The sequence below is a fragment of the Aquarana catesbeiana genome, linkage group LG06 (assembly GCF_042186555.1).
Source record: "Aquarana catesbeiana isolate 2022-GZ linkage group LG06, ASM4218655v1, whole genome shotgun sequence".
Lineage (NCBI taxonomy): Eukaryota > Metazoa > Chordata > Amphibia > Anura > Ranidae > Aquarana > Aquarana catesbeiana.
Window position 1 is genome coordinate 38440423 of NC_133329.1, and position 72089 is coordinate 38512511.

Sequence of the window (72089 nt, forward strand, 5' to 3'; positions counted from 1 at the left end):
CGACGCTTGCGTTCGCCTTAGCGCGAGAGCAGGGGGGGACAGGGGTGCTTTTTTTTTTCCTTTATTATTTTTTTGCTTTTTTATCTTATTTTTAAACTGTTCCTTTCATTTTTTTTAATCATTTTTATTGTTATCTCAGGGAATGTAAATATCCCCTATGATAGCAATAGGTAGTGACAGGTACTCTTTTTTGAAAAAATTGGGGTCTATTAGACCCTAGATTTCTCCTCTGCCCTCAAAGCATCTGACCACACCAAGATCAGTGTGATAAAATGCTTTCCCAATTGCCCAATGGCGCTGTTTACATCCGGCGAAATCTAAGTCATGAAATGCTTGTAGCTTACAGTTTCTTAGGCCATAGAGATGTTTGGAGCCACTCTGGTCTCTGATCAGCTCTATGGTCAGCTGGCTGAATCACCGGCTGCATTCTCAGGTTCCCTGTTGAGACAGGAGAGTCAGAGAAAAACACGGAAGACGGTGGGGGGGGGGGCATTCTCTCCCACTGCTTGTAAAAGCAGTCTAGAGGCTAATTAGCTGCTAGGATTGCTTTTACATGAAAGCTGACCGCTGGCTGAAAAGAATGATACCAAGATGATACCTAAACCTGCAGGCATCATTCTGGTATAACCACTCAAAGTTGTGAATTGTGTACCTGAAGACAAAAAAATGGTTAACAATAAAACACAGTAAACGGTAAGGTATAAAAAATTGCATACCTGAAAAGTAAACATGTTAAAACATAATAACAATAAAGCATTGCAGAATAGAATACAGTAAAAAAGAGCAAAACAATAGAGAGAGAATAGAGAGAGAGAGAGAACAATAAAACGACAACTATTTTTTTTTATTTTATGTATTTTTTAGTGTTTTTTTATTTTTCTTGTAACTGTAACTTTTATAACTGTAACCGGTTCCAGGTTCGGGTCTCTCAAAATGCGACAGCATCTTGGGAGACCCTGTGAAAGTGCGCCTAGTCTGTGCAATGCTGTACCCTACGCTAATACTCAACTAGTGCATGGTAGCGTTCAAAACATTCACCAATGCAAAGACCAGGATTGTCAGGACAGGAGGGACAATAATAGCGGGTGTCACGCCTATATCCGTGCTTGCTGCAGACACGACATCTTTTTTGGGGGGGGTTCGTTGGGTAGGGGTACTCGGGAGGACATAAAGAAAATGCCTCTCATGCAGCCGACTGCATTTGGTTGCGGATGTGAATGGGGGAAGTACGGGCGCTGCAGAAGCGGTGGGTTCCCAATTAGGATTGGCGAATGCAGCAGGAAGGGCATTATGGGCACGACGGGCCTGTGTTTGTCTTCTTGGTGGCAGCGGGACACTACTTGTGCTTGCCACCTCACCAGCTTGAACTGCACTTATGGGACTCGCCACGTCACCAAGTGTTACTGCAGTGCTGGTATGACCACGACCGGGGTGTACTAGGCCGCTGGTGCTTGCCAGTTCACCAAAACGCTACCAAAAAAACTGTTAGCGATCACAGGGATCAGGCCTGACTCTGCGAACGCTGCAGTTATGTGTTTAGTGTTTTGTATGTGTCAGTGATCGATCGATACTGCACTTGGATGGGCTGGGATGGGCCGGGCGGAGGGGCAAAACGCAGGTGCTAGCAGGTATCTCGGCTGATCCCACTAACACTGCGTTTTTGGGAACCCTAAACTGCTGGGGACGCTAGTATAGATCTGATCAGATATTGATCCGATCAGATACTATACCACTAAGGGAGGTGTACGGTGCGTGCGGGGGTGTTAGCGGTACTGGTGCTAACCTGCCGCTGCCTGGGGCTGGTGCTTGCCAGTTCACCAAAATGCTACCAAAAAAACTGTTAGCGATCGCAGGGATCAGGCCTGACTCTGCGAACACTGCAGTTATGTGTTTAGTGTTTTGTAAGTGACAATGATCGATCGATACTGCACTTGGGTGGGCTGGGCTGGTTCGGGCAGAGGGGCAAAACGCAGGTGCTAGCAGGTATCTGGGCTGATTCCACTAACACTGCATTTTAGGCAACCCTAAACTGCTGGGGACGCTAGTATAGATCTGATCGGATCAGATATTGATCCGTACAGATACTATACCACTAAGGGAGGCGTACGGTGCGTGCGTGGGTGTTAGCGGTACTGGCGCTAATCTGACGCTGCCTGGGGCGACGCATATCACCGCCGGGCGATCAGGGGGCTAAAACTTTATTTGGTAATAAACGGCGGGTGCCCTGACACTATAAAGAATAAACAAACTAACCAGCGTCAGCCGTAACACTTATACGGTGATCAGTGGTGAAAGGGTTAACTAGGGGCAATTAAGGGGTTAAAACATTTACTAGGTAGTATATGGGGGTCCCTGACGCTATAAAACGCTGACGGCGAACCTAAATATTTACCTCCCTAACTAGCATCACCAGTGACACTAATACATTGATCAGAAAAATGATCGCTTAGTGACACTGGTGACGGGGGGTGATCAAGGGGTTAAAACTTTATTAGGGGGGGTTAGGGGGGTACCCTAGACCTACAGGGGGCTAACACTAACTGCCTCATCACACTGTCACAAACTGACACCATGCAGTAATCAGAAAAAAAAAACTCCAATCGGACCCCCGCCCGCGGGAAGGTAATCACGTACCAGGTACGTGATTTTGCCTGCCCGTGCCATTCTGCTAACGTATATCAGCGTGAGGCGGTCGTCAAGTGCTTAAATTTCATGTGCGTGTAAAGGCAGGCGTCCCAATACTTTTGGTAATATAGTGTGGTGTGCATATATATATATACCCTCTTTTCAGTGTGAACAGTGTACATTAGTTACCCTTTGTTGGGGCACACGTCAGCCTGTAGATTAGAAGTTAAAATTATAAACAAAAGACACAACATAAATTATAAGATTTCAAATCAGTTTATTGTGAACACATTGCATGATTATTTGCTATGTGTAACAAGTATTAAGAATTGGAAACAACATTATTATGGGTTATAAAATATATAAGAAAAGATAACAATGCAAAAAATATTCACTTCTAAATAAACATTTTCATTGTTCCACAGATACATAGGTTAGAAAAAAAATTGCATAGAAAAACAAGCTGGCAAAACTTTAGCATGGAAAGCACATTGCTAAAAATAGTAATAAAAATTTTATAAAAAATAATAAAATAAAAATAGAAAAATTACAGTTCTGAGCTGTCCAGAGATGAAAGAGATCACGGTAAATAAATGTCTCAGTAAATACAAGGAAAATGGTGATATTGATATAAAGTATGATGATCTCATTGATACAATGGCAATTGCTCGCCTAACAGTGATATAGTTCAGAAACAAACTCCACTAAAAAAAAATTCTGACCAGGACCAGATTGCTACTTTCAATAAAAATTACTATATTTTCACCTCCATTTTGCTTCTTATTGAATACTGGGCACTCCATTTATCTACCCTTTTATAATTCATGTACAGTAGATAATAAAATAAGAAACACTTTGGAATGGCTGTTACGATAGATAAAACAACTAGAATGACTTCTTAGGTCCCAATGCTCTCTTTCACATTGTCTCTGTTGTCAGGATTCTTAGAACTCAGGTCCCATTCACATCGTTGTGCTGCAGTAAAATGACTAGACATGTGCAGTGCCAGAAAATTTGTTCGTTTTCGTTTTAATTACATTTTGTTTGTTTTTTTTTTCGTTTTTTGGGTCATTCATTTAAAATAATCGCAATTACTAAATTCGAAAATCCGTAACTAATACAAATTTATCCGAAGTTACAAATTACCCGAAAAAACAAATGCCACATCTAAACAAATAAAACAGAACTAATTAATAATAATAATAATAATAATAATAATAATAATAATACAAGTTATTATTATTATTATTATTGTTATTTATTATTATTAATTTGTTATGTTCCATTTGCTTAAATACGGCATTCATTATTTTGCATAATTCATAACTTCAGATAAATTTGCATGCGTTACGTTCACTAGCAGCCAAATTTGAAAGGGAATCCCAATACCTATAATTTAATAGTTATGCTGTGTACACACGGTCGGACTTTTCAGCTACAAAAGTCTGACAGCCTGTCCGACAGACTTTCGTCTGACTTTTGGCGGACTTTCTAACGACCGGACTTGCCTACACACGATCACACCAAAGTCCGACGAATTTGTACGTGATGACGTACACCGGACTAAAATAAGGAAGTTGATAGCCAGTAGCCAATAGCTGCCCTAGCGTCGGTTTTTGTCCGGACTAGCATACAGACGAGCGGATTTCTGGGTCCGGCGGAGTTACGACGTAAAGATTTGAAGCATGTTCCAAATCTAAAGTCCGTCAGATTTGTGACTGGAAAAGTCCGGTGAAGCCCACACACGATCGGATTGTGGATTTGGTCCGTCGGCGTCCGTCACACGAGTCCAGTCGAAAAGTCCGACCGTGTGTACGCCCCATTAGTAATAGTTACGTTATTATTAGTTAGTTATTATTTCAAATTTTTTAATTTTTGGGTTTTCGAATTTCTGCATTGTCGAATTTCCGAATATTCTAATTTTACGAATATTTGGAAAAATGTGGTAAACGGGTTTTTGTTAATTTGGATACTTCCGAATATAATGAATTTGTCGAAATTCTTTAAAAAACTAATTCGGAACTAAAGGAATTGCACATGTCTAAAAATTTCCTTTACCACATGCATTATCACAATGTACAGTAATGGATGATAGCCATGTTGTTGCAATGTGGTGCTATCCATTCAGAATGGCTCCCTAACACACCTTGCCAATTTTTATGAATTGCACTGCACAACAGTACATAGTGATGTACTACTATGTGTTGTGTTACATTAAAGAGAAAAAAAAAGTAAATACACATTTTTGGTGCATTAGGCAGCTCATTCAAATGAATGGACTGTCTTAACACAACGCACGTTAACTTGTGGCATAAGGGGCATCAACACATGTGCATTAATGCATTGCGATCCCAGCCCAAATGCACACTTTAGGACAAATTTTAAAACAAGCTTTGAATCCAGCCATGTTCCCTTGTCTGATTTTGAATTTGCGCACTGGCATCAACCCTGTCATGCACTTGTATGCAAAGCCTGAGATGATGAAGGTGGCCTCTTGCACAGTTCCCATCTAAGCACTCCTGAAAGTTGAGACAGTGTCTGCAGGGGTGAAGGAAAGGTACAAGTCCCAAGGTGGTGAAACTGGTGGCTGGAACTTGAGAGCGCTGGTATTAGGTGAGCAGGAGTACAGCTGGCAGTGCACGGTGGATGTGCCAGGGTCACTTAAAGGCGGAGGAAGGTTCCAAGCCAGGTCTAGCCACAGCTGAGCTGTAAGACGCCAAGTCATAGGCAGGATCAGAGTCAGGGACAGGAAGAGGCTGGCAGTGAGGCACAAATTTACTGGGCAGAAGTGTAGTCAATAGTTCAGGCCAAAGTCGGTTATTGTTTATGTAGTCTGACATTGTGCATATTTATGTGACAATACATTAGCTTGACAGCTGGCATTATGTTCCTCACAAACCCTTTCTAATTGCAGGAGACCTTTGGTGCAGGGAGACACATGTCAGCATGAGCAAATGAGGGTTTTAGACTAATATGAATAATTAGACTGAAAACTAAATATAGAAAAATATATCTGTAACGTTCAGAACCAATATACTGAATATACTGCATATTGGGTGATGACACAAATACAGCCATGTGATTTTTATTTGATTTTAAAAGATTCCTGTAAACTGGCATGAGCTTGTTCTTCTGTGATTTTCTCCCAGTCTTTTGGAAGTTCAGCTGGCTTTGCAGAATATCGGCCTGCAAACCTATCATTAAAGAGTACAAAAATGTATTTCCAATAATCAGAGGATTTGAGGTTGGCATCAGGCTGAATTGCCCAATCTGGATAGTATTTACGATAGTCTTTGTATGGGTAAAATTTTCCTTCTGTATCAGAATTTCTAAATCTAGCTTTTGATACCACAGAAGTGGAACAGATGTCAGTGACTAAAGTCTCATCTTTTTTCCACCTGTATCTTCCCAGTCCCTTAGGTCTATGAAGAGATGCAGAGTGCTCCTGGTGATCACCACCGGTATTTTCACAGGGGACTTTACAGAAAGGACACTGCTTACCACAGCCAATCACTTTATTCAACAATTCCTCCTGAGGATTCAGTGTGACTCTGGAGAGAAGGTGTTCAATGTCCAACAATTCTGTGTCTGATAAAATGTGCTGCTTTATAATTGGAAGATAGTAAAGGATGTCATCAGAGAACTGGATGACATCTGCTGTATTGTGGAAAGTGATCACTGTCATTTCATTCTGTGAAATCACTATTTCTTTGTCCAGTAACTTGCAGAAACTTTCCAGAAATGTTACAATGGTTTCTGTTTTCACACATTCCTCACTCTTCAGGACTTCTTTCATTTTTTCAATGATGGGAGATAAAAGTTTTTCTTCTAAGACATTTAGTGTCGCTGGACTCCGGAATTTCGCAGTAATGTACTGAGAGATCCAGTCTTTTAAAAAGGTCTTATAATGATTAATGTAAGACTTATATTGTTTAAATTCTTTTTTCTTCAGCAAGTCTTCCAGCACAGTTAACTGAAAAGCACTTCTGCTACTAAATATGTGGCTGTCAGAACTTTGCAGAATGACATCAATGATTTCCTTGCCGAGATGTCGCAGAATGTAATCAGTTAGCGCTGGCTTGAGGCAGAGCTCACAGAATTTTTTGGCCCTGCTCTGACACTCATCTTTCTCATGGAATATGCTCTTAAATGTGGCCAGATATTGAGGTTTTAATTTTTCAAGGCAAATTTTGGGGTCATTTTCTTGAATGAACCTGTCATGTATGCCCTGAAATGCTCTAGATGCTTTTCCAAAGATGAAAAGTTTTATATCTAGCTCAAACTTGGAGGAAAAATGAAGTTTTATACTAGTTTTGTCTTTGAGTTTATCATTGATCTTGTGTAGCAACTCCTGATAGTAAGTTTCATCATAATCCCCTGTGTTGCCTGCCCTTTCTTTGATGTATGTGTCACACATATCTATCAAAGTCACTGCAAGACCTTCTATTTTGTCCAAGTGTGCCTGACTTATATAGATTGCATTGCGATCTCTGGAAAAAATTGTCCATTCAACATGGCTTTTGTCAGTAACAAATGGATTGATCCCATAGTCATCCAAACTCATCACATTGTATAGATATTCATTAACACCGCCTCCCTTTACACTCATTTCATTCCTAAGCTGCTGAAGAATCATTTGTCCAATGGTACGTCTTGTCAGTTCCTCTATTTGTATATCAGAGAGTGTTTTCTTCCACATCTCTTCAAATTCATGCTTTGCCTCTATGTCACCAAGTTCACAATTTCTTTCTCTGCAGCTTTTTAGGAGATTTGTTATTTCTTTCTCGATCAGTTTCTGAGATGTCTTCTGAATGTCCAGAATCTTGAATTTACCTTTCTGGATTGAAACGGCCTCGTTGAGTTTATATTGAGCATTCCTTTCAAGTTCTTTCTTCAGGAACCTCACACTCATAAAGAAATCTTCCTTGTATCGCTCAATGAGATGAACATTCTCACATTTGTTTTCAAAATATTTTTCTAGTAGCTTTAGCATTGCATTTTCTTCTTCTAACAGTAAACTCTGAAGATCAACTTTAAACTGCGTGTACATCTCAGCATTGAGACTACCTGCAGATTGATTTCTGATGTAAGTTTCTTTGGTGATCATCCAGCTATGGACCTTTTTGGTGAATTCCCAATCCCACTGGGAGTATTGCATAGACAGTCTGGTATAAGCTTCAGCCACCAGACTGTTTCTAAAACTAAAGATGAACTTCTCATGTTTTACTGCTCTCCACAAACTTTCTACCCATGTGATGAAGTCAGGGATTTTGCACCGAGTGCTGTTAGAGTTTTGTGATTTTAAAAATCCCAGCAAATACTTCTTTAATTCATAAACATTTTCACTATAGCCAAAGTTTACCGGAGCCATTGGTGGAACCCCTTGCCACAATCCAGGAATATACCAGTTGTGCTTCTCAGGATCATAATCCATCACATCTCTGAAACAGGTGATTCCACCTTTCTTTTCCATATTTGCAGCTACTCTTGTCATTTCATCAAGTTGTTCCAGAAATTTCTTCCTGTCTCTCATGTTCTTATCATGAGCAGATACATCACTGACATTCTGATGTACAAACTGACAGCTGGGTTTCTTCCCGATTTCTTTCATCCGAAGAAAAGCATGGACCACAATCTGTAAAATATCCTTCATTTCTGATGTGTTCTCCATGGCCATATTAATGATGGTGATATCACTCAACCCAACCACTAGTGTGGCCAGTTCATTGTCATGTTCATAGCTGTCTTCCAAGGAGGCCAACTCTGGAGCTTTCAGCCCCTCAGTGTCAATCACCAGGATGAAGTGACAGCCCAGCTCCTTATGGAAGTTCTTTTTCACTTTTAGAAGAGTCATGAAGGCTCCTCTTGTGCATCTTCCACTGGCCACTGGGAACTGGAGACCAAACATGGTGTTCAGAAGGGTGGACTTCCCTGTACTCTGCACTCCCAGCACCGTTATTACTCTCATTTTGCATTGTCCTCCTGTTTTATTGTCTAGCTTAGTCAAAACATCAGTTATCCACTGTAAAGGAATATTAGAGGCATCACCATCAATCAACTCCAATGGGAACCCATCTAGTAGAAAATCTGCAGCAATACCTGGGAGTTTAGTGAATTGTCTTGTGGTTGTGTTATTCTGTTTGTTAACAAATGTAGAATACTCAGCCTCATAAAACTGTCCCAGCTCACGTAGGAAATGTTCTATTCCTAAAGAACTGTCTGAGATCTTCTTATCCAGCTGCTTAAGTTCTGAGGTATCTGATTTACTGTTACATTTTTCCTTGTATTCAGACTGCAACAAGGAAATGTTATTTCTTGCAATTGAATCCAGTTCAAATTTCATCCATTTCAAGAAATAATGTTTTTCAGCCTTGGAAAGGTTAGTAATTGCTTCAGTAAAATTAAATATGCCTACAGGAATATGATGCTGGTATTGTTTTTCATGGAGTGAATTGAGCTTTTGTTTGAGCTCGGATTGATAGTCTTGTGCATCTTTTTCCCCTTGTTTCGTCATTCTACACAGTTCTTTTTCTACTTTTGACAATTCTTTCCACAGATCTCCCTGTAATTTCAGTGTTTCCTTTTTATACCCTTCCACATCTTTTATTACAGAAGTAATTTGGCTTGCACTTCCTTTTGCTTTCCGACATTCAACTGAATTCTCGTCAACAGAGATATGAAGGCCTTCAATTTTATTTTGAGTATTAAACAGGTTTTGCCTTTCTTTCTGACAGTCCTTTAAAACATTCTCAATTCCATTTTGAATTTTTTTCACCAATGCTGCATCATTTTCTGTGCTGGTTTTGGGAATAATATTGGTTGCACTCATCTTTAAAATTGTCATTAGATTTCTGATGTGCTTTGTGGTCTCTAAGTTTATTTTTTTACCCTTTTCTGGAGTAAAAATAAGATAAAACTGGGTTTCAATGTTATTGAAGGTTGATAACAGTTTGAATTGTTTCTCAGAAATACTTTCAATGAATATAAATACAGCTGAGGAGACTCGAGTCAGAAGCATGAACTGGTCCCAGTTGGTCTCCAGGTCTCCTCGTAGGTTGGTCACTGCGATGGGTTCTGGGAAAACATCAGACTTACCACAGGGAAAATACCAGGACATTTCCACCAGTCCATCAGATATTTTCCTCTCAATGTTTCCGCCCTCCATATCATTGTGTATGAAGAAGTTTTGGTGTTGTTGGGCTGAATTAAGAACTTGATTTAAGATTTTAGACTTGGATAGCTTGGTGTTACCCAATCTGATGAAGGAAAAAATTGGCATAGAAATATTCACCACATTGTCCTCACTGAACCCTTTTCTGTCAGATAATGACTGAGGTCTCCACTTCTTAACAATGTCTCTCAATGCCCAAAGCATGAGGGTGCAGTGTGACCCGTCACCAGCAGGGAGAAGCAGAGGGACAGCAAACTGACACATGGACAATTTGGATACAATCTCTTGTTGTAGAAAACTGTCTGAACAATGGAGGAGAACACAGAGGACATCCAGGGGGTGAATAGATTCATTTGGACTTTTTTCCTCTTCAGTCAATGACTCAAACATGTTTTCAATTGAATTGATTTTTTGTGCATCTTTTCCATACTGAGTATTAAGTGCAGCTCTGTTCAATGCCATCAGCTTTCTCAGAAAATGCCATGGTACGTCTTGAATAGTCTGGGGATGGACATCGCTCAGAATCTCTGCTCCAATTTCTAGGATGCGGCTCAATGTCAGTTTGGATTCAGTTAAATGCTCCATATTTAAATTGACAAGAAGTTCATGGAAAATTTTCAATTTATCTGTAAAAGAACACAATGTTTTTTTCTGTTCAATGTTTTTATTGAGGTTTTCAAAAGAAAGACAGAAAGGTATATAAATATTCAAATGGGATACATTAAATGCGTATACAAGTATAGGTAAGATCATTTGCAGGGGGATGAATATAAATAGTACAATCAATATAGAACCAATACAACTGAATTTCAAAAAGGGACTGGAACAGAGGCGCTCTATTGACCTGTGAGCGATGTGGAATATGCCTCCCGTCCACCCGAACACCCCTAATGGGACCAAGCTGTGAACGGGTGGGGGAACATCTGTCAATTTTCACTATGGAATATAAGGAGAAAAAACTGGGCTTAGAAAGGAAAAAAGAAAGGAAAGAAAAAACAAGCTGCGGTTATAAGTGTAGCCCACCAAATAAATATAAAAGGGGAAAAAAACGCGCTATAAGTGATATAAGAGTCCAAATATGAAGTCCCATATAGCATAAATTGAATAGTCCCAATGATAGTCCAAACAGGAAGGATTTTGTCATATTCTTTTGTATTATATCTGTGGATACACGGGATGAGGGCGCCCTTCCTGTTTCACCTGGAGTGTACATCTAAAGGCCCAGGCTGGGTTTAAGCCACTCGCCCCTTAAAGTCTTACTTCTGGTATGCGCAATATATGTTGGAGTATTCCGCTGATTGTGTTCAGTAATACCGTGTCTTTTGAAAGAAGTTTACCACCTATTGATCCTTCCTGTTTGGACTATCATTGGGACTATTCAATTTATGCTATATGGGACTTCATATTTGGACTCTTATATCACTTATAGCTCGGTTTTTTCCCTTTTTTAATTTTCACTATGGCCTTGTCCAAAAGTTGAGGTATGGCGTAAGAGGTATGTAGGTATTGAACGGAATAAGAACCCCCGGGGAAAGATTGCATAAGGAAGCAATCGTATGAGCTATCTCGCCCTCAACAAGGGTGAGTCAAGGGAAAGGGTTCATGGGGGTGCGCAACGTATACCTCTACCCACACTTATGTAATATAATAGACTGTTAAAGTATCAATCTATTATTGGGGTAAATTAGTATGTGTTCTACCTCATTAACAAGTTATAGCTTGGAAGATGAAAGGATATCCCATATAGATGGGCCATATGGTTGAGGATAGAGTAGGAAAGTAAAGGGGGTAAAAGACGAAGGTGCAGGAATGTGCCAGGTTAGGGTTCCTCTAGAGTTTGTGGGTAACGAGTGCCACTGTATAATGCCTGCTCCTGGAGGATCAGACAGAAAGATAAAAAGGGGGGGTGGAGAAAGAGGGGGGGAGTCTCCCGCGACGGTAGTGCGGCTCCCGATCAGGAGATGTTCCAAGCAGGTAGTAGGGCGGTTATATTACCAGGGCAAAAGCAAAGACTTGTCAAAGTCAGGAGGTAAGCAGTGCTTGACTCACGGTTGCCATATTTTTTTCAAATTACTTTATTTTAGTATTTTCAATGGCTGTCATTTTAGCAAAGATAAGGGCTCTATTAGAACACAATGTTTTTAATATCGAACCTAATGTTAAGCATTACCAAAATACATTGTTTAAAACAATAATGTGCATGTGAATGGTTTTCTACCTTGAAAAACAAGGACAATCATCTGTTTTACTGAGAAAATACAAGGCCATTAAAATACTTGGAGCCTCCCACATTTTTATCATGCTACTTTGGGCATTGGATTTGGAAACCCACTACATTTAATACATGTCAAAGGGGATGGCCATGTTCTTTGGCTACTTCGGGGCTCTGGGTATGGAACAACGGTCTCAATGCATATATGAATACATTTGTGCTGTAGGTATATTAAAAGAACCTGAAATGGCTGGCTGACAAAGGAGTTCTCCTGTAGTGATGACAGCTGCCTAAAGTAAAGTAATAGAAAATATATAAGTTGCATTTCCAATGGAAACACTGCTCAGGCATTGGGAAATGTTAACGTAAAATCTACAGTATATATATATATATATATATATATATATATATATATATATATATCTTAGATTGTGGCTTTCCAATTGTCCAGACAAAGTCTGCATATAGTAAGTGACATGGTTGTTGGCCAGATTAATTTTAGCTGTATTTTGTAATTACTTAAATAAAAAAAAGAGTGGATGAAGCTGAGAGTGCCCTGCGAAAAATTGAGATAAAACAACAAAAAATAATACTAAATGAAGTACTAAATATCAAGAAACATAAAAATGTAACTCATTTGTTTAAATAAGGCATGCTTTTTAGTGAAATACTCCTATAGCTGAGATTACTTACTTTCTGGAAAGTACTTGGACAGATAACTTAGTGCTGGAAATCTGGGGATCATGTTCTCAAGCTGACACAGGAATGTCTGACAGTGTTCATCTTTCTGTAGTATGATGTTCATCATTTTTTCAACTTTCCCTCTTGGATCTTCCTCATGTTGGAGTTGAATCATCTCATTCATGGTTATGAGGCCTTGAGATCCCAACTCATCACACAAACCCTCCACATCCTCCTCAAACACTTCCGTTAATTTCCATCTAAGACGTTTTATCGTCTCTGCGGCATCTGTGCCAGAAGTCATGATTTCTTTATTTCAGAATCTAAAAATAAACAAATAAATAAAATGACCAGTTAATCTGCAAGTATTAATTTTTAAAGTTAAAATGTATTTTTAATAACCACATAATTTACCCTATTTTACCTAAAACGTGTATGTAAAAGGAAAATAATTTTGGACGGAGTAGGGAAGGATTGGGTCTTTTGTCTGGTTTTTATTGCTAGCACTGGGGAGATTCACCTGCTCATTGCCACCAAGACAGAAAGTGAGGGGAAATATAAAAATGTTTAAATTGTCACAGGAACAGGAGGTGAGAATAAATCTTCCAATGGGTTACCTGTTCCGGTAACTGTATAAACTGTATAAAAGGAGATTTCCTCTCACTTTGTAGGGACTTGCACTCACTTCCTGTTGTGGCTTCAGGGACAAGAATTTAAGGGATATCCACAAACACAAAGAAAAAAACTCACTGGGATTCTAATGTTCCCTTCTCTATCCAATAGATAAAACAAAGTTTGGCCTATACATGGATTTTACATAATTTGTACTGTAATTTTCACACTTTTGCATTCGCTCTAACCAGTGAAAGTTTTCTCAGTGAAGTCTTTTTAAACAGAAAGCATAATTCTTAATTCCAGGGCAGTGGGGGGAGCCATTCAAAGGAATCATTTATACCTCTTTGGCCAGATGTAGATCTAGAACCACTGACGTATAGTGCAAATATAACCTTATATTATATAACCATTTATTCCAAATTGTATAAGTTGCATGGCTCCACCCACTGTCTTGAATGAGGAATAATCCTTTTAATTTTTAGATAAGTGATGGATTGAGATATGTGAATACCTTCTGTTCTAAAAAGATTTAATGGTACAGTGCATTAACTGATCGGGGGGGGGGGGGGGGGGGGCTTTTGAGTCCTTTGATTCCTTCTAACTATAACCTGTATAGATATACTGTTTTGTTGGGTCCCAAGCCCTACTCTGTAGAATTTAGTTAGTGATAAGCCAAACTGCCCTGGGTTCATCTCGAACAGGGTTCAGTGAACTTCACAGAAATTCATCTCTCTACTTCCACACCATTAAATGTAGTCTTTTGGTGGCTGAATGGAAAACTAGCCTTGAGAGAGCACATCTGGTGTCACCTGCAGAGCCACTGGTGACTCTATGCTCAACTGCAGGAGAGATGGAAACCAGGGCCTCATCAGCCAAAACTGTCACGTTTCATATTCTAAGAAGTTATTACTAGATCCACCTGGGAAAACCCTCACTTCATAGTTAATGAAGGAAGATTGAACACCCGAGGACTGAGGAACCACTCATTGCTTAATAAGAAGAATCCCGATAAAATACATTTACGTTTTTGGTTGTAACATAACAAAATGTGGAAAATTTCAAGGGCTGTGAATACTTTTTCAATGCACTGTAGCAGTAATAGCCAAATGTTTTTTAAAAGCTGGCTCAAAATCCATTATAGATTTTGTGAAGGATATAAACAAAGGAAGTTCCTGCAGGAAGTCAGAGAGGAATGTAACAGAGAACACATCACAATAAGAATGCAAGAAAACATATGCCTCGTTTCCACTGAGCAGAACGGTTCAGGTTGGTACAGTTTGGAAGGGTTAGAATGGTATTCAGGTGAGCGTCTCCACTGCAAGTCGGACCGCCAGCGGCCATACGGGGTTTCGAAAAAATGCCTTTGACAAGAGCATTGACGTTTTTTCTGTATGCAAGTATAGGCGCAAAAAACTGGAAATGGCAATAAAAACATCAAAACAAAAATCCTCCCTGCCTTCAAAAAATATATACATACATGAATGATTAGAGAAAAAAGAGGTATCTCTAAGTAACACCAACAGCACCACATATGAAACCAAAAAGATGTATGTAAAGATATTTTAAAATATATGTGGAGAGCTGGTAAATGTGGTGAATGAGTATATATGAAAAAAACACATGAAGGATATATATGTATATATGGTCACATTTATATCACAGTCATAATAGTGTAAAAGAAAAATCCAAGGATCCAAAGGGACAGGATGGTAAGTCCACAAATAGGGCTGCCTTCACCGAGAACCAAAACCAGATTCCAAAATCCTGAGAAGAAGCAAAAGAGAGAGGCGCCTCTGGGTGTAGACTTAAAACAATTTTATTCATAAAAGATAGTGGCGATCAAACTCACATTTTAGAAGTCATCAAAGGGCATGTAAATGTGAGCATAGAAACATCATCCATCATAGAGTGTACATCAGGTCAGTCTAAAACCCTTAATCGCTGGCTGGAGGCTCGTGTGTGGAAAGAGGCATGTATGAGATGTATGGCCGGCCGCAGCGGTGACAGGACACAAATCGAGGCTCGGAGCGCAGAAGGAAAGAACAACCGGCGAGGAGGGATGACGTCACTGGTCGGGCGACGCGTTGCAGGGCGTACGAGCTGCGGTGACATGACAGCCGCGCCCCTTCATCAGGCTGAAGCGTTTTTTCTGTCCGCCAATCAGTGGAATGTATCGTGTGATACCAGTAGCTCCGCCCTAACCGTGCTGTACCATTTTCTATGGCCTCATATCTGAAGCAAGACCATGAATGGTACAGTATGGTTCGGTTGTATGGGCCGCTTTCATAATGGAAACACTGAAAATAGTGTACCATACCAAACAAACCCGAACCGATCCGATCAGTGGAAACGAGGCAATACTGAACTCAACTGGATAAAAGCCACCACCTAAAACTGTAATACTACTAATAGAAACAATAATTACCGTATTTATCGGCGTATAACACGCACTTTTTTCCCCTTAAAATCAGGGGAAAATCGCAGGTGCGTGTTATACGCCGATCCCCTGCGATCCTGAGCTCACAGATGTTAAAAATCGCCAACCGTGATTTGAAAAAGGCGCCGCCGGCGCCGAAATACACAGTGCCGGTCCTCGGCTCTTCTCGGCCACTTTCGGCTTCACTCGTCGCCGCCCGAACCTAGCCGAGTGTACTCGGCTAGGTTCGGATAGCTCCGCTCACAGTCACGCCCATCCCGGGCGGGACTACGAGTGGAGCCGAAAGTGCACGAGAGCCGCCGAGAAGAGCCGAGGACCGGCTCTGTGTATTTTGGTGCCGGCGGCGCCATTTTCAAATCGCGGTCGGCTTTTTTTAAGCTCTGGAGGTGGAGATAGGATCCTGCAAGGCTGCACTGGGGCAAGGCTGCACTGGGGCAGGGCTGCACTGGACACTGGGGAAGGCTGCACTGACGAGGCTGCACTGGGGTGGCTGCACTGGACACTGGGGAAGGCTGCACCGAGAAGGCTGCACTGACATGGCTGCACTGACATGGCTGCACTGACTAGGCTGCACTGACATGGCTGCACTGGGGCAAGGCTGCACTGACATGGCTGCACTGGGGCAAGGCTGCACTGACATGGCTGCACTGGGGCAAGGCTGCACTGACATGGCTGCACTGACAGGGCTGCACTGACAAGGCTGCACTGACAGGGCTGCACTGACAAGGCTGCACTGACAAGGCTGCACTGACATGGCTGCACTGAGAAGGCTGCAATGATGGGCATTTAAATGTAAGTTTTTTTCCCTTCAACTTCCCTCCTAAAAGTTTTTTTTTCCTTAAAATTCCCTCCTAAATTGGGGTGCTTGTTATACGCCGGTGTGTGTTATACGCCGATAAATACGGTATTTATTTTCTCAAGAACTTAAAAACACAATATAACTTGCTAAATGTAAAAAAAAAAATAAAATAAAAAGGATGTGACTTAAAAACAATTCAGATTGATTTACATTACACTTCATACAGTTTATCAATATGCTGCTCAGGTATTAAACATTTGCCAATTTACAACAGCTACCATACAACTAAAATTGTAACCAAAATGTTGGAATTGTATGTCATGATGTTAGCACCCAGTAAGCAGATGCTGTTTAATGAATTCGATTCAAGCTTTAACCACCTCCCACCCGGCCACTGCACATAAACGGCCGGGTGGGCGTTTCCTCCTTCGGAGTGGATGTTCTCGAACGGCCCTCAGAAGGAGCGGGATCGTGCAGCTGCGTGCCTGCACAGCAGCATGATCCCGATGCGCTCGTGTCACCCGGACACAGCGCATCTTAGATCGGCAGGAGGGCTCTGTGATTACATGATGGCTGTGTCCAATCACAGCCATCATGTGATGTAAATAGAGAGCCGGTTGCTCTTCCTCACATGGAAGTTGTCAGTGAGGAGAGCGGATCGTTGCAGCCGGCTGGTGATCAGTGAGTATGAGTTTTTTACAGCTTTTTACACAATGATCACCGGCCCAGTGTCCCCACACATGTCCCCACACAATGTCACCCCACACATGTCCCCACATAGTAAAAACATAATATATCACAGTAAAATCACCTGTCCCAATGATCATCTGCACACATATGTCTGTGATCATCTGTGAACATCTGTACATGATTATCTGCGCACATCTGTCTGTGATCACACAAGCCAATTATTATACACTTAACAGGATTTTTTTTTACCAAAGACATGTAGCAGAATACATTTTGGCCTAAATTTATGACAAAATTTTATTTTTACTGGATTTCTTTTAAAACAGAAAGTAGAAAATATCGTTTTTTTCAAAATTTTCGCTCTTTTTTTTTCTTGCTTATATCGCAAAATATAAAAAAAATGGTGAATAAATACCACCAAAAGAAATCTCTATTAGTGTGAACAAAATGATAAAAATTTAATTTGGGTACAGCGTTGCAGAACCACGTAATTCTCATTGAAAGTGCGAGAGAGCTGAAAGCTGAAAATTGGTCTGGGAAGGAAGGGGGTGAAAGTGCCCAGTATTGAAGTGGTTAAAGTGCATCTAAAATTTTCTGTATGGCAGTCAAACAGGTCTCTAATCCAGTTACAATACAATTTACAAAATAAAAAACAAAACAAGTGCAGCACTTACAGCGCAAGGTTAAATACAAAGATGCAAGATTAATTCTCGCTATTTACACTTTATTGAGAGATTTTTGTATTGTGTTGCACTTGTTTTGTTTTTTCATTTTTGTTTTTTCATTTTTTTTCTCTGGGTGTGAATCATTTGTCACTTGTGTCTAAGTAACTCCATGAGAATCGAATAGAAATCAGGAACTGAATGGATAATTTTTTTTTTGTTTACAAATTCTTGTATTTGGTAAAAAATGGTGGTACAAAAATAGTAGAGCTTTCTTTTAGTGGTATTTGATAACCTCTGTATTTTTTTTTTAATTATATAACCAAAAAAAGACCAACAATTTGGAAAAAAAACTATATTTTTTACTTGTGTTATAAAACCTATCCAATAAAAAATGTAAAAAAATCTAATTTCTTCATAAATTTAAGCCAAAATGTATTTTGCTATTTGTCTTTGGTAAAAAATATCCTAATAAGTGGTGTGTATTAATTGGTTTGCGTGAAAGTTATAGCGTCTACACTCAGACCCAGTCATTTTACTAAATTCTGTATTAAGAGTCTTGGAGATATTGTGGGTAATTATTATTATACAGGATTTATATAGCGCCGAGAACAGTAGGCCAGACAGTACAATTACAATACAATTAAATACAGGAAGAATCAGAGGGCCCTGCTCGGTAGAGCTTACAATCTAGGATAATGGAAAGCTCCTTCAGTTTCATACTCTGAAAGCCAATTCCACCTTCCCAATACCCACCTGTTCTGCTATTTACAACTTAGACATGCATATAATGCCCAGTTTGGAAATCCCATTCTTAGGATTCAAATGAGTTACCTGGAGTCTTTACTTAGGGATGACTCTCTAGTTAAGGCCCTGTCTACCATCTATCAACAATTGTTTTCAGATGTTGGGTGGCTTCTTGCACTCTGTTGAGCGGCCTGGGAGGCAATGATTCCCCAGTTCGACGGAGAAGACTGGGATGATATTTGGGAAATTAATTTTTCAAGACTGGTATCGACCAGGGATCACATTATACAATACATATTTTTACGTCGCATTTACCTCACTCCGGCCAGATTGGCTAAAATACTCCCTACTCAGTCACCCGGCTGCTGGTGGTGCACTTCATCTCATGCAGATTTTTTACACATATTTTGAAACTGTGCGGCCATCCAAATTTTTTTGTACAGACAATGGTCGAGGTGTGTCTCCTAGGACTTGTTAATGCCCTGGCTCCATGAAGAGTAACTCGTACTGTGTTGACATTATTATTTTATTATGCTAGTGTAGCAATAACTCTCAGTGGAGCTGCTGGTTTAAGCGGGCTTGTTGCCTTCACTCTCGACACCTCTGTTTCATCACCGCACCGGGTCTAGGGTTCCGTTGAGTTTACCTCCGAACGATATAAGCACCAAACACTTGAGTAGGTTTTCCAATGCTTTAATAATCGAACAAAGGAAGAGGAAAGAGGTAGAAGGAAAGCTGCAGGGAAGCTCAAATACCTTTCCTTAGTATTCTTTAGAACATTTCTCTGGGATTGATCACTTGTGGTTGAAAACACTCCCCTTGTGGGATTCAATCTTTGCCCGCCTGGATAGACCTCTCTCACTTGTCTAGCAGCCAGCACGTAGCACGAACTAAAGTCTCTGCCACAGACAGGTTTGAAGCAAAACCTGTAGGATCCTCTGCCACAGGATGTATTGATTTGTAGTGAATTGTCAGACACAGTACTTGAACCTTTAAGCCAACCCGGAAGTACTATACTGTAAGATTACTTCGGAATGCGTCCTCCAACCGAGTCACCATGCCCCTCTCCAGACCAGCACTCTGCATGATCCTTCCATGATGAGTCCTCCCCTGGGATCTCCTCGGCTGTCCAGCTTCTTCACTCAGGAAAGACAGCTCAGGACCATTCCTCTGCCGCTGTGGTAGGCCCCAGAAAGGCTTCTGGGCTCACCCACACGCCACAGTGACGTGGGCCTCCGGAACGGAGGACCACAAGGTGGTACTCTTAGTGCATACCTGTCGGCCAGGAGGGCCAGCAGGTGGCTGGAAAACAAACCCTAAAACATGGCGTCTGTCCCATAAATACCCTCTCCCAGAATGCAACTCGGAGAACCACCTCCACCGAGTTATCTCCGGGACAGAGGAGCATGCATCCGCTTCAACACGTTGCTTTTCCAACACCAGCCGATGGTGACAACGACACCCACCGGCACAATGCAGAACTACATGCAACGTCAGCCAAGCTGGAACAGAGGCAAATCTAACTTCCTCTAATAAGCAACCCACTAAATTTACCTATCAGCGGTAGATTAAAATCTACCAGCGCTACATACTCCTCCCAATACAATAGACGTTGTCCTCAACGTCTGTCACAAAAATAATAACTTCCAAGCCTGAGAGCAGGTACTTGAGCTTAAAACTTGGATTTAGTTAAAGAAGAAGGAAAGACAGTAGAAAGACATCACAAGGTTAACATTTGTAAAACATTATGTTCACATCCGTAAACAAAACCATCCTATGACTGTACATAACCACACTATCTATCTTAGCTGAAAAGCCTAACAGCCTGATAGGAGATCCAATGGTTCCTGAAAAGGAAAACATATTAAACACACATGCAAGCTATACAATTTTAGGAGCAAAGTCTCATTTAAAAATGAAACTCTCTCCCCATTATCTACATCAGAATAATCTTTAGGAGTCCATCCCTATATATATATTTTCTTAAATGAAATCCGGCTAGCAAAGTCCTTGGATTTAAAATACTGAGATGAGTATTCAGATCTTGACCACGAAGATCTCTATACACTGACACTAACTAACTAACTAACTAACCCCAAAGTTCTTTTGTCCATAATTACCAATAAAACCGGGGATCTGGCAATGTCAGTGCCTTTCCCAGTTTATCCACTGTAGTGATGAAATATACAACGTCATCTTTTCCGGGCCTGCAGATGACCACTCTGTCAGCATAGATGTGCCAACCGAAATTCCAGTGCATAAAACATCCGCTGAAACGTTCATCCATTTTAACGGAACATCCAGTCTTTCGGAAAGGCTTAGGCACAGACAAATAGTCCCAAACAGCTTCACTGTACCAAAGCTCCCGGTTAGCTTCAATCACTTGCATTATGTCCTAGGGAACATAAGGGAACTCCGAGCCATATTCCGTAGCGACACGTTTGTTCAACATTCTCTGCAAACGTGCAAGTTTCGGTAAGGGTCTATTTTTCCCCATACCAGGAGGCACACAAGAATTCAAAGATTTGCTCACCATAGATCCAGCCGGCGTCTGAAGTGAACTAGCAACTTTTGACAATGTCTCATTTACAGTGCTGTGTGCCTCCACACAAGGTGATGTCTTCCCAGAAGTCAGGGCAGTCCATTCAGGGAAAGTCATAGCAGAGGCGGCATCTTCACCTTGGGCCCACAACAGTTCTTGTGACATAGTCTCAAATAGGTCATCATCACCGGAGAGATCCGACATGGATTCTATCCCTGAATCTCCCAGTTCTTCTGCTGGCAGATATCTATTTACAGTCCCAGATACATTCCCCAACAATTGCTCACCCGTTCCTGTCGTGGACTTTGTTGGATCCGGTTCGGGTAGTCTCTGGGGTAGGCCTCGACCACGACTGCGGGAAGCCTTCACATATCCCACCTTCCTCGGAACAGGTACAACAGGGATAGGTGTAGTGGACGTTGAAATTAAAGTAATGTCCCCTGATGAGACGGCAACAGCAGTATCTCTCTCCGGAACATTTTTGGCAACAACAGGCAACGTCGCGGCCCGCCGTTCTCTTTCCGCAGCAGTAGCAGCTTCCACTGTGGCGATACCAGTTGTCCAATCCATTCGATTAGTACGGGGCGACATTGTAGGTTGCTCCACCATAAACAGATATTCTCCACATTGCGGGCAGTGACCAAATGGACGGAGATGTACGGTCAGTCCTTCACATTTGTGGCAAATTATGCCCAGCCCTTCAATATCTCCGGCAGTTTAGAGAACAAACCTCCCCTGCGGCTTCAGATGAATACCGGTATCCGTAAGCAGGGTTCCGGTCAACACCGTACTCGACACGGTGCTCGCAGGGAACATTCTTGGTCCCATAATTGGCTGCATCGCTGAAAAAGACATGGCCACACTCTGATCTTCTCAGCACGATCACAAGGCCTCTCTTCTTCTCTGGCGCCAAACACATACACGCGTCCCATGCGGTATCAAGTAGGGTAGGCTCCTCCCACTTGTTCTTCTGATCACGTAGCTCCCGGGCTTTTACTGGCGCCCACCGCCTACGCAGTCAGAAATAAAGTCCTGCAACTTTTAACCTCTTCTTCTCCTGAAAAATTGACAAAGTCCAGCTCTCACCGTAAACTCCCGGTGAAACACCTCTCCAGGTTGCGAGAATTGATGGCCAACAAATCCTGGACGACGCCCCCACATGTAGCAATAACTCTTGGTGGAGCTGCTGGTTTAAGCGGGCTTGTTACCTTCACTCTCGACACCTCTGTTTCACCGACACAGGATCTAGGGTTCAGTTGGGTTTACCTCCGGACGATATAAGCACCAAACACTTGAGTAGGTTTTCCAATGCTTTAATAAAGGAACAAGGGAAGTAGCAGGAAAGAGGTAGAAGGAAAGCTGCAGGGAAGCTCTAATACCTTTCTTTAGTATTCTTTAGAACATTTCTCTGGGATTGATCACTTGTGGTTGAAAACACTCCCCTTGTGGGATTCAATCTTTGCCCGCCTGGATAGACCTCTCTCACTTGTCTAGCAGCCAGCACGTAGCACAAACTAAAGTCTCTGACACAGACTTGTTTGAAGCAAAACCCATACGATCCTCTGCCAGAGGATGTATTGATTTGTAGTGAATTGTCAGACACAGTACGTGAACCTTGAAGCCAACCCGGCAGTACTATACTGTAAGATTACTTCGGAATGCGTCCTCCAACCGAGTCACTAGGCCCCTCTCCAGACCAGCACTCAGCATGATCCTTCCATGACCAGTCCTCCCCTGGGATCTCCTCGGCTGTCCAGCTTCTTTACTCAGGAAAGACAGCTCAGGACCATTCCTCTGCCGCTGTGGTAGGCCCCAGACAAGCTTCTGGGCCCACCCACACGCCGCAGCGACGTGGGCCTCCGGAATGGAGGACCACGAGCTGGTACTCTTAGTGCATACCTGTCGGCCAGGAGGGCCAGCAGGTGGCTGGAAAATGAACCCTAAAACATGGCGTCTGTCCCATAAATACCCTCTCCCAGAATGCAACTCGGAGGACCACCTCCACCGAGTTATCTCCGGGACAGAGGAGCACTCATCCGCTTCAACACGTTGCTTTTCCAACACCAGCCGATGGTGACAACGACACCCACTGGCACAATGCGGAACTACACGCAACGTCAGCGAAGCTGGAACAGAGGCAATTCTAACTTCCTCTAATAAGCGACCCACTAAATTTACCTATCAGCGGTAGATTAAAATCTACCAGCGCTACACTAGGAAGTTAATAGTGCTTTGCAGGAAAAAGTCTGCCCCTCCATCTATTCCAGCATGGAAGGCACTTATTAACAAAGCCATATATGCTAGCAGAGGAACACCACAGAAGTTCGATAAAGTGTGGGGTAATTGGATAAAAAGTACATCCACTGTGTTGGATTAAATGACTACCTTACAGTGTCTGTGTGATGTAATGTATTTATGTGTGGAAACTGGTCTGGAGATATGGGAAAACTGGCTGTCTTTCTACATTATTGGGTGGGAGTGGGTCTGTACTTAATTCCATGGGTCTGTTGGTTTATTTGATGATCTATAGTTCACACTAGGTGGGTGAAGCCCATATTTGCTCTTTTGTGAAGTTTTATGTATATAGGCCATTGAACCTGTTTGTACTATTCACATGTTCAGTCTCAGGGTTATACAATGAGTCCAGTGTTGAACTTTGTATTATGTTGTAGTGTGTGGCCTGTTTTTTATTTTCTGTTTTCTTTGTAATTGTTGTTACAAAACTTAATAAACAGAATTTTTCAAAAAAATGTTATAGCATCTACAAAATATGGTTAATACTAGAATTTTTACTTATTTATTTTTATACTAGTAATGGTGGTGATCAGTAGGGATGAGCCGAACACCCCCCCGGTTCGGTTCGGATCAGAACATGTGAACAGGCAAAAAATGTGTTTGAACACGCGAACACCGTTAAAGTCTATGGGACACGAACATGAATAATCAAAAGTGCTCATTTTAAAGGCTTATATGCAAGTTATTGTCATAAAAAGCGTTTGGGGACCTGGGCCCTGCCCCAGGGGACATGTATCAATGCACAAAGAAGTTTTAAAAACTGCCGTTTTTTCGGGAGCAGTGATTTTAATAATGCTTAAAGCGAAACAATAAAAGTGTAATATTTCTTTAACCAGTTGCCGATGATGTACGTCGGCAGAATGGCACGGGTAGGCAAAAGAACTTACAGGTACTTCCTTGCCTGCCCGCGGGTGGGGGGTCAGATTGGACCCCCCCCCGGTGCCTGCGGCGGTCGGCAAATCTTCCCCGGCGATCGGAGGTGAGGGGAAGGCCATCCATTCGTGGCCCCCCTCGCGATCGCTCCCAGCCAATGGGATCATTTCCCTGTCTCTGTATTGTACACAGAGACAGAGGAAATGATGTCATCTCTCCTCGGCTCGGCATTTTCCATTCCAGCGCCGAGGAGAGAAGACTGTAATGTGAGTGCACAACACACACACATACAGTAGAACATGCCAGACACACATTACACCCCCCCGATCGCCCCCAGATCACCCCTCCCCCCTCCCTGTCACACTGACACCAAGCAGTTTTTTTTTTTTTTCTGATTACTGCATGGTGTCAGTTTGTGACAGTTAGTGTGGTAGGGCAGTTAGTGGTAACCCCCTTTAGGTCTAGGGTACCCCCCTAACCCCCCCTAATAAAGTTTTAACCCCTTGATCACCCCTCATCACCAGTGTCGCTAAGCGATCATTTTTATGATCGCTCTATTAGTGTCGCTGGTGATGCCAGTTAGGGAGGTAAATATTTAGGTTCGCCGTCAGCGTTTTATAGCGTCAGGGACCCCCATATACTACCTAATAAATGTTTTAACCCCTTGATTGCCCCCTAGTTAACCCTTTTACCACTGATCACCGTATAACTGTTACGGGTGACGCTGGTTAGTTTGTTTATTTTTTTATAGTGTCAGGGCACCCGCCGTTTATTACCGAATAAAGGTTTAGCCCCCTGATCGCCCGACGGTGATATGCGTCGCCCCAGGCAGCGTCAGATTAGCGCCAGTACCGCTAACACCCACGCACGCAGCATACGCCTCCCTTAGTGGTATAGTATCTGAACGGATCAATATCTGATCCGATCAGATCTATACTAGCGTCCCCAGCAGTTTAGGGTTCCCAAAAACGCAGTGTTAGGGGGATCAGCCCAGATACCTGCTAGCACCTGCGTTTTGCCCCTCCGCCCGGCCCAGCCCAGCCCACCCAAGTGCAGTATCGATCGATCACTGTCACTTACAAAACACTAAACACATAACTGCAGCGTTCGCAGAGTCAGGCCTGATCCCTGCGATCGCTAACAGTTTTTTTGGTAGCGTTTTGGTGAACTGGCAAGCACCAGCCCCAGGCAGCGTCAGGTTAGCGCCAGTACCGCTAACACCCACGCACGCACCGTACACCTCCCTTAGTGGTATAGTATCTGATCAGATCAATATCTGATCCGATCAGATCTATACTAGCGTCCCCAGCAGTTTAGGGTTCCCAAAAACGCAGTGTTAGCGGGATCAGCCCAGATCCCTGCTAGCACCTGCGTTTTGCCCCTCCGCCCGGCCCAGCCCACCCAAGTGCAGTATCGATCGATCACTGTCACTTACAAAACACTAAACACATAACTGCAGCATTCGCAGAGTCAGGCCTGATCCCTGTGATCGCTAACAGTTTTTTTGGTAGCGTTTTGGTGAACTGGTAAGCACCAGCGGCCTAGTACACCCCGGTCGTAGTCAAACCAGCACTGCAGTAACACTTGGTGACGTGACGAGTCCCATAAGTGCAGTTCAAGCTGGTGAGGTGACAAGCACAAGTAGTGTCCCGCTGCCACCAAGAAGAAGACAAACACAGGCCCGTCGTGCCCATAATGCCCTTCCTGCTGCATTCGCCAATCCTAATAATTGGGAACCCACCACTTCTGCAGCCCCCGTACTTCCCCCATTCACATCCCCAACCAAATGCAGTCGGCTGCATGAGAGGCATTTTCTTTATGTCCTCACGAGTACCCCTACCCAACGAACCCCCCCAAAAAAGATGTTGTGTCTGCAGCAAGCGCGGATATAGGCGTGACACCCGCTATTATTGTCCCTCCTGTCCTGACAATCTGGTCTTTGCATTGGTGAATGTTTTGAACGCTACCATGCACTAGTTGAGTATTAGCATAGGGTACAGCATTGCACAAACTAGGCGCACTTTCACAGGGTCTCCCAAAATGCCATCGCATTTTGAGAGACCCGAACCTGGAACCGGTTACAGTTATAAAAGTTAGTTACAAAAAAAAGTGTAAAAAAAATAAAAAAAAAATAAAAATATATAAAAAAAAAAAATAGTTGTTTTATTGTTCTCTCTCTCTCTCTATTCTCTCTCTATTGTTCTGCTCTTTTTTACTGTATTCTATTCTGCAATGTTTTATTGTTATTATGTTTTATCATGTTTGCTTTTCAGGTATGCAATTTTTTATACTTTACCGTTTACTGTGCTTTATTGTTAACCATTTTTTTGTCTTCAGGTACGCCATTCACGACTTTGAGTGGTTATACCAGAATGATGCCTGCAGGCTTAGGTATCATCTTGGTATCATTCTTTTCAGCCAGCGGTCGGCTTTCATGTAAAAGCAATCCTAGTGGCTAATTAGCCTCTAGTCTGCTTTTACAAGCAGTGGGAGGGAATGCCCCCGCACCGTCTTCCGTGTTTTTCTCTGGCTCTCCTGTCTCAACAGGGAACCTGAGAATGCAGCCGGTGATTCAGCCAGCTGACCACAGAGCTGATCAGAGACCATAGTGGCTCCAAACATCTCTATGGCCTAAGAAACCGGAAGCTACGAGCATTTCATGACTTAGATTTCGCCGGATGTAAACAGCGCCTCATTTCTCCCTTCTCTTTCTTCATCCCAGCTGAGCGCTTGAGTGAGATGATTCTCACATTTGTATTATTATTATTTTTCACATACTCGACCAATTTTTATGTCTATCATTGTGCTGTGGGGGTTCTCCTCTGTACTGGCTGTCCTAGACCACTGCCTTGTGCTGTCCTCCCACTGGAGACCTCTATCTTTTATAGGACCTGCGCCATGCTTTACCACTTGGGGGCGTCTTTTCTCCCTCTTTTTCTACCAAATTACTATTTACATATGTAATAATCTTTCTTTTTAACATACTTACTGAGAATAGCTTTTAACCACTTGCCGACCGCCTCACGCCTATATACGTGAGCAGAGCGGCACGGGCAGGCAAAATCACGTACCTAGTACGTGATTGCCTTCCCGCGGGTGGGGGGTCCGATCGGACCCCCCCCCGGTGCCAGCTGCGGTCGACATTTGGCTGGGAGCATTGAGAGACGAGGGGGAGGCCATCCGATCGTGCCCCCCCTCGCGATCGCTCCCAGCCAATGAGAAACATCCCCTGCCTCTGTATAGTACACAGAGGCAGAGGATGTGATGTCATCTCTCCTCGGCTCGGCAGTTTCCGTTCCAGCGCCGAGGGGAGATGACATGTAAGTAAGTGCACAACACAAACACACACAGTAGAACATGCCAGGCACACTAAACACCCCCGATCCCCCCCCGATCGCCCCCCGATCCCCCCCAATCACCCCCCCCCCTGTCACAAACTGACACCAAGCAGGTTTTTTTTTTTTTTTTTTTTCCTGATTACTGCATAGTGTCAGTTTGTGACAGTTAGCAGTGGTAGGACAGTTAGTATTAGCCCCCTGTAGGTCTAGGGTACCCCCCTAACCCCCCCTAATAAAGTTTTAACCCCTTGATCACCCCCCCTCACCAGTGTCGCTAAGCGATCATTTTTCTGATCGCTGTATTAGTGTCGCTGGTGACGGTAGTTAGGGAGGTAAATATTTAGGTTCGCCGTCAGCGTTTTATAGTGTCGGGGACCCCCATATACTACCTAATAAATGTTTTAACCCCTTGATTGCCCCCTAGTTAACCCTTTCACCACTGATCACCGTATAACCGTTACGGTTGACGCTGGTTAGTTCGTTTATTTTTTATAGTGTCAGGGCACCCGCCGTTTATTACCGAATAAAGGTTTAGCCCCCTGATCGCCCGGCGGTGATATGCGTCGCCCCAGGCAGCGTCAGATTAGCGCCAGTACCGCTAACACCCACGCACGCAGCATACGCCTCCCTTAGTGGTATAGTATCTGATCGCATCAATATCTGATCCGATCAGATCTATACTGGCGTCCCCAGCAGTTTAGAGTTCCCAAAAACGCAGTGTTAGCGGGATTAGCCCAAATACCCGCTAGCACCTGCGTTTTGCCCCTCCGCTCAGCCTAGCCCAGCCCACCCAAGTGCAGTATCGATCGATCACTGACACTTACAAAACACTAAACGCATAACTGCAGAGTTCGCAGAGTCAGGCCTGATCCCTGCGATCGCTAACAGTTTTTTTGGTAGCGTTTTGGTGAACTGGCAAGCACCAGCCCCAGGCAGCGTCAGGTTAGTGCCAGTAGTGCTAACACCCACGCACGCACCGTACACCTCCCTTAGTGGTATAGTATCTGAACACATCAATATCTGATCCGATCAGATCTATACTAGCGTCACCAGCAGTTTAGGGTTCCCAAAAACGCAGTGTTAGCGGGATCAGGCCCAGATACCTGCTAGCACCTGCGTTTTGCCCCTCCGCCCGGCCCAGCCCAGCCCACCCAAGTGCAGTATCGATCGATCACTGTCACTTACAAAACACTAAACGCATAACTGCAGCGTTCGCAGAGTCAGGCCTGATCCCTGCGATTGCTAACAGTTTTTTTGGTAGCGTTATGGTGAACTGGCAAGCACCAGCAGCCTAGTATACCCCGGTCGTAGTCAAACCAGCACTGCAGTAACACTTGGTGACGTGGCGAGTCCCATAAGTGCAGTTCAAGCTGGTGAGGTGGCAAGCACAAGTAGTGTCCCGCTGCCACCAAAAAGACAAACACAGGCCCGTTGTGCCCATAGTGCCCTTCCTGCTGCATTCGCCAATCCTAATTGGGAACCCACCGCTTCTGCAGCGCCCGTACTTCCCCCATTCACATCCCCAACCAAATGCAGTCGGCTGCATGAGAGGCATTTTCTTTATGTCCTCCCGAGTACCCCTACCCAGCGAACCCCCCCAAAAAAGATGTCGTGTCTGCAGCAAGCGCGGATATAGGCGTGACACCCGCTATTATTGTCCCTCCTGTCCTGACAATCCTGGTCTTTGCATTGGTGAATGTTTTGAACGCTACCATTCACTAGTTGAGTATTAGCGTAGGGTACAGCATTGCACAGACTAGGCACACTTTCACAGGGTCTCCCAAGATGCCATCGCATTTTGAGAGACCCGAACCTGGAACCGGTTACCGTTATAAAAGTTACAAGTTTGCAAAAAAACCACAAACAAAAATAAAAAAAAATAGTTGTTGTTTTATAGTTCTCTCTCTCTATTCTCTCTCTATTGTTCTGCTCTTTTTTACTGTATTCTATTCTGCAATGTTTTATTGTTATTATGTTTTATCATGTTTGCTTTTCAGGTATGCAATTTTTTAACTTTACCGTTTACTGTGCTTTATTGTTAACCATTTTTTTGTCTTCAGGTACGCCATTCACGACTTTGAGTGGTTATACCAGAATGTTGCCTGCAGGTTTAGGTATCATCTTGGTATCATTCTTTTCAGCCAGCGGTCGGCTTTCATGTAAAAGCAATCCTAGCGGCTAATTAGCCTCTAGACTGCTTTTACAAGCAGTGGGAGGGAATGCCCCCCCCCTCACCGTCTTCCATGTTTTTCTCTGGCTCTCCTGTCTCAACAGGGAACCTGAGAAAGCAGCCGGTGATTCAGCCAGCTGACCATAGAGCTGATCAGAGACCAGAGTGGCTCCAAACATCTCTATGGCCTAAGAAACCGGAAGCTACGAGCATTTTATGATTAGATTTTGCCGGATGTAAACAGCGCCATTGGGAAATTGGGGAAGCATTTTATCACACCGATCTTGGTGTGGTCAGATGCTTTGAGGGCAGAGGAGAGATCTAGGGTCTAATAGACCCCAATTTTTTCAAAAAAGAGTACCTGTCACTACCTATTGCTATCATAGGGGATATTTACATTCCCTGAGATAACAATAAAAATGATTTTAAAAAAAAATATGAAAGGAACAGTTTAAAAATGAGATAAAAAAGCAAAAAAATAATAAAGAAAAAAAAAAAAAAAAAAAAAAAAAGCACCCCTGTCCCCCCTGCTCTCACGCTAAGGCGAACGCAAGCGTCGGTCTGGCGTCAAATGTAAACAGCAATTGCACCATGCATGTGAGGTATCACCGCGAAGGCCAGATCGAGGGCAGTATTTTTAGCAGTAGACCTCCTCTGTAAATCTAAAGTGGTAACCTGTAAAGGCTTTTAAAAATGTATTAATTTTGTTGCCACTGCACGTTTGTGCGCAATTTTAAAGCATGTCATGTTTGGTATCCTTGTACTCGGCTTAAGATCATCTTTTTTATTCCATCAAACATTTGGGCAATATAGTGTGTTTTAGTGCATTAAAATTTAAAAAAGTGTGTTTTTTCCACAAAAAATGCGTTTGAAAAATTGCTGCGCAAATACCGTGTGAAAAAAAAAAATTAAACACTCACCATTTTAATCTGTAGGGCATTTGCTTTAAAAAAATATATAATGTTTGGGGGTTCAAAGTAATTTTCTTGCAAAAAAAAATAATTTTTTCACGTAATCAAAAAGTGTCAGAAAGGGCTTTGTCTTCAAGTGGTTAGAAGAGTGGGTGATGTGTGACATAAGCTTCTAAATGTTGTGCATAAAATGCCAGGACAGTTCAAAACCCCCCCAAATGACCCCATTTTGGAAAGTAGACACCCCAAGCTATTTGCTGAGAGTCATGTCGAGTCCATGGAATATTTTATATTGTGACACAAGTTGCGGGAAAGAGACAAATTTTTTTTTTTTGCACAAAGTTGTCACTAAATGATATATTGCTCAAACATGCCATGGGGATATGTGAAATTACACCCCAAAATACATTCTGCTGCTTCTCCTGAGTATGGGGATACCACATGTGTGGGACTTTTTGGGAGCCTAGCCGCGCACGGGACCCCGAAAACCAATCACCGCCTTTAGGCTTTCTAAGGGCGTAAATTTTTGATTTCACTCTTCACTGCCTATCACAGTTTCGGAGGCCATGGAATGCCCAGGTGGCACAAAACCCCCCCAAATGACCCCATTTTGGAAAGTAGACACCCCAAGCTATTTGCTGAGAGGTATAGTGAGTATTTTGCAGACCTCACTTTTTGTCACAAAGTTTTGAAAATTGAAAAAAGAAAAAAAAAATTTTTTTTTCTGGTCTTTCTTCATTTTCAAAAACAAATGAGAGCTGCAAAATACTCACCATGCCTCTCAGCAAATAGCTTGGGGTGTCTACTTTCCAAAATGGGGTCATTTGGGGGCGTTTTGTGCCATCTTGGCATTTTATGGCCTTCAAAACTGTGATAGGTAGTGAGGCGTGAAATCAAAAATTTATGCCCTTAGAAATCCTGAAGGCGGTGCTTGGTTTTCGGGGTCCCGTACGCGGCTAGGCTCCCAAAAAGTCCCACACATGTGGTATCCCCGTACTCAGGAGAAGCAGCTGAATGTATTTTGGGGTACAATTCCACATATGCCCATGGCCTGTGTGAGCAATATATCATTTAGTGACAACTTTTTGTAAATTTTTTTTTTTGTCATTATTCAATCACTTGGGACAAAAAAAAAAAATATTCAATGGGTTCAACATGCCTCTCAGCAATTTCCTTGGGGTGTCTACTTTCCAAAATGGGGTCATTTAGGGGGGGTTTGTACTGCCCTGCCATTTTAGCACCTCAAGAAATGACATAGGCAGTCATAAACTAAAAGCTGTGTAAATGACAGAAAATGTACCCTAGTTTGTAGACGCTATAACTTTTGCGCAAACCAATAAATATACGCTTATTGACATTTTTTTTACCAAAGACATGTGGCCGAATACATTTTGGCCTAAATGTATGACTAAAATTTAGTTTATTGGATTTTTTTTATAACAAAAAGTAGAAAATATCATTTTTTTTCAAAATTTTCGGTCTTTTTCTGTTTATAGCGCAAAAAATAAAAATGGCAGAGGTGATCAAATACCATCAAAAGAAAGCTCTATTTGTGGGAAGAAAAGGACGCAAATTTCGTTTGGGTACAGCATTGCATGACCGCGCAATTAGCAGTTAAAGTGACGCAGTGCCGAATTGTAAAAAGTGCTCTGGTCAGGAAGGGGGTAAATCCTTCCGGGGCTGAAGTGGTTAAAATATCGCAATTTTGACATATGTTTTTCTTCTTCTTTACTTGTGTGTAATTTTAATAGAACCTCTAGCTCCTGAAGAAGCGTTCCTTGTCAACGTGAAACATGTAGAGCAATTGGAGAACACACCTTTCTGGGAATACCAGACCTGCAGTGCTCCCCCAATTTCAACTCTTTTAGGGGAAGTTTATATATAATTTCTTTTTTCCTTCATTTGGATTGTGTTTGAATTGTATACTATATAGGGATACATACAAAACTGCAGGATAGGATCCTCAAGATGGTGTTACAATATGCGTTGTATGTCCAGATCTGATGTGTTTTTAATGATGTTCTGTTTATTCTTTCTGTTTTTTTGTATACCACTAATAAAATTCGACCTTTTTATATACGCTGTGTAGCTCACTACAGTTGTGCCTTTAAAGTCCCATTAAGGTTTATAGTCTTTTGATAGCGCCATTGGGAAATTGGGAAAGCATTTTATCACACCGATCTTGGTGTGGTCAGATGCTTTGAGGGCAGAGGAGAGATCTAGGGTCTAATAGACCCCAATTTTTTCAAAAAAGAGTACCTGTCACTACCTATTGCTATCATAGGGGATATTTACATTCCCTGAGATAACAATAAAAATGATTAAAAAAAAAATGAAAGGAACAGTTTAAAAATAAGATAAAAAAGCAAAAAAATAATAATGTCCCCCCCTGCTCTCGCGCTAGGGCGAACGCAAGCGTTGGTTTGGCGTCAAATGTAAACAGCAGTTGCACCATGCATGTGAGGTATCACCGCAAGGGTCAGATCGAGTGCAGTAATTTTAGCAGTAGACCTCCTCTGTAAATCTAAAGTGGTAACCTGTAAAGGCTTTTAAAGGCTTTTAAAAATGTATTTATTTTGTTGACACTGCACGTTTGTGCGCAATTTTAAAGCATGTCATGTTTGGTATCTATGTACTCAGCCTAAGATCATCTTTTTTATTTCATCAAACATTTGGGCAATAAAGTGTGTTTTAGTGCATTAAAATTTAAAAAAGTGTGTTTTTTCCCCAAAAAATGTGTTTGAAAAATCGCTGCACAAATACTGTGTGAAAAAAAAAATGAAACACCCACCATTTTAATCTGTAGGGCCTTTGCTTTAAAAAAATATATAATGTTTGGGGGTTCAAAGTAATTTTCCTGCAAAAAAAAAAAAATTTTCATGTAAACAAAAAGTGTCAGAAAGAGCTTTGTCTTCAAGTGATTAGAAGAGTGGGTGATGTGTAACATAAGCTTCTAAATGTTGTGCATAAAATGCCAGGACAGTTCAAACCCCCCAAATGACCCCATTTTGGAAAGTAGACACCCTAAGCTATTTTCTGAGAGGCATGTCGAGTCCATGGAATATTTTATATTGTGACACAAGTTGCGGGAAAGAGCCAATTTTTTTTTTTTTTTTTGCACAAAGTTGTCACTAAATGATATATTGTTTAAACATGCCATGGGAATATGTGAAATTACACCCCAAAATACATTCTGTTCCTTCTCCTGAGTACGGGGATACCACATGTGTGAGACTTTTTGAGAGCCTAGCCGCGTACGGGACCCCAAAAACCAAGCACCGCCTTCAGGCTTTCTAAGGGCGTAAATTTTTTATTTCACTCTTCACTGCCTATCACAGTTTCAGAGGCCATGGAATGCCCAGGTGGCACAAACCCCCCCCCCCCAAATGACCCCATTTTGGAAAGCAGACACCCCAAGCTATTTGCTGAGAGGTATGGTGAGTATTTTGCAAACCTCACTTTTTGTCACAAAGTTTTGAAAATTGAAAAAAGAAAAAAAATGTTTTTTCTTGTCTTTCTTCATTTTCAAAAACAAATGAGAGCTGCAAAATACTCACCATGCCTCTCAGCAAATAGCTTGGGGTGTCTACTTTCCAAAATGGGGTCATTTGGGGGGGTTTGTGCCACCTGGGCATTCCATGGCCTCCAAAACTGTGATAGGCAGTGAAGAGTGAAATAAAAAATTTACACCCTTAGAAATCCTGAAGGCAGAGATTGGTTTTAGGGGCCCCGTACGCGGCTAGGCTCCCAAAAAGTCCCACACATGTGGTATCCCAATACTCAGGAGAAGCAGCTAAATGTATTTTGGGGTGCAATTCCACATATGCCCATGGCCTGTGTGAGCAATATATCATTTAGTGACAACTTTGTGCAAAAAACAAAAAAAAATTGTCACTTTCCCGCAACTTGTGTCAAAATTTAAAATATTCCATGGACTCAACATGCCTCTCAGCAAATAGCTTGGGGTGTCTACTTTCCAAAATGGGGTCATTTGGGGGGGGGGGGGGGTTGTGCCATCTGGGCAATTTATGGCCTTCAAAACTGTGATAGGTAGTGAGGAGTGAAATCAAAAATTTACGCCCTTGGCCTGTGTGAGCAATATATCATTTAGTGACAACTTTTTGTAATTTTTTTTGTCATTATTCAATCACTTGGGACAAAAAAAAATAATATTCAATGGGCTCAACATGCCTCTCAGCAATTTCCTTGGGGTGTCTACTTTCCAAAATGGGGTCATTTGGGGGGGGGGGGTTGTACTGCCCTGCCATTTTAGCACCTCAAGAAATGACATAGGCAGTCATAAACTAAAAGCTGTGTAAATTCCAGAAAATGTACCCTAGCTTGTAGACGCTATAACTTTTGCGCAAACCAATAAATATACACTTATTGACATTTTTTTTACCAAAGACATGTGGCCGAATACATTTTGGCCTAAATGTATGACTAAAATTGAGTTTATTGGATTTTTTTTATAACAAAAAGTAGAAAATATCATTTTTTTTCAAAATTGTTGGTCTTTTTCCATTTATAGCGCGAAAAATAAAAACGGCAGAGGTGATCAAATACCATCAAAAGAAAGCTCTATTTGTGGGAAGAAAAGGACGCAAATTTCGTTTGGGTACAGCATTGCATGACCGTGCAATTAGCAGTTAAAGCGACGCAGTGCCAAATTGTAAAAAGTGCTCTGGTCAGGAAGGGGGTAAATCCTTCCGGGGCTGAAGTGATTAAGCCCCCCAAAGCACCTTGTCCCCATGTTGATGGGGAGAAAGGCCTCATCCCCACAACCCTTGCCCATGGTTGTGAGGGTCTGCGGGCTGGGGGCTTATCAGAATCTGGAAGCCCCCTTTAACAAGTGAACCCCCAGATTCCGGCCCCGTGTGAATTGGTAATGGGGAACAAATTTTTTTCCCCTGTGGGGAAATCTCATGCTGTTTTTATCATTGAACTTCTATGTGTATTGTCGGACCGACAATTCATTATAGCCGCGAATAGTTTTAAATGGCTTTTTTTCCTTTGAAATGTCATTTTGCTGTCAGACTGTTCTAAACACGGGAAACATGCGCCCCTTTACAGGCATACTATAGACGCCCCCAGGTACGAAATTTAAAGGAATATTTCACTTTTATTGTTTCACTTTAAGCATCATTAAAATCACTGCTCCCGAAAAAACAGCCTTTTTTAAAACTTCCTTTTGCATTGATACATGTCCCCTGGGGCAGGACCCAGGTCCCCAAACACTTTTTATGACAATACCATGAATATAAGCCTTTAAAATTAGCACTTTTTATTTCTACCATAGACTTTTAAAGGGTGTTCCGCGGCTTTCGAATTTGCTGTGAACACCCCTAATTGTTCGCTGTTTGGTGAACTGGCAAACAGCCGATGTTCGAGTCGAACATACAGCCCATCCCTAGTGATCAGTGACTTATAGTGGAACTGTGATAGTGTAGCAGGCAAACTGACACTGACGCTTTGCGAGAACTGACTAACTGACACTGACATGACCAGTGACATTAATACAGTGATCAGCAGTAATACTATGCGCTGTTACTGTATTAATGGCACTGGCTGGGAAGGGGTTAACACTGATGAACACTGATGAGTGGCACTGATGGACATCAGTGATAAGGAAGCACTGGCAGGCATTGCTGACGGGCACTGATTGGCATCATATGTTGGCACTGATTGGCATCATATGTGGGTACTGATTGGCAACTCTGGCGGCCATGGGTGGCATACCTGGTGGTCACAAATGGTGGGCATCCCTGGTGATCCTGATTCCATCCCTGGTTGTCCTGGTTAGGCATTCCTCGGGGGGCTGCACTGATAATCAATCAGCGCAGCCCCCCCCATGTCAGGAGAGCTGCCGATCGGTTCTCCTCTACTTGCGTCTGTCAGACGCGAGTGAGGAAAGCACAGCTTGTCCTGTTTACACCGTGATCAGCTGTGATTGGACACAGCTGATCATGTGGTAATGAGCCTCCGTCTTAGGCTCTTTACCCAGATCGGAGATGTGTTTGCTGCGTGCCGCCCCCCACCCCCCCCCGCGGGAGCTCACCGGCTTGTTATCCTGATCACGCCATATGACGTCCGGTCGGGATAACACAATCACTTTGCGCATGTCATATTGCTATATGGTAGGCGGGAAGTGGTTAAAACATTAAAAAAAAAATTCGCATTTTGTCATGTTACAACCAAAAATGTAAATGGATTTTTTGGGGATTTTTATGTGATAGACCAACACAAAGTGGCACATAATTGTGAAGTGGAAGGAAAATGATAAATGGTTTTAATTTTTTTTTTACTAAATAAATATGTGAAAAGTGTGGGGGGCATTTGTATTCAATACTTTGTAGAACCTCCTTTCGCTCCAATTACAGCTACAAGTCTTTTTGGGGAAGTCTCTACCAGCTTTCCACATCTAGAGAGTGAAATTTTTGCCCATTCTTCTGTACAAAATATCTCAAACTCTGTTAGATTGGATGGATAGTGTCTGTGAACAGCAATTTTCAAGTCTTGTCACAGATTCTCAATTGGATTTAGGTCTGGACTGTTACTGGGCCATTCTAACACATGAATATGCTTTGATCTAAACCATTCCATTGTAGCTCTGGCTATATGTTTAGGGTCGTTGTCCTGCTGGAAGGTGAACCTCCGCCCTAGTCTCAAGTCTTTTGTAGACTCTAATGCCCTGTACACACGATCGTTTTGCAGTTGGAATAAACTCTGAAGGTTTTTCCGATGGAGTTCCGACAGAATTCAATGCTCAAGCTGTCTTGCATACACACGGTCGCACCAAATTCCAACCGTCCAGAACGCGGTGATGTACAACACGTATGACGGGACTAGAAAACGGAAGTTCAATAGCCAGTAGCCAATAGCTTCCTTCTCGTACTTGCTTCAGAGCATGCGTCTTTTTTGGCCTGTCGGAATAGCATACAGACGAGCGTTTTTTCCGATAGTAACTTGTTCCGTCGAAAAAATTTATGGAACATGTTCTCTATCTAAGTTCATCTGAATTTTCAATGGAAAAAGCCTGATGGGACAAACACGTGGTCGGAATATACGATGAAAAGCTTCCATCAGACTCTTTCTGTCGGAAATTCCGCTCGTGTGTACGCGGCATAACAGGTTTTCTTCTAAGATTGCCCTGTATTTGTCTCCATCCATCTTCCCATCAACTCTGACCAACTTCCCTGTCTCTGCTGAAGAAAAGCATCCCCACTAGGGATGAGCTTCGAGTTCAAGTCAGACTCATGTTCGACTCGAACATCGGCTGTTCGCAAGTTCGCCGAACAGCGAACAATTTGGGGTGTTCGCGGCAAATTCGAATGCCGCAGAACACCCTTTAAAAGTCTATGGGAGATATCAAAAGTGCTAATTTTAAAGGTTTATATGCAAGTTATTGTCATAAAAAGTGTTTGGGGACCTGGGTCCTGCCCCAGTGGACATGGATCAATGCAAATAAAGTTTTAAAAACAGCCGTTTTTTTTAGGAGCAGTGATTTTAATAATGCCTAAAGTCAAACAATAAAAGTGTAATATCCCTTTAAATTTCGTAGCTGGGGGGTGTCTATAGTATGCCTGTAAAGGGGCGCATGTTTCCCATGTTTAGAACAGTCTGACAGCAAAATGACATTTCAAAGGAAATAAAGTCATTTAAAACTACTCGCGGCTATTGCATTGCCGGTCCGACAATACACATAAAAATTCATTGATAAAAACTGCATGGGAATTCCCCACAGGGGAACCCCGAACCAAAATTTAAAAAAAAATGACGTGGGGGGTCCCCTAAATTCCATACCAGGCCCTTCAGGTCTGGTATGGATATTAAGGGGAACCCCGGCCAAAATGACAAAAAAAATGACGTGGGGGTCCCCCTAAGTTCCATACCAGACCTGAGGTATGGCTTTTAAGGGGAACCCCGCGCCAAAATTTAAAAAAAAACGGCGTGGGGTCCCCCCAAAAATCCATACCAGACCCTTATCTGAACATGCAACCTGGCAGGCCGCAGGAAAAGAGGGGGGGACGAGAGAGCACCCCCCCTCCTGAACTGTACCAGGCCACATGCCCTCAACAATGGGAGGGTGCTTTGGGGTAGCCCCAAAACACCTTGTCCCCATGTTGATGAGGACAAGGGCCTCATCCCCACAACCCTGGCCGGTGGTTGTGGGGGTCTGCGGGCAGGGGGCTTATCGGAATCTGGAAGCCCCCTTTAACAAGGGGACCCCCAGATCCCGGCCCCCCCTGTGTGAAATGGTACCCCTACCATTTCACTAAAAAACTGTCAAAAATGTTAAAAATGACAAGAGACAGTTTTTGACAATTCCTTTATTCAAATGCTTCTTATTTCTTCTATCTTCCTTCATCTTCTTCTTCTTCTGGTTCTTCTGGCTCTTCTGGTTCTTCCTCCGGTGTTCTCGTCCAGCATCTCCTCCACAGCATCTTCTGTCTTCTTCTCCTCGGGCCACTCCGCACCCATGGCATGGGGGGAGGCTCCCGCTCTTCTCTTCATCTTCTCTTCTTCATCTTCTTCTCTTCTTCATCTTCTCTTCTTCATCTTCTTCTCCAGGCCGCACCGCATCCATGCTGGCATGGTGGAAGGCTCCCGCTGTGTGATGCGCATCCTCTTCTGACGGTTCTTAAATAACGGGGGCGGGGCCACCCAGTGACCCTGTGCCCTCTGACGCACGGGACATGACAGGACTTCCCTGTGGCATTCCCCGTGATGTCACAGGGAAGTCCCGTCAAGTCACCATGAGTCAAGTCACCACCCTAATTTAAGAACCGTCAGAAGAGGAGATGCGTCACACAGCGGGAGCCTCCCACCATGCCAGCATGGATGCGGAGCGGCCCGGAGAAGAAGATGAAAAAGAGAAGAAGATGAAGAAGATGAAGAAGAGAAGAAGATGAAGAAGAGAAGAAGATGAAGAGAAGAGCGGGAGCCTCCCCCCATGCCATGGGTGCGGAGCGGCCCGAGGAGAAGAAGATAGAAGACGCTGTCAGGGGAATGCCAGAATCAGGGCCTGTCAGTATATGCATTTCCCCATGCGCCTGCGTGGTAGAATTGCACATCGGCGCGTACCGTTTCACAGTCAGTGGGTACGAGCGCGTGTCCCGAACGGATCAGCTCACGTGGGTGCACGACGCAGCGCATCATTACGAACGCGTGCACGCACATTGGGACGTTCCCCTGGCGGGCCTATATAAAGACAGCTATGGCCTGTGTTTTGTTGCTGGTTTGTCTTTTCAGCTCCTGTAACCTGCTCCTGAATCTGTGTACCTGTGCCTACCCGTTGTGACCCGGACCGACCCCGACTCTGCTTGAACCTCTCTTGTGCTTGACCCTCGGCTGCCTTCTGGATTTCGCTACCTGCCTGACTACCTGTGTTTGACCCTCGGCCTGCTCCTGGACTTGCCTCTGCCTTACCCTACTGTGGATTATCTGCCTGCCTGATTACCTGTGTTTGACCCTCGGCCTGCTCCTAGACTTGCCTCTGCCTCACCCTACTGTGGATTATCTGCCTGCCTGACCACCTGTGTTTGACCCCCGGCCTGTTCTTGGACTTTGTCTCAGCCTTACCCAGTGTTGGACTTTTGCCTACTTGCATACCGGTGTTTGACCCCCGGCCTACTTCCAGACGTCTGCCTTGTGGTTGACCCTCAGTACCCGGCTCAGCTACCCTGCACGGATCTCTTCTCTGCCTGAAGAATCGCCCAGCTCCTCTACTACCTGCTGGCGACCCGTGCTTCTTCGTGCCCAATACCCGCTGTGCCACTCCCAGAGGGTATCGTGCGCCCAGCTGCAAGGGCACCTCTCTCAGCAACTCGGCCTTGGTGAGTACCTGACAGTACAAACCAGCCATGAGCGAGGCCGACAGAGCTGGCTGTCCCCTTGAGGCACTCTGCCAGCAAGTCACAGCCCTCACCCAGGCTGTCCAGAGACTCCAAGACGGCTACTTCCAGATTGAGGGTCGTCTGCAACATCTAACCACATTTCCTAACCCCTCGGACGCCACATCAGCATCTGCCAGTGGAACATCTTCCTCTCGGGATCAAGCCAACCCGGCTTCTGTAGCAGTAATGGTCTTACCTGAACCCAGGGTTCCCATTCCAGAACGATTCTCCGGTAACCGGAAGAAGTACAGGGCATTTAGAAATGCTTGCTTACTATACTTTGCCCTTCAACCCAGGACTTTTTATTCTGAGACTGTGAAAGTGGGGTTCATTATCTCTTTGCTTTCTGACGAACCGCAATCCTGGGCTCACAACCTCCTTGAGGAAAGGAGTCCCCTCCTTGACTCTGCAGATGCATTTTTTGTTTCCATGGCCCAGCTATACGACGATCCTCAGCGTACTGCCACGACTGAGTCCGTCCTGCATACCCTGACCCAGGGAAAAAGACCAGTGGAAGATTACACTGTGGAATTTCGAAAATGGTCAGGGGACACCAACTGGAACGAGGCTGCATTAAAATATCAGTATCGCCAGGGACTCTCTGAGATCCTAAAGGATGAACTGGCTCGAGTAGATACCCCGGCCTCTCTAGAAGACCTGATCCAGCTCGCTATTAAACTGGACAGACGCCTCCGGGAACGTCGCAGCGAGCGTTTTCAGTCTCCAAGGCCCACTTGGATGATGCCGCGGGTACCACCTGTTCCTGCACCCCCTACAACTTCTTCATCATCCTCTCATGGTGAGCCCATGCAACTGGGTCTAGTTCGACCCCCACTCTCTCCTGATGAAAAGCTCCGCCGGCGCCAGGCCAACCTTTGTCTATATTGTGGAGGATACTTCTTAAACAACTGCCCTGTGAGACCCAGTAAGTACCGCACTCGGTCTGCCACGAACTTTCAAGTCGCTAGTTCAAGCCAGTCTCATCTTGTCCTCATGATCTCATTACAGGTGGCGGAAGAGAAGGTCCGGTTGCCAACCATCGTTGACTCAGGAGCCTGCAGTTGCTTCTTGGATGCATCTTTGGCCCAAAACCTGCACATCCCTCTCCGAGTTAAGGAGCAACAGCTACAAATCCATCTGGCAGATGGATCCCTACCCTGTTCTGGGCCTGTCACACAGGAAACGAAGCCTATCCTCACTCATATAGACTCTGATCATTCCGAATTTCTTTGCTTTGACATTATAAGCTCACCTATGTTTCCCATCATTTTGGGGTTTCCATGGTTGCAGGCCCATGATCCTCAGATAAACTGGAGCAAGAAAGAAGTCCTCTTCTCTTCCATGTACTGCTCTCAACACTGCTTTTCACCAAAATACGACAGAACGGTTCCATGTCTAACGTTACAACCAGTACCGGATAATCTCCAACATGTCCCAGCAGCATACCATGAATTCCTGGACATCTTTGATAAGAAGAAAGCTGACAGTCTACCTCCGCACCGACCCTATGATTGCCCCATCGACCTCCTACCCGGTTCCGAGATCCCCTTCGGCCGCATTTTTCCTCTATCAGAGATCGAGCTAGAAGCCCTTCGCTCCTACATCGATGAAAATCTTGAAAAGGGATTCATCCGGGCTTCTTCTTCTCCAGCTGGAGCGGGAATCTTTTTTGTGGAGAAAAAGGATGGATCCTTGAGGCCTTGTGTGGACTATAGGGAGCTTAACAAAGTTACCATCAAGAACAGGTACCCGCTCCCTCTTATTCCTGAACTTTTCCAGCGTCTCCGAGCCACTCAGATCTTTACTAAATTAGATCTCCGGGGGGCGTACAATTTGGTTCGGTTACGAGAAGGAGATGAATGGAAGACAGCTTTCCGGTCCAGATTCGGGCATTTCGAATATTTGGTGATGCCCTTCGGTCTCTGCAATGCCCGGCTACGTTTCAACATCTAGTCAATGACATCTTCCGTGAGTATCTAGATAACTTTGTAATTGTTTATCTCGATGACATCCTGATCTTTTCCACCACTTTAGAAGCACATCGTACCCATGTGAAGAAAGTACTCTCGGTCCTCAGAAGACATGGCCTATACTTAAAAGGGGAAAAATGTGACTTCGAGAAAACCACCATCCAGTTCCTCGGATTCATTATCTCAGTAGGAGGGGTCGCAATGGATCCGCAGAAAGTTAGGGCCATCCAGGAATGGCCAGCTCCCATAGATAAAAAGGGAATTCAGCGATTCGTTGGCTTCGCCAATTTCTATCGCAGATTTATTAAAGGTTTTTCCTCTATCATCTTCCCCCTATTACTCAACTAACTCGCCAGCAGACTAGATTCCAATGGTCCCCAGGTGCTCAAGAAGCTTTCGATGAACTAAAGAGACTGTTTATATCAGCTCCTGTCCTCCAACATCCCAATCCAGTCCTACCCTATGTGCTTGAAGTGGATGCTTCGGAGTCAGCAATAGGGGCAATCCTGTCTCAGAGAAGTGGCCAAAAAGCCTTGCTCCATCCGGTGGCCTTTGCCTCTCGCAAGCTCACCCCTCCGGAGAAGAATTATGATGTCGGGGATCGAGAGTTACTTGCTATAAAATTTGCCTTAGAAGAGTGGAGATATCTGCTGGAAGGGGCATTCCAACCCATCATGATCTTCACTGACCACCGTAACCTAGAATATCTTCGAACAGCTAAACGCCTCCGACCTCGTCAGGCCCGTTGGGCCTTATTCTTCTCCAGGTTTAACTTCCATATTACCTATCGACCTGGCTCCAAGAACGGGAAGGCGGACGCGCTTTCCCGTATGTTCCCAGAAACCAGTGGACCGGAAGAACCTGGAACCATCCTAGCTCCTCACCACTTTCTCAGCCTGGTTCAGCCCAATCTTAGGTCAATTATTATACAGGCCTCCAGTCAATGTACAGAACCTGAAGTATCCGCCCTAGAAAAGAATGATGGTCTGCTATGGGCCCAGGACAAGGTATTTGTGCCACTCCCAGTAAGACTTCAGATTCTTCAAACCTTCCACGATCACAAGTTGGCAGGACATTTTGGTATACAAAAGACCTCCAAACTAATTAATCGCTTGTTCTGGTGGCCGGGGTGGAGCCAAGACTGCAGAAGATATATACAATCTTGCATTACTTGCCAACGCAATAAGGGATCTAATGCCAAGTCGTGGGGACTCTTAAAATCTTTATCTATACCAGAACGTCCCTGGACAGAGGTCTCTATGGACTTTATTGTCGATCTGCCTCCTTCCGAGAAGTTTACTACCATCTTAGTGGTTGTTGACCGCCTTTCAAAGATGGCCCACTTCCTGCCATTGGTAGGCACCCCCTCTGCTTCCACAACCGCAGAGGTCTTTATAAAAGAAGTAGTGAGACTCCATGGCGTCCCCCACAACATTGTATCCGATAGGGGGATTCAGTTCACGTCAAGATTCTGGAAGGATATGTGCAAGTCCTTAGAAATCAAGACATCCCTCTCTTCCGCCTATCACCCACAAAGTAATGGCCAGACAGAAAGAACAAATCAATCTTTAGAGCAATACCTTCAATGTTTCTGCTCCTGGTCCCAGGACAACTGGTCTTCCCTCTTACCGTGCGCAGAGTTCGCCTACAACAATTCTGTACATTCCACCATCAACCAAACACCTTTCTGGGCAAACTATGGTTTTCACCCTTCCTTTCTCCCAGATTCTATTCCCGAAATCACTACTCCCGCAGTACAAGACCGTATACGTGCTATCCAAACAAACTTTTTGCAAATTCAGGAAACGATGAAGAAAGCTCAAGAAAGTTATGAAGAATTCTATAACAGGGGAAGAAGAAGTAACCCAAGTTTCAAGGTTGGAGATAAAGTTTGGCTATCAGCCATCAACCTCAAATTACCTTGCCCATCACGCAAATTAGGCCCAAAATTCATTGGTCCTTTTGAGATTAAGAGAGTTGTAAACCCCGTGGCTTTTGAACTGACCTTACCTAATTCCTATCGGATACATCCGGTGTTCCATGCCTCCTTACTAAAACCGGTCACTCCTAACTCTTTTCCAGGAAGGGAAGAACTACCTCCTCCACCAATCCGGATTGAAGGGGAGGAAGAATTCGAAGTGGAGGCAATAGTAGATTACAAATGGAGGGGGGGGGGCAGGAACAGTATCTAGTTAAATGGAAAGGGTACCCCCCGGAGGACAATTCTTGGGAGCCCGCTAGCAATATTCATGCCCCTCGTTTAGTGCGAGAGTTTCACAGAAGACATCCTGGGATCCGAGCTAGGTTGGGCACCCGGAGGTTGCCCCTTGGGGGGGGGGCACTGTCAGGGAAATGCCAGAATCAGGGCCTGTCAGTATAGGCATTTCCCCATGCGCCTGCGTGGTAGAATTGCACATCGGCGCGTACCATTTCAGTCAGCGGGTACGAGCGCGTGTCCCGAACGGATCAGCTCACGTGGGTGCACGACGCAGCGCATCATTACGAACGCGTGCACGCACATTGGGACGTTCCCCTGGCGGGCCTATATAAAGACAGCTATGGCCTGTGTTTTGTTGCTGGTTTGTCTTTTCAGCTCCTGTAACCTGCTCCTGAATCTGTGTACCTGTGCCTACCCGTTGTGACCCGGACCGACCCCGACTCTGCTTGAACCTCTCTTGTGCTTGACCCTCGGCTGCCTTCTGGACTTCGCTACCTGCCTGACTACCTGTGTTTGACCCTCGGCCTGCTCCTGGACTTGCCTCTGCCTTACCCTACTGTGGATTATCTGCCTGCCTGATTACCTGTGTTTGACCCTCGGCCTGCTCCTGGACTTGCCTCTGCCTCACCCTACTGTGGATTATCTGCCTGCCTGACCACCTGTGTTTGACCTCCGGCCTGTTCTTGGACTTTGTCTCGGCCTTACCCAGTGTTGGACTTTTGCCTACTTGCATACCGGTGTTTGACCCCCGGCCTACTTCCAGACGTCTGCCTTGTGGTTGACCCTCAGTACCCAGCTCAGCTACCCTGCACGGATCTCTTCTCTGCCTGAAGAATCGCCCAGCTCCTCTACTACCTGCTGGCGACCCGTGCTTCTTCGTGCCCAATACCCGCTGTGCCACTCCCAGAGGGTATTGTGCGCCCAGCTGCAAGGGGAGCCTCTCTCAGCAACTCGGCCTTGGTGAGTACCTGACAGATGCCGCGGAGGAGATGCTGGACGAGAACACCGGAGGAAGCACCAGAAGAGACAGAAGAAGAAGATGAAGGAAGATAGAAGAAAGAAGAAGCATTTAAATAAAGGAATTGTCAAAAACTCTCTTGTCGTTTTTAACATTTTTGACAGTTTTTTAGTGAAATGGTAGGGGTACTTTTGTACCCCCTTACCATTTCACACAGGGGGGCGGGATCTGGGGGTCCCCTTGTTAAAGGGGGCTTCCAGATTCCGATAAGCCCCCCACCCGCAGAACCCCACAACAACCGGCCAGGGTTGTGGGGATGAGGCCCTTGTCCTCATCAACATGGGGACAAGGTGTTTTGGGGGGCTACCCCAAAGCACCCTCCCAATGTTGAGGGCATGTGGCCTGGTATGGTTCAGGAGGGGGGCGGAGGAGGTGGGCGCTCTCGTCCCCCCCTCTTTTCCTGCGGCCTGCCAGGTTGCATGCTCGGATAAGGGTCTGGTATGGATTTTTGGGGGGACTCCACAACTTTTTTTTATTTTATTTTGGCGCGGGGTTCCTCTTAAAATCCATACCAGACCTGAAGGGTCTGGTATGGAATTTAGGGGGACCCCCACGTCTTTTTTTTTTTAAATTTTGGCCAGGGTTCCCCTTAATATCCATACCAGACCTGAAGGGCCTGGTATGGAATTTAGGGGGACCCCCACGTCATTTTTTTTAAAATTTTGGTTCGGGGTTCCCCTGTGGGGAATTCCCATGCCGTTTTTATCAATGAACTTTTATGTGTATTGTCGGACCGGCAATGCAAAAGCCGCGAGTAGTTTTAAATTACTTTTTTTCTTTGAAATGTCATTTTGCTGTCAGACTGTTCTAAACACGGGAAACATGCGCCCCTTTACAGGCATACTATAGACACCCCCCAGCTACGAAATTTAAAGGGATATTACACTTTAAGCATTATTAAAATCACTGCTCCTGAAAAAACTGCCGTTTTTAAAACTTTTTTTGCATTGATCCATGTCCCCTGGGCAGGATCCAGGTCCACAAACACTTTTTATGACAATAACTTGCATATAAGCCTTTAAAATTAGCACTTTTGATTATTCATGTTCCTGTCCCATAGACTTTAACGGTGTTCGCGTGTTCAAATGAACTTTTTTCCTGTTCGCATGTTCTGGTGCGAACCGAACAGGGGGGTGTTCGGCTCATTCCTAATCCCCACAACATGATGCTGCCGCCACCATCTTTCACAGTGGGGATGGTGTGTTCAGGGTGATGTGCAGTGTTAGTTTTCCGTCACACATAGCGTTTTGCTTTTAGGCCAAAAAGTAAAATTTTGGTCTCATCTGACCAGAGCACCTTCTTCCAAATGATTGCTGTGTCCCCCACATGGCTTCTCACGATCTTCAAATGGGACTTCTTTTAGCTTTCTTTCAACAATGACTTTCTTCTTGCCACTCTTCCAATAAAGGTCAGATTTGTGGAGAACACGACTAATAGTTGTCCTGTGGACAGATTCTCCCACCTGAGCTGTGGATCTCTGCAGCTCCTCCAGAGTTCCCATGGGCCTCTTGGCTGCTTCTCTGATGAATGCTCTCCTTGCCTGGCCTGTCAGTTTAGGTGGACGGCCATGTCTTGGTAGGTTTGCAGTTGTGCCATACTTTCCATTTTCCGATGATGGATTGAACAGTGCTTCGTGAGATGTTTAAACCTTGGGATATTTTTTTATAACCTAACCCTGCTCTAAACTTCTTCTTAACCACTTGCTGACCGCCGGCTGTCTATTGACGGCCAGGCGGCGCAGCTCTCGTTGCGGGCGGGCGTCATATGACGGCCTCGCATTCCTAGGCCACCAGGGGGTGCGCGCGCGCCACCGCCGGCGATCGCGCGCCGTGTCACTAGGCACCCGGTGCGCGTGCCCAGCGGCCACGATGTCCATCGGGCACCCGCGATTACCGGTAACACAGCAGGACCGTGGATCTGTGTGTGTAAACACACAGATCCACGGTCCTGTCAGAGGAGAGGAGACCGATGGTGTGTTCCCAGCACAGAGGAACACCGATCGGTCTCCTCCCCTAGTGAGTCCCCTCCCCCTACAGTTAGAATCACTCCCTAGCAACACAGTTAACCCCTCGATCACCACCTAGTGTTAACCCCTTCCCTGCCTGTCACATTTATACAGTAATCAATGCATTTTTATAGCACGGTTCGCTGTATAAATGTGAATGGTCCCAAATATGTGTCAAAAGTGTCCGATGTGTCCGCAGCAATATCGCAGTCACAATAAAAATCGCAGATCGCCGCCATTACTAGTTAAAAAATTAAAAAAAATAAAAATGTTATAAATCTATCCCCTATTTTGTAGACGCTATAACTTTTGCGCAAACCAATCTATATACGCTTATTTCGATATTTTTTACCAAAAATATGTACAAGAATACATATCGGCCTAAACTGAGAAAAAATTTGTTTTAAAGAAAAAAAAATTGGATATTTATTATCGCAAAAGATAAAAATGATTGTGTTTTTTTTAAAACTTCTCACTCTTCTTTTGTTTATAGCGCAAAAAATAAAAACCGCAGAGGTGATCAAATACCACTAAAAGAAAGCTCTATTTGTGGGGAAAAAATGATAACAATTTCATTTGGGTACAGTGTTGTATGACCGCGCAATTGTCATTCAAAATGCGACAGCGCTGAAAGCTGAAAAATGGCTTGGGCAGGAAGGGGGCGAAAATGCACTGTATTGAGGTGGTTAAACAACTTTATTCCTGACCTGTCTGGTGTGTTCCTTGGCATTCATGATGTTTTTTGTTCTATATGGTTGTCTAACAAACCTCTGAGGACTTCACAGAACATCTGAATTTATACTGAGATTAAATTACACACAGGTGGACTCTTTTTTACTAATTAGGTGACTTCTGAAGGCAATTGGTTCCACTAGATTTTAGTTAGGGGTTCAAGAGTAAAAGGGGGCTGAAAACAAATGCACCCCCACACTTTTCAGATATTTATTTGTAAAAAAAAAATTGAAAACCATTTATCATTTTCCTTCCACTTCACAATTATGTACCACTTTTTGTTGGTCTATCACATAAAATCCCAATAAAATACATTTAGGTTTTTGGTTGTATTACTGTATGATGAAATGTGGAACATTTCAAGGGGTATGAATACTTTTTAAAGGCACTGTATTTGAATGAATATTTTTAATAACGTTTGTTATAAAACATTTTTTAAACTGTTTTTTTTTTTAACAATTTATTTGATAAAACATTATTTGTTTAATGAGATTTTAAAAAAATTCACCCATCTACCTATTATTCAGTTTTAAGTCCCTGCTAACTGTCCTTGTCTGAAAATAAGTAAATAAGTGCATTTCCTAGTCCATGGAGTCCAGCATTGTCCTCCAGTAGTTGAAGATCTCTCTGCCCTTTTCCTGTGCCGCTGTTCTGTCGAATTGTCCAACCCGTCAAAAACTCCAACTACTTAACTTCTGGTTTCTTTAACCCAGCAGTAATTGTCCCTGTTAGCCGCTGTGCTGTCAAAACAGCTCAATCTTCCTGTACTGAACTGTATTCGCTTGCCGGTGTTGTGTCCAACCACCAATTTGTCAAAATCTCCAATTGCTGAGGGTTTAAATAAACCAGAAGTGACGTGATCGGAGTTTCTGATGGGTTGGAGAAATTGGCAGAACGCCGACATCATGAAACATGATTCTATTCACATCAATTCTTTGCTCCTCTATGAATCCTGTACCAACAATCTTTATCAAACAGAGCTGCAGGTAAGAACACTGCAGATAATGTCCTCCTCCTCCAGACATTAACCCTTCAACAAATGTGCCTTTTTAAAAACAAATTCGTTTTTTTTCCCATCCATACTGTTTGTGTATAAATAAAAAAATAAAAAATGTAAATTGGACTTTCACTTAGTTAGAAAATTTCTTCTGGTCTGCTTCCTCCCTTTAACACAAAAATGTTTTTTTTTTTACTATGCCTAAATATCTTCCTATTTCCTTCTTTTGCTTTTTGTAATTTATTTCATAGTGTATTTATCTGGAGGATTTATCCTTGTCATTCTATCTGCTCTAGCTATGTATACTTTTTTATATCTCTGATACACTTCAGCTTTTTTTCCCCAGAGTGATTGTATGAGCTGTGTACCCGACAACAGACTTCAAGCTTATTTATATAGAAAATGAGAATTCTACACATTTTAAAAATATTTCAAGCTGAACAATCTCATCATTCAACACATGAAGGCTCGCATTTCATCCAAAAACACAATATTTATGCAATATCCGGCCCTTGGGGCAGTATTCATTCCACTAATATGAGATACTATTCTGTTGTAAGTTGGATTGCCGGCTGTATAAATGACACTGGCAGTGAAGGGGTTAACACTAAGGGGCAGTGTAGGGGTTAAGTATGTCCTGGGAAGTGTTGCTAACTGCGGGGAGGCGTGGCTATGTGTGACACGTCACTGATCTCTGCTCCCGATCACAGGGAGCCGCAATCAGTGACAGTGTCACTAGGCAGAACGGAGAGATGCTTGTTTACATTAGCATCTCACCGATCTTCCTCTCCGTGAGGTGATCGTGGGTATCCCAGCGGCGATCGAATCTGCAGGACCCGCGACCCGACTCACGGAGCTCCCGGCCGGCGTGCACGCAATGGCACAGCGGCAAATTTAAAGGGACGTATGGGTACGCCCATTTGCCCAGCCGTGCCATTCTGCTGACGTGCGCAGAGAATGTTCTGTTTTTTGTTTTCAATGGAAATGGTCACTGATCTTAATAAATGTGGTGGAGCTGTGCACACTTCAATCATCCAATCATGTGTGAGCAAAAATTCTGTTTTTTCCAGTATTTCTCTGCACATGATTGGATGTTCTCTGCAATGAGGAATTTTGTTTCACTTCATTCAGTAAGATTTCCTAAACATAACTTTATGATCTGATTATATTATACCAGTAAAACCTTGGTTTAAGAGTAACTTGGTTTGAGAGCGTTTTGCAAGACAAGCAATTTTTATTTATAAATTTTGACTTGATATAAGAGTAGCGTCATGTTACAACTGAGTATAAAAGAGAAGAGAGGCGCTTCTAAGTGTAGCAATATTGTTACAATTAATGACGGTACAACATTTAGCAACATATTGCTACACTTAGAGGCGCCTCTCTTCTCTTTTATACTCTGGAGCTCCTGCTGGATTTTGCTTCTAATCCCCTTGTGAAGGCTTCCATTTGTAGATGGACATTTTATGGTTATACAACCTGGTCACATTGCTATAATCTTTTTACATGGACTATAAACTGAAGGACTTATGAATAAATGGTTGCGGAACGAATCATCTGAGGATTTATAAATCATCTCAGGATTTACAAATACTGCAGTCTAAATACCTTGAGCTAGCTGAAGAAAGAAGACGACAAGAGACTGTAATTTTCTATAAAGCAGCACAACTTTGGTTTGCAGAGTGGACAGTGTATTGCAACCTAGGGGGAGCCCTTGAGTATATGAGATAGATATGTGTATTGTATTGCACTGCTGCCTTGTATTTAATACTGTGCTGCAGATTTGGTGTGTGCTCTGAGGTTGGAGTGGGAAAGTGCTCAATATAAGTGCTTTGTCATATTGGACATAAGTCCCACTCTTTGCCTGTCTGCATATACTACTCAGGTGATCATTGAGTGCTTTGTCATACACATTCATTGTCATTTACGGCCATTCTTTATATTTGAGTTGTCACTGTGTCTATTGTGTCAACCAAGTCTTTTAGTAAACTGCCTAAATGGTTAACTTACAATTTGTGTGAGATATCTATTACTACAGCTGGTGAAGTGTCGAGTACCAAGGTGATGGTAAATATACAGTACAGTGTGTTATTACTGTGTTTCTTTTTACCATTGGGTCTTACACTAAAATTACTATACAGTTGTGCCAAGGGGGTCGAGTCCATTTCTGGGGTTGAGAGGCAGAGTGCAGACCCAAAACAATTATCAGCAGCTCCTTCGAGGGTAAGTACTACAATTATATAATCATTTATTTTACCTATCTTAGTGAATGAGGTGAAGCTGTGCAAACTTCAATATCCAATCATGTGTGAGCAAGCATCCTGTTTTTTTCAATTGTTCTCTGCAAAGAGGAATTTGGTTTCACTTCATTCAGTAAGATTTCCTAAACATCACAATAAGATTTGATGATATTATACTAATATATAATAATAATACTCAGTATTAATACTCTATATTATATCAGAATAGGAAGGACGGTTATAATTACCTGGACTGTGTTCAGAGGACGGAGTTCTTCTGTCTTGTGAAGTAGCAAAACAATTGCAGCCCTCATATAGGAGATGAGGGGGGGGGGGGGGGGAGAGGAGAGGGGGGCTTTTCCTGGAAATGGCAGCATTTCAGATAACAGAGGAATGTTACTTTCACTCTATGTTGAGAAATATTTCATCCCTCTTATCTGTTCTTATTCTGTATGTATGGACTCTGCACAGTACCACTTCTCTTGTCCTGTATGCCGGGTGTAATTCTCAGTATCTGTTCTTATTCTGTATGTATGGACAATGTTGCCAACCCCCCATATTTTTACATTACCAGACTTCCTCTTATCAGTATTATCGATACTTTTCATACAAACATTTCCATATCTACTTACAGTCTCTGCAAGTGTCTTTCCATTCCCAGAGCTCTGTCCTCCTGCTTCACCACTAGGGATGAGCTTTGAGTTTGTGTCAAACATGAGTTTGACTCGAACATCGGCTGTTCGACGAAGATCGAACATTACGGGGCGTTCGTGCCAAATTTGAGCAGCGTGTCACACCCCATAGTGCACTGCGTCATCGCAGTGCATTGCTGGCTGATGATTGGCCAAGCATGCACTATGATTAACATGCTTGGGCCAATCACAGCGCCATAAGCAGGGTGCCTTTGGCCAAATATGGCTCAGGGGTTAAGTCCACGCCCCACACTATATAAGGCCGCCTGCACGTCAGCCCCTTGTAGTGTGTTGCTGGCTGAGGGAGAGATAGAGAGAAAGTGTAATTCCATTTACTTTGAGCAGGCAGTTTATTCGGTTAGCTAGATCTTACTGCAGACCGTTCCTGCTGCACTATTTCTAATCTACTTCAGGCAGGCAGCTGATTCAGTTAACTGCAGTATATTTTGTATTTATATACATCCCGGCTTTGTATATATATATATATATATATATATATATATACACACACACTGTATCGAGTTTAGCTAGATCTCACTGCAGACTGTTCCCGGTGTACTATTTCTAATATACTTCAGGCAGGCAGTTGATTCAGTTATCTGCAGTGTATTTAATATATATATATATATATATATATATATATATATATATATATATATATACAGTCAGACTGGTATATATATATATATATATATATATATATATATATATATATATATCCACTGTATCCAGTTTAGCTAGATCTCACTGCAGACCGTTCCTGGTGTACTGTTTCTAATCTACTTCAGGCAGGCAGTTGATTCAGTTAGCTGCAGTGTATTTAGTATATACAGTATATATCCCGGCTGTGTGTATGTATGTATATATATATATATATATATATATATATATATATATATATATATACTGTATCCTGTGTAGCTAAATCTCACTGCAGGCCATTCCTGTTGTACGTATTTAAATACACTTTCAGGCAGGCAGGCCAGGCAGGTTATTGAGTGATCTGCAGTGCATAAAATATATATACTGTCTCCTACATAAATATCCACTGCATTCTAGTCTACCCAAGCCTATATCTGATTGCAGGGCATTGCTGGTGTACGTTTTCAAATACGCTTTCAGACAGGTAAGTGATTCAGTGATCTGCAGTGCATTAAATATATATACAGTCTCCAACATGAATATATATATCCACTGCATTCTAGTCTAGCCAAGCCTATATCTGATTGCAGGCCATTGCTGGTGTACGTTTTCAAATACACTGTCATGGTTATGCAATAGAGTTTCTCTGTCAGCTTACCTGTCTCCATGTGTTCATCTCTAAAGACCAGCTGCCTCTCACCTGACTGGTTCTATAACCTCTCCTCTAAGCATGGCCCCACCCCAGGCCCTATCAGGGAACCCTATATTAACCTGTGCACTGCAAGCCAGCAGTGCTGATCAACCATTGTGTGTTAGCTTTCATTAGGGATGAGCCGAACACCCCCCGGTTCGGTTCGCACCAGAACCTGCGAACGGACCGAAAGTTCGCACGAACGTTAGAACCCCATTGACGTCTATGGGACTCGAACGTTCGAAATCAAAAGTGCTCATTTTAAAGGCTAATTTGCATGGTATTGTCCTAAAAAGGGTTTTGGGGACCCGGGTCCTACCCTAGGGGAAATGTATCAATGCAAAAAAAACTTTTAAAAACGGCCGTTTTTTCGGGAGCAGTGATTTTAATGATGCTTAAAGTAAAAAAAAAAAGTGAAATATTCCTTTAAATATCGTACCTGGGGGGTGTCTATAGTATGCTTGTAAAATGACACATGTTTCCCATGTTTAGAACAGTCCCTGCACCAAATGTCATTTTTAAAGGAAAAAATCTCATTTAAAACTGCTTGCGGGTTTAATGTAATGTCGGGTCCTGGCAATATGGATGAAAATCAGTGAGACAAACGGCATGGGTACCCCCCAGTCCATTACCAGGCCCTTTGGGTCTTGTATGGATATTAAGGGGAACCCCGCACCCAAATTAAAATAAGGAAAGGTGTGGGGCCACCAGGCCCTATATACTCTGGACAGCAGTATACAGGCGGTGCAAACAAGACAGGGACTGTAGGTTTGTTGTTAAGTAGAATCTGTTTGTAATTTTGAACGGGTACATTTTTAACGTGTTTAGCTCCAGCCAAAAAAACTTTTTTAAGCTTTTTGGAAAACATAGGGAAGGGTTATCACCCCTGTGACTTTTGTTTTGCTGTCTTTCCTCCTCTTCAGAAGATTTCACCTCACTTTTTGTCCCAATGAAAAATGTTTTTTGAAAATTTGGGTTTTTTGTGGAACAAGGATTGGAAAGCATCAGTGGAAAGGAGAAATGTTTTTCCCATATTAACTCTTACAGGAGAGAATTTCCCTTCCTAGGGGTAGATTTCATCTCACTTCCTGTTGTCTCCTTCCGTTTGCAAGTAGGAGTCGTTTGTAAGTTAGATGTTTGAAAGTAGGGGCCTGCCCTATATACTCAGCAGAAATTTGGGCCTTAGGTGTTGTTGTGGCCACAACACTGTAAGCCCTCACAGGGCCCTGCTGTGAAATATTAGATCAAGAATTGTAATTACATGCCCCTGTTGAACAGGAGCTGAAAAATTAGGCCTTAGGCACTGGTGCTGGTGCCACAACACTGCAACCCCTCACAGACACTCTAGTTGGAACGCAGGAACGAGCCCTGCTGCAAAGTATTGCATCAAAAATTGTAATTACACACCCCTGTTAAACAGGGGCAGAAAAATTGGGCCTTAGGCACTGGTGCTGGTGCCACAACACTGCAACCCCTCACAGACACTCTAGTTGGAACGCACGAACGAGCCCTGCTGCAAAGTATTGCATCAAAAATTGTAATTACACGCCCCTGTTAAACAGGGCAGAAAAATTGGGCCTTAGGCACTGGTGCTGGTGCCACAACACTGCAACCCCTCACAGACACTCTAGTTGGAACGCAGGAACGAGCCCTGCTGCAAAGTATTGCATCAAAAATTGTAATTACACGCCCCTGTTAAACAGGGGCAGAAAAAATGGGCCTTAGGCACTGGTGCTGGTGCCACAACACTGCAACCCCTCACAGACATTCTAGTTGGAACGCAGGAACGAGCCCTCCTGCAAAGTATTGCATCAAAAATTGTAATTACACGCCCCTGTTAAACAGGGGCTGAAAAATTGTGCCTTAGGCACTGGTGGTGGCGCCCAGAACCAAAAATGTTCTTACAAGCTATCAGCGTGATGATTGAGGAGGAAGAGGATAATTACTCAGGGATAGTCACTCAGCATCAGCATAGGCAGTCTTTGAAGGGATCTGAGATTTCAAAAAAAATGATTCGGCTACATCAGCATCAGGTGCTTGGTAGCTGGTGGTGATCCAAGACTGATTCATTTTTATGAAGGTCAGTCGATCGACCGAGTCGGTGGACAGACGCACCCTGTGATCGGTTACCACGCCTCCAGCAGCACTGAATGTGCGTTCCGAAAGAACGCTGGATGCAGGACAGGCCAGTAGCTCAATTGCATACTGTGCAAGCTCTGGCCAGTGATCCATCCTCAAGACCCAGTAACCCAGAGGATTTTCGGTGGGAAAGGTGTCCAAGTCTGATCTTGCCCCTAGGTATTCCTGCACCATGTAAAACAGACGCTGGCGATGGTTGCTGGAACCGATCATACCTTGGGGCTGCGGAACAAAAAATTGTCTGAACGCATCGGTCAGACGGCCACCTTCTCCACCGCTCCTTCTTTGACTGACCGAAGCCTCAGCAACACGTTGTCCAGAAACAGGAGTTTGTAACCTCCCAGTCTCTGGAAACGCGTTGCACAGACCTTTCTGCAAGGCCTCCCGAAGATGTTTCATCCTCTGCTCCTTCTGCGATGGCAAGATAAGGTCCGCAACCTTACCCTTGTAACGTGGATCAAGGAGGGTTGCCAGCCAGTATTGGTCCTTCTCCTTGATACCACGAATACGAGGATCCTTACGCAGGCTTTGCAGGATCAGGGAGGCCAGGCAGCGTAGGTTTGCTGGGGCATTCGGTCCGGAGTCCTCTGGGTCACTAAGGACGACATGGTCCGCAGCCACCTCCTCCCAGCCACGTACAAGTCCATGTGTTTCTTGGGGCTGATCCCTTAAAGACTGCTGCTGATGCTGAGTGCCAGGCTCCACCTCCATGCTGACACAATCTTCCTCCTCCTCCTCGTCCTCTTCCTGTGTGATCTGCGGGCACGCAGGAACACTGTCTGGATAAAGAGGGCCTTGAGAGCTAAGGAAGTCCTCCTCTTCCTGCCTCTGTTCTGCCTCAAGTGCCCTGTCCATTATTCCACGCAGCGTGTGCTCCAACAGGTGGACAAGGGGGACAGTGTCACTGATGCATGCACTGTCACTGCTCACCATCCTCGTGGCCTCCTCAAATGGTGACAGGACAGTGCATGCATCCCTGATCATGGCCCACTGGCGTGGGGAAAAAACCAAGCTCCCCTGACCCTGTCCTGATGGCCCTCTGGTGCGTGTGCAGCCGCTGCAGCATGGCCAACGTTGAGTTCCACCTGGTGGGCATGTCACAGATTAGGCGGTTCTTGGGCAGGTTAAACTCCTTTTGGAGGTCCATCAGCCGAGCACTGGCATTATATGACCGGCGGAAATGCACACAGACTTTTCTGGCCTGCCTCAGGACATCCTGTAAGCCCGGGTACCTGCCTAAGAACCGCTGCACCACCAAGTTAAGGACGTGAGCCAAACAGGGCACATGGGTCATTTGTCCCTGTCGGAGGGCAGAGAGGAGGTTGGTGCCATTGTCGCAAACCACCATTCCTGCCTTAAGTTGGCATGGCGTCAACCACCTCTGAACCTGCCCCTGCAGAGCTGACAGAACCTCTGCCCCAGTGTGGCTCCTGTCCCCCAAGCACACCAGCTCAAGCACTGCATGGCATCTTTTGGCCTGCGTACTTGCGTAGCCCCTTGAACGGCTACGGAGCACCGCTGGTTCAGAGGACAAAGCACAGGAAGAGGCCATGGAGGAAGAATAAGAGGAGGGGGTGGAGGAGAGAGGTGTGTCACAATCATTAGCATTTTGGAGGTGTGGTGGCGGAACAACCTCCAACACTACTGCACCTTGTCCTGCATCCTTCCCAGCTGCCAGCAGAGTCACCCAATGCGCCGTGAAACTTAGGTAACGTCCCTGTCCATGCCTGCTGGACCATGAGTCAGCGGTAATATGCACCTTACCGCTGACTGCCCTGTCCAGCGAGGCATGGACATTGCCTTCCACATGCCGGTAGAGAGCCGGAATCGCCTTCCGTGAGAAAAAGTGGCGTTTGGGTACCTGCCACTGAGGAACCGCACATTCCAAAAACTCACGGAAGGGGGCAGAGTCTACCAACTGAAAAGGCAGCAGTTGAAGTGCTAGCAATTTTGCCAAGCTAGCATTCAACCGCTGGGCATGTGGATGGCTGGGAGCAAACTTCTTTCGGCGGTGCAGCAGCTGGGGCAGGGAAATTTGCCTGGTACAATCTGACGTCGGTGTACCAAAAGCAGATTGCCCACAAGTACTTGGCTGTGACACACCTAATTCTACACCTTCATTCCTCTCAGTGCAGGTCTCAGAGAGGACTGAAGGTCTAGTGGGGTTGGAAATCTCAGCTGATGAGGAGCAAGGAGAGGTCCTCTTTGTTCTTTGGTGTGGGTCTTTTAGATACGCTTGCCAACGAACTGCATGGCAGGTCAACATATGTCTGGTCAAGCATGTGGTACCCAAGCAGGAGATGTTTTGGCCACGCGAGATATGCTTGAGACATATGTTGCAAATAGCAGCGGTGCGATCTGATGCACTCGTCTCAAAAAAGGCCCACACCAAAGAACTTTTTGAATAACGCGCAGAGACTGCAGCGCCCTGCACATGTGGAGCTTTGGGGTGTGATGCAGTCAATGTGCTGCCCTTAGGCTGGCCCCTGGAGGGCATCCTGCCTCGTTGGTGATGTGCCGCCTCCTCCTCCTCCTCCTCCTCCTCTCTCCTATCAGGCACCCACGTTGAGTCAGTGACCTCATCATCCCCTCCCTCCTCATCACTGGAGCAAACCTGGCAGTATGCTGCAGCAGGGGGAGCATGACTGCCAGATTGCTGTCCTTCTTGGGCACCCCCTCTGTCCGTGCTCATGTTACTGCCTTCATCATGCTCAGTATCATCATCAGAGCCTTCCAAACGCTGGGCATCCTCCTGGAGCATGTACCCAACACTGTGGTCAAAGAGTTCGAGGGACTCCTCAGGAGGACATGGTGGGGCTAGGGAAGGAGTCACTGATGACATTGAGCCGAGGGAAGAGGCCGCTGCTTTGCCAGACAAAGTACCCTGGGCATGGGTGAGAGAGGATGAGGAGCATGAGGACGGCTTGGTCATCCACTCGACCAAGTCTTCCGCATGTTGCGGCTCAACACGGCCAGCTGCCTAAAAAAAGGCCAAGCGTGTCCCATGGCCATGTGCTGATGAGGATGCACCGTCTCCACGACCAGCACTAGACACAGAGCCTGCTTGCCCTCTCTTATTGGCTTGTGACTGTCTGCCTCTCCTTCTTGGCCTTCCAGACATACTAATGGCCTGTAGCTGCACTAAGCTGGGATATATATATATATATATATATATAATATATATATACAGAGGCGGCTCTCTAATTAGGCATATTAGGCGGTCGCCTTAGGCCCCGCTCTGGGAGGGGCCTCGCGGCCGCCTGATCTGTCTACTTAGAGAGCTGCCTCTGAGGCTGACAGCTCCGGATCACAGATAGAGCCCCTCAGCAGGGCTGGCCGCTGGCGCCAGTTTAAGGCCACCTTAGGGGGGCAGGAGAGGGGGGGCACTGAAGCCAACGTCCCTCAAGTGCTTATGCTGGCACCGCCCTGCTCACACCTGCTCAGCAAAGCAGACATCAGACCGGTAACATGCAGCGCTGGGCACTGTGAGATTCAGCCTCCACACTAACTTTCATTAGCTTCCGCGGCCCCTCCTCCTCCCACATGAAAGGCAGATGATGGCCTTTCATTTCAGCACATCGATCAATTGCAGCTTCTATCCAAGAGAATCTCCTTTCATGTGGGCGGTACCAGAACCGCCTCCATTCCAGCATACTCGTTGGTGAACTGGAGGTAAGTGAGGGGAGGGGGAGGGGCCGAGTGAGACCAGGGGGAGGGGCCAGCAGACACAGTAGCAGGAATGGCATGGATCCTCAGAGAAAGGTAGAGGTAAGGTGCTGTATTATGTCGGACTGTACTGATTACACAGCCTCCTGCATGTACATAATAGGGACCCATCTAGAGATAGAGGAGGGATAGATGAGGCAGAGAAGAGGATATAAGGACAGAGCAAGGGAATAAGAGAGATGATGGCAGTTAGAGAGTACATGGGGATAGACAGAGCAAAGGTGATGGGACAAAACAAGACATCAATGAGGCCCCTTTCACTTGGGACAGACTCTGCTTTGCTCAGCGGGGAGTCTGTCTGCTGACTACCCTCTGAGCAGAGCAAGAGGTTAACAGGTCCGCGTCTGCTCCACTTATGCCAAGTGGACACAGATACAGCCCATACTGCTCTATGGGCAGTCAGGTATAAACGGACCGCCTGTCTGTTTATACCCAACTGACATTATTCCTGATCAGCCCAGACAGAGGGTAATGGATCCCCCTTCAGTTTGTTTTTGTTGGGCCGGATTGAAGGTAGGCGGGTGTAAGTGGACAAAAGACCATTCACATCCACCGCTCCATAGAGGAGAATGGAGGGTCTGCCTGAAAAACTGACAGGTGGACCTGATTGGATCCTTCATGTGAAAGTTCCTAAAGTGCAATGTAATAGATATCAAGAATTATATATAGACACACACACACACTCCAATTGTGCTGTGGTAATCTTGTGCATATCCACTGCAAGCTGTTTGCACAGACTTCGGTGTACATCACCAAAACAAAGCACATACCATTTGTTTACCAAAAAATTTGACTCCTTAAATTTATGAAGTTACATGCACTTGTCATCTGCAAGATATTTACAGCCACTTCACTCAAAAAGTGACAACGCAGTTATAGTAACTTTCTCCCAGGAGCAGCCTTTCACCACTCTGCCTGGTCAGGTACCAACCACAGCAACCCCGTGTATGCAAAGAATAAAACGTACTGTATGCATTACCATGACATACTGCGTTGCCTTATTAAAGTAATGTACTTACAGCAAACTTTACTAGGATAAAGCAACAAATTGTTTACTTGTCCTGGTATTGATTTATTCTTTGCATTTACGGGGTTCCCTGTGGTTGGTACTGGACCAAGCTACTATGCCTGCAGTGTTGTTTTTTGAGTGAAGTGGTTGTAAATATCCAGCAGATGACAAGTGCATGTGACCTCATAAGTTTAAGGAGTCTAATTTTTTTGGTAAGCAAATGGTATGTGCTTTGTTTTGGTGATGGGACACTGACGTCCGAGCAAATAGTTTGCAGTGGATCTGCACAAGTTTATCACAGCACAGTTTTGTTGGATTTTTTTGTGTTACATGTATGTTTTATGCTTATTATTTATTGTACCAGCACTTTGGAATGTACATATATTAATTATTCTTGGTATCTTCACACTATATAACATTTTACTGTGGTACACACTTATATGATGGATGTTCTTTTCTTTAATTTCCCCAGTGACAGCCTGCCAGAATAGCTAGGATCTGCGAGAGCAGCTCCGTATTATACATTACTGTCCCTATACTGTACCCTTCTGCCCCCTGTACTGTACCCTCCTGCCCCATGTACTGTGTCCACTTACCCTCCCCCTGTACTGTGCCCTCCTGCTCCGCCCTGTACTGTACCCTCCTGCCCCCTGTACTGTGTCCACTTCCCCTCCCCCTGTACTGTACCCTTCTGCTCCCTGTACTGTGTCCACATATCCTCCCCCTGTACTGTACTCTCCTGCCCCCTGTACTGTGTCCACTTACCCTCCCCCTGCACTGTACTCTCCTGCCCCTGTACTGTGTCCACTTACTTTCCCCCTGTACTGTACCCTCCTGCCCCTGTACTGTGTCCACTTACCCTCCCCCTGTACTGTGCCCTCCTGCACCCCCTGCACTGTACCCTCCTGCCCCCTGTACTGTGTCCACTTACCCTGCCCCTGCACTGTACTCTCCTGCCCCCTCTACTTTGTCCACTTACCCTCCCCCTGTACTTTGTCCACTTACCCTCCCCCTGTACTTTGTCCACTTACCTTCCCCCTGTACTGTGTCCACTTACCCTCACCCTATACCCTCCTTATACAGTTAATTTTTATCGCTTGAATTATTTGTCCTATTATGGGCATGAGTGGGGCCTCATGTTTAAGTTTTGCCTAAGGCCTCACAAAGCCTAGAGCCGCCTCTGTATATATATATATATATATGTACTGATACTGCAGCTAGCAAAATCAACTGCCTGCCTGTAGTATGAGAACACCACCAACCTTCTACAGGTAGCTTTAGCTGAACACTGTGAGGTGGACGCACCCCACTAACTTGTAGGTTTAGCTGAACACTGTGAGCAGGACGCACTGCGCTAACTGTAAATAATCTAGCTGCCTGACTGTGGTACTAAAAGGATCAAAAGAACACCAGCAATTTTCTTCAGGTAGCTGTATTTACTGTAACAAGACAAGCCTGCCTGTCAGTAAGAAGATAACAGGAACGGATCTAGCTGAACACTGTGAGCAGGACGCACCCCACTAGCTTGTAGGTTTAGCTGAACACTGTGAGGTGGACGCACCCCACTAACTTGTAGGTTTAGCTGAACACTGTGAGCAGGACGCACCCCACTAACTTGTAGGTTTAGCAGAACACTGTGAGCAGGACGCACTGCACTAACTGTAAATAGTCTAGCTGCCTGACTGTGGTACTAATAGGATCAAAAGAACACCAGCAATTTTCTTCAGGTAGCTTTATATACTGTAATAAGACAAGCCTGCCTGTCAGTAAGAAGATAACAGGAACGGATCTAGCTGAACACTGTGAGCAGGACGCACTGCACTAACTGTAAATAGTCTAGCTGCCTGACTGTGGTACTAATAGGATCAAAAGAACACCAGTAATTTTCTTCAGGTAGCTGTAAATACTGTAACAAGACAAGCCTGCCTGTCAGTAGGAAGATAACAGGAACGGATCTAGCTAAACTGAATACAGTGTATATATATATATGCAACACCTGGGATGCATATATATACACAATACACTGTAAGTGCAGCTAACTGACTGACTGTCCTGCCTAATCTAGCTAACTCAAATGAAATGACACTGTCTCTCTCTCTCTCTATCTCTCAGCACACCGGAACACACTGCACAGGGCCGCCGTGCAGGCGGCCTTATATAGTGTGGGGCGTGTACTAAATCCCCTGAGCCATAATTGGCCAAAGCCTCCTTGGCTTTGGCCAATTACGGCTCTCTGTTCAGGCGGCGCTGTGATTGGCCAAGCATGCGGGTCATAGTGCATGCTTGGCCAATCATCAGCCAGCAATGCACTGCGATGCCGCAGTGAATTATGGGCCGTGACGCGCCACACGAATTTGGCGCGAATGCCCCATATCGTCCGCAATTCGGCGAACGACCGAACAGCCGATGTTCGAGTCGAACATGGGTTCGACTCAAACACGAAGCTCATCCCTAGCTTTCATGTGTACTTGCTGTGTTTCCTACGTCTGATTCCAGTTGCCGACTTTGGCCTGTTCTTAATTATTCCTGTCTGCTCATGACCCTGACCTTTGGCGTGTCCCCGACTATCCCTGTTTGCCTGTGACATTGAACCTTGGCGTGAACTCTGTTGTCCTTGTCTGCTTGTGGCCCCGACCTTAGCGTGTCCCTTCCTCTTCTCCTGTAGTCTACCGTGAGCGTGAGCTGTGAGACCCTGGGGGCCACGACCTGGAGCCAGACTGCAGCGCAGTCCATCCTTACAACTAAAGGCTCTGGTGAACACCTGCTGGCTCTTAGACTCCACGCCCTGGGGAATCTATGCTCTAGCTCCCAGTGGGATCTGTGTCAGTGATCCAGTAGACCTGCTTCCTAAACCTCCCAGGGTTCACTCCGCAGCAGTCAGTCCTAGGGTCCACTACCTAGCGGTGCACTTCTGACTCCTACAGAGTGCATCTGTCACCTAGCCTCAAGGTGACCTGACAGACTTCTTCAACTTTTTTTCTACTATTTATACTTTTTAAAATATTAAGCTTTTTAACACTTTTTTTAACATTGAAGTGAATGAGAGCATGCTTCAAATCCTTAAAATCTTCTTCCGCTCCCAAAAGTTTCAGCTCCTTCATACTTTCACCTACAGACGCCAAACAAACTTTAAAATGTTCACAAAATATTCCGCTATCTGGCTATATCTTTTAAGTTTGATATCTTTTACAGTTTTTGTGAAAACGCTGTTTGTTTAGTGATCATTTCAGGAAATTTTATCGATTAAACAGAGTGTGTATTGGTCTGCTTTTGTTGCCATGGTTACCAAAGCTATACACAGTGATGGGCAGTGGGGGAGGCAGCTGGAACATCTCAGCTCTGATTACAGAGCCCAGGGAGGGGACAGACACACCATGTTTTGATTTATAATAGAAGAATATGATGGGGCAGTTTTGAAGGTGGCAATATGATGGGGCGGTTTTGATGGGGGCAATTTTGATGGGGCAGTTTTGATGGGGTCAGTTTTGATGGGGGCAATATGATGGGGTATTTTTGATGGTGGTAATATGATGGGGCAGTTTTGATGGTGGCAATATGATAGGGCAGTTTTGATGGTGGCAAAATGATGCGGCAGTTTTGATGGTGGCAATATGATCGGGCAGTTTTGATGGGGCAGTGTGATGGGGGCCGTTTTGATGGAGGCAATATGATGGGGCAGTTTTGATGGGGCAGTTTTGACTGTGGCAATATGATGGGGCAATTTTGATGGGGGCAGTTTGATGGGGCAGTTTTCATGGGGGCAATATTGATGGGGCCGTTTTGATGTGGCAATATGATGGGGGCCGTTTTGATGGTGGAAATATGATGGGCAGTTTTGATGGGGCAATATGATGGGGCAGTTTTGATGGGGGCAATTTTGATGAGGGCAATTTTGATGGGGGCAGTTTTAGAAATTCAGCTATTCAGCATTCCCAGGCATTCTCTCCAGGAAATGCATTTTCTAGTTGAGTGTTCTTGCATAGCAAGACCACCTAGAAAAGCTACAATTTCTGGGGAAATTGTGTGAAGTGTTCTTTCCTCCACCTACAGTAGGCTACAACTAGAGTGGGCGGAGTAACTGGGTGGAGGGGCTTGAGTAACTGTTGTGTGGTTGGAGTGGCTGGAGTAACTGTGAAAAGTGTTAAAAAGCTTAATATTTTAAAAAGTATAAATAGTAGTAAAAAAGTTGAAGAAGTCCCACGATTAGCTGAAAGAGCTGAACATTTTTTTCAAAAATGATTTTTTTTCCAAAATGATTTTTTTTCCAAAATGATTTTTTTTTCCAAAATTATTTTTTTTTTCAAAAATTATTTTTTTTTAATTTAAAATATTAAGCTTTTTAACACTTTTCACAGTTACTCTAGCCACTCCAACCACACAACAGTTACTCAAGCCACTCCACCCAGTTACTCCGCCCACTCCAGTTGTAGAGGCAAGAAAACTTTACACAATTTCCCCAGAAATTGTAGCTTTTCTAGTTTTGTATATTTATATGTATAACAATTAGAATTGTTTTTGTATAATATGTTTTACTAGTTACTACAATTTAATGAGTTTTAATGCACCCAATTGTTCGGTAAAATATAAAAGATGATGCTACGCTGAGTAAATAAATACTAGCACGCTTTAAAATTGTGTACACCTGTGGAATGGCGCCAAACCATGGTACCTAAAAATCTACATAGGTGATGCTTTAAAAGCCTTTACAGGTTACCAGTTTAGAGTTGCACAGGAGGTCTGGTGTTAGAATTGTTGCTCATGCTACATGGTTTGCAGCGATACCTCACATGTGTGATGCAAACACCATTAACATATGCGTGCGTGACCTATGTATGCGTTTGCCTTTGTACGCGAGCGTGTAAAGGGGGGGTGGGGGCTCTTTAATTTTTTTATTTTTACAATGTTTCTTTCATTTTTTTATAACTTCTTATTGCTCTCACAAGGAATTTAAACATCCCTTGTAACAGAATTAGGCAGTGGCAGGTACTCTTTATAAAGAGATCTAAAGTCTATTAGATCCCAGACCTCTCCTCTGGCTTTCAAAGCAGCCGATCAGACACAGATCAGTCTAATTGACTGCTTTACTGGCCGACACCCATACAGTAAACACAAAACAGTTAGTGACAAAATACCCGTCACTTCTGGTTTCTTAGACCTGATCGGGGACCTTCTGTATTCCCTGGTGGGACAGGAAAGCCCAGGAAGGCAGCAGAAGGGGGGACTGTCTCCCTTTGCTTGTAAAAGTGATCCAGCGGCTAATTAACCACTAGGATCACTTTTACCAAAAAGAGCGTCGCCAGCCCAAAAAAACCCCACTAAAATGCAATAAAAAAAGAATAAAAATGTAATATAATAAAAAAAAATTTAAAAAAGTCCCTTTAAGAGCATTGAGCGAAAGTAACGTTTTGATGTCACTTCCACCCTGCAATGATATGGAGACGGGCGGGGGCCATCTTCCCCTCACTCGTCTCCAAGTCAGCCCAGGGACAGCACCCGATCGCCTCCGCCACTGCCGACGGCTCCGGTAAGCGGCGGAGGGCACCCGAGGGAGGCGGGAGGGGGGGAGCCCTCTCCCACCACCGATTAAAAGTGATCTTGCGGTGAATCCGCCGCAGAGACCACTTTTATCTGAAAGAGGACCGCCCGCTCTTGAAGAGTATACCGGGGTTATGGTAGCTAGCTGCTGATACCATAACAACGGTATTCCTCTTCAAAGTACCGACGTATAACGATGGTGGGCATTCCGTATTACAAGCTTGCAAATTACAAGCTTGATATTTCCCAAACCATATATTTTCCTATTGTACAAAACCTAAAAAATGTAAGGGTTGTCCCTGTGTTAAAATGGAACTCTAGGAAAAAAATGCATTCATTTTATTATCTGTCAGTAGCATACAGCACTGTTTGTTTTTCTGAGGCCCACCCTGTAATATATATTTTTATAATTTTTTAGAGATCCATTATTTTTCCACTTCTTGTAACAGGTTAAGCTGTCCTTAGCTACTAAATAGTCCTAGCTGCAGTTGATCAGCCAGTAGAGGGCACTGACTGCACAGGATTGAATAAAAGCACAAGAAGACCGAGGGAGATGGGCGGAGCCTAACGGAGCAGACATGCATTGTTAGAGCCCTGCACCGCTGAGGAGAGAAGAGAAGGACAAAGCGGAGCCTGCAGGCTCAAAAGGTATCCATTTGAACCTTTTTGCCCCAGGGAACAAACTGTGAAAGTTTGGGCAGGAAATATGGTACTGGGAGGAAACCGTGGCAGAAATAAAAATCACCTCACAAAGAGCTCACAGGCACTCACTGCAGCTGAAGCAGCTCCAGTCACCTCACAATATACAGCATCAGGGCGCTCTCACAGACAGAAAATGTCACAGCAAGACTCTCCATTTGAGTCAGATACAGAACAAATCCTCTCACAAACTTCTCCACAAGCCTCCTCAGTATCCCCAGTAATATTATTACAATTTGAAAAGATGCTTCATAAGGCTTTAAAACAAACCTCAGACCAAATAACAAAAAGCCTAACCAAAGAAATAAGAGAGCTGGGAAACCGCACCGCAGCCTTAGAAATAAAAATGGATGAAATTGAAATTACAACCCAAGAAAATATAACAGAATTGGAACAATTAAAAAAAGAGAATTTAATACTTCAAACTAAGCTCGAAGATTACGAAAATAGAGCCAGACGTTCAAACTTGCGCATAAGGGGAATACCTGAAACTGTGACAGACCTGCAATCTACTATTACAAGAACTAAAGCCAGATATCCCTATTGAACGCTTAGAACTGGACAGAGTACACAGAGTCCTCACAGCCAAAAAGAAAGATGGACCTCCATGTGATATAATCACAAAATTTCATTATTACAGAACGAAAGAACAAATACTAATTGCTGCAAGAGAAAAAAAGGAACTTAATTTTCAAGGACACAATTATCAAATTTTTGCTGACCTATCCCAACTTACTATTACTAAAAGACGATCCATGAAACCCCAACTAATGGAACTGCAACGCCACAACATTATGTATCAATGGGGCTTCCCCTTTTCAGTCAGATTTAACTACAAAGGTACAATTTACAGAAGCAGATCAGCAGATGAACTACAACAAACCCTTTTAAAATTAAATCTGACAGAACCCACAAGCAGCAACTCTCCCACACTCAGAAGAATGACATCATCTTCACCTTCAGGCAGCACCCAGAAAATTTCAGAACAAAATGGGAATCATCATTCTCACAAAAGAGGCCGTTATGCCACATCATCCATGGACCAAGAAGATTCAATGGACTGACATCCTAATTCCTGATATCTCTTCATTTATTATACTAAGAGATGGTTCTCTATAAAAAAACCTGTATTTATAACTGAATGTAACTGCATTCTGATAGTCACACACTGTGTGGAATCATGTTACATTCCAGTTATATTTCTTATTACTTCTGATTCATATAGCCTTAGAATATATAAGTGAAATAAGGAAATTCTTGTTCAGTTATATATTATCAGGTAATAACAATAGATTTATTACTTTTTAGGACAAATATGTTCAATAATCCAGAAGTAATGGAAGCTTTTTCTTTCTTTTCCTAACTAGTTCCTAGATTTATGTTTTTGTTTATTCTAATCTGAAGCAATACAACCTCAATTTTATGAGTTAACATATCTAAACAGTTACATATGAATAAAATATGTAATTGTTTACTCTAAAAGGGTTAAAATCCCCAAATAATTCAAACTATCTTCATCAATACCAAAGTTATTAACAGTACCTTTCTAACTGAATTATTTAGCCTAGGGCAAGACTAACCATATACAACCACCCTGGAATAAAGAATTTCAACAAAAACTATATTCTGCACTCTAATTAATGAAACATCATTTTGATGTCTTTTGACATAGCACTTCTCTCCTGTAAGCGGAAGATCCGTGTTCCCCCATTAGCCCTCCTCATTCTCCCAACCATATTATGTGGGAGTGTGACGAAGGCACTTATTCCCCTGAGAGAGATATTTATTCTCTTTCACGGGTAAATTGTGATTACTTGCAAAAAATAATTTATACAATGTATCAACTAATCTCATATGTTTTTTGTTTACTCTTTACTCCAGAATTCACTGGTTTCTTTTCTATCTATTCATCTCTTCAGTCCACACAGGTTGATCTGCGCAGTCAGCTCTGCATAACAAAAAGTAAGTCAAAACTATTTGATCTGTTGCCATGGCACCACTGAATATACTTTCCCTGAATGTTCAGGGAATAAATGTCCCTCAAAAAAGGACCAAAGCCTTCCGTACTTTTCATAACAAGAAGGCTCACATAGTATGCCTCCAAGAAACACACTTCACCAAAGATTCTACTCCAAAATATATTTCTCCTTTTTATCAACAAATTTACACGGCTTCTGCCTGTACCAAGCAAAGGGGAACTCTAATTGCATTTCACCGATCCACACCATTCACCTTATCATCAGAAATTAAAGACCCAGAAGGTAGATACCTGATACTCATGGGTTATATAATGGATACAGCAATCACGGTGATTTCCTACTACGCTCCTAACAAACAACCTACACCATTCCTCTCACATATATTACAAGTGATTAATACACACAAAATAGGAACAGTGATAATGTGCGGGGATTCGAACCAGGTCCTCCTCCCATTTCTAGATAAATCACCTTTTACACCATCTAAAATAACCTCTAGATTACCTTTTCCTCAACTTCTTTCCAAATACAATCTGGTAGATTCGTGGAGAGAAAGTAACCCAATGAAAAAGAAATTCACTTATTTCTCGCACCCTCATCAAACCTTCACCAGAATAGATCATATTTTTCTAACAATAGGAATGATACCAGAAATTATTGCATCAGATATAATTCCGATTCCGTGGTCTGACCATAATGCAGTATACACTACTATAGCCTCAGCCATACCAAAAGCGCATGACCCAACGTGGTACTTACCGGACATAATGCTCAAACACCCACTACATCAGATGGCCATTGAACAAGCTTTAAAGGAATACATATCAATTAATAATACAACAGACATCTCCCCAATAACACTGTGGGAAGCTCATAAGCCTGTCTTGCATGGTACAATACAAAGACAAATGGCACTATTTAAAAGGGAACGCAAAAATCTAGCAAAAAAACTAGAACTCAATTTTAATGCAGCCTACATATCATTTCAAGATAATCCATCTCAGAGTACAAAATCTCATCTGGAAAAATCTAGATTGGAATACGATCTATTTCTCACTGAGTCAGTTGATAAATCCCTCAAACGCTCCAAACACAATTTCTACATGAATACAAACAAACCAGGTACATATTTGGCTCGGGCATTAAATTCAACTAACAAATCTTTCAAACCAATACGTTTGAAATTATCAAAAAATGTTTACACTTGTAATCCAGTTAAAATAGTCCATAAATTTCACTCACATCTTGCAACTTTATACAAGACAAACAATGAATTTAATCCTACAGAGGCTGAATCCTTCTTCTCAAAAATAACCTTACCTGAGTTATCTCAGAATCAAAAAAGCAGTTTGGATGAACCTATAACTATAGATGAAGTTGCTAACGCCATAAAAGACCTAAAACTTAACAAAAGACCAGGCCCAGACGGCTACTCGGCTTTATACTATAAAACATTCTCAGAAATACTCTCTCCCATTCTCACTGAAACTTTTAACAAACTTCTAGATGGACATTCTTTTCGGCAAGAAACACTAATGGCAATTGTTTGTATGATCCCAAAACCCCTCTCTGATGATACTTCCTGTGTGAATTATCGGCCTATCTCTCTGTTAAACCTCGATATTAAATTATTAGCAAAAATAATAGCAAAACGCCTCAATAGCATTATAGGAAAATTAATACATAGAGATCAAGTAGGCTTCATGCCAAATAGACAGGCAGGCGATAATGTACGCAGGGCAGTGTTATTGGCACATATTGCTAAAAAACGGAAAATCCCTTTATGTTTTCTATCTCTCGATATTAAGAGGGCATTTGACACAGTATCCTGGCAATATATGCAATATTCATTACAAAAATGGGGTTTTGGACCCCACTTTTTAACATGGATCAAAGCATTATATAATAAACCCAAAGCCTATATAAAATATGCTGGATACAAATCTGATGCCTTTAATATCGAAAGAGGTACCCGACAGGGTTGCCCATTATCTCCCTTATTATTTGCCCTTATACTCGAACCCATGGCCCAATACATCAGAACAAACCAAACTATAACTGGCATTGAAGTAGGAGGTATTACACACAAATTATGTATATTTGCAGACGATATATTACTTTTTCTATCATCACCACAGGTCTCTGGTCCTAACTTAATACCAGCTCTTGATGGATTTGCAGCCCTATCCGGCCTTATGATTAATCCTAAGAAATGCCTAGTGCTTAATATTTCACTCACAAACATGGAATTGATCCCGGCTAGGGCTGCACTCCCATTCACATGGGCAGAAAAATCAATCCCATATCTTGGAATTCATTTAACAGCATCTCATTCTGACCTATTCTCAACCAATTATCCTCCTGTATTAAGACAGATCACAAATCTAATAAAACAATGGTCGCAACTTCCTTTATCCTGGATAGGGAAGATTAATGCAATCAAAATGACTATTCTACCCAAATTGCTCTATCTATTCAGAGTCCTCCCTATTCCAATTCCTTCCTATTTTTTGAGAATAGTACAAAAAAGAGCAACTTTGTTTATATGGGGCTCTTCTAAACCACGTATACCTATACACACACTACATCTTCCCAAAAATAAAGGAGGCCTGGGATACCCTAATTTTACTAACTACTACAGAGCAGCACATTTGGCCAGTCTGTCCAAATACCATGCAAAACAGGAAATCCCATTATGGGTATTTATAGAGGCTTCAGAAAATGACCCTCTATTAATATCAAATTTATTATGGCTTGATCCTGAAGACCGCTTTAAAATTCATAATCCCATAACTAAACACTTCTTATCTCTCTGGGATAAACTAAAAACCAAATATCAGTTACAATCTCCACACAATCCTCTCCTTTCTTTTATCAGAAATCCGGCCTTTTATCCGGCATGGATCTACCCAAATTCTTTTAAAGCTTGGACAACATCGGGCATTCAGACACTAAATGACTTCATAGCATCTAAATCATTCCTTTCATTCCCATCGCTTAGAGAAAAATATGATCTACCAAACTCTGAGATATTTAGATATCTCCAAATCAAAAATTTCTATACACCATTCCTAAAGGGGGATACATCATTATCCCAATTATCCATTTTTGAATCAATCTGTACAAAAGATCC

General features: G+C 43.7%; 1 protein-coding gene across 1 annotated transcript; it reads right to left on the reverse strand.

Moving 5' to 3' along the window:
- Nucleotides 1-3841: 3841 nt before the first annotated feature.
- LOC141148318 (interferon-induced very large GTPase 1-like) lies at nucleotides 3842-52139 on the reverse strand. The gene is made up of 3 exons (XM_073635645.1): nucleotides 52093-52139; nucleotides 12702-13012; nucleotides 3842-10422 (listed from the first exon to the last, which is right to left on the reverse strand). The coding sequence occupies exons 2-3, from the start codon at nucleotides 12991-12993 to the stop codon at nucleotides 5711-5713; spliced, it is 5004 nt and encodes a 1667-aa protein (XP_073491746.1). The 5' UTR covers nucleotides 12994-13012; nucleotides 52093-52139; the 3' UTR covers nucleotides 3842-5710.
- Between the last annotated feature and the right edge of the window lie 19950 nt (nucleotides 52140-72089).

Bases quoted from the DNA above. Each gene is read 5' to 3' on its own strand.
- LOC141148318 (XM_073635645.1), bottom strand. From the start codon at position 12,993: ATGACTTCTGGCACAGATGCCGCAGAGACGATAAAACGTCTTAGATGG. The intron at 10,423-12,701 runs GTAAGTAATCTC...GTTCTTTTACAG, and splicing joins GTCCAAGTACTTTCCAGAAA to ATAAATTGAAAATTTTCCAT.